The sequence below is a fragment of the Homalodisca vitripennis genome, unplaced genomic scaffold (assembly GCF_021130785.1).
Source record: "Homalodisca vitripennis isolate AUS2020 unplaced genomic scaffold, UT_GWSS_2.1 ScUCBcl_4721;HRSCAF=11072, whole genome shotgun sequence".
Classification (NCBI taxonomy): Eukaryota; Metazoa; Arthropoda; class Insecta; order Hemiptera; family Cicadellidae; genus Homalodisca; species Homalodisca vitripennis.
In genome coordinates, this window is record NW_025780836.1 from 1 (window position 1) to 68224 (window position 68224).

The following is a 68224-nucleotide window of genomic DNA, read 5'->3' on the forward strand; positions in this document are numbered from 1 at the left end:
TAAGACTTCTGTACATAACATAGAACCTCGCCCGCATCGAGCCCCGCGCTCTGATTGGTCGAGAGGGGTCACGTGATCCAAGATGGCGGCGCCCATGTATCACGTGATCAAAAAATAGTGGTGTGGGAGAAATTCCCTCATGTGCGGGAGAAATTCCCTGCTCACACTCTTATCCTAGTGTTTTGGGTGATTTTGGGTGTGAAAATCGGTGTTTTTCGGTAAAATCGGTGATTTGTTGGGTCCGGTGAGGAGAAACGAGGGACGGAGGGAATTCCAATATGGCTGCGCCCATGATGAATTGGCGGGAACAGGGGAACCTAACCTCACTTTCTTGGTTTCCCGCGTATTCAATATGGCTGCGCCCAGTTGGCGGGAACAGTAGAACATAACCTCAATTGTGAAATTGGCGGGAACAGGGGAACCTAACCTCACTTTCTTGGTTTCCCGCGTATTCAATATGGCTGCGCCCAGTTGGCGGGAACAGTAGAACATAACCTCAATTGTGAAATTGGCGGGAACAGGGGAACATAACCTCAAATGTAAAAAGGGCGGGAAAGTAAACTAAACAAGAGAAATAAAGACGAATCGTACCTTATTGTGTGATGATTTAGAGCTGAGCATAGGGGTTCCAGGAGTTTAAAATAAAACATTTTTGGGTAAAAACTAATTTATTATACTATTTCTAAACAACTATCCACATTGGCACTCTTCACTCCCGCCACACAGATAGCAATATGTGGTGGTGACGTCATCAGAGGAAGTCTGTAACATAAATAGACCTGAGTTAGCCAGTTCTGAACAAGAAAATTCCGCGCTTCCCCACTGGCTGGAATAAGCGCGTCCTTGATTGGATGTAAATAGTATCTAAGCGCTCTGATTGGTGGAACCTGAGAGGCCGGCACTCCTTCCTCTCTCTCCCGTCAGATCCGTGCGGGAGGTCAGGGAGATAGGACGTGTGTCGCTCTGAGTTTTACACAATTATTTAAACAATTACGATCTTTTGATATTACTCGAGTAAAATAATTCAATCTAATACGTTAAAATATTTTTTACTTTTACTAATACTTATTTCAATTACCGTTAATACTATTCTTGTAACTATTTTTCTTAATCTAAATAGAAATTATCGTCACTAGTAGCAGTTAAGTTTATTAGTCATTTAGTTGATTTTCTAACGTAATATCGTTTCTATAATACCATATATATCCTTAGTTTTAAACATGTCTTACGAAAATATTGAAGTAGATTTTGAACCTGTATATATGGATATGGAGTTGGATCCTGTAAAAACGCTAGGTAAAAACGAGACTTACATAAAAAAATATAGGGTATACGGTACTAAGACCACCTTTAAAATTCAATCCCGTCCCTGAAAACATTAATGAAATCGATTGGCTAAGGGCAGGATTTTCTAAAATTGTAAATGAAATGAAAGCAAATTGCACTGATTCGGACTACCTCGGATTTACACTTCATAGTCTAAATTTAAAAAGTAAAGATCCGGGCTACGTGGCATTTCGACCAGCTGATCAGGTCAAAGACGATATCCTTTTTGAAATTTTTTCGGGGATAATTCAAAGAAACGCGGCCTGTAAAGTCACCGATACTTCAAAGTCGAATGTACGCGTGTCAATCTCCCTTTTGGGTAGTGGTGGCCCCAAAAACCGGGCCCTTGTACAAAAATTTTTTCACGAAGAATGAAAAGCACAACAGGAATTGTATCGATAGAAAATTGGACAATCTGTGCTCCCCCGACTATAGTGGTAGCAAAAGTTTACGCCAAAAAAGACCTCAGTTCAAAGCAGTAAGGCGGGAAAAGGGGTAAGCGACAAACTTCTAGAGCCCAAAAACTGATGGCCAAAGCCCGAGTTCAAATCCCGAGAGAGGGGCGGGGGTCCACAACTTTAAAAATTTCAAATCACCTCAAAAATATAATATTACGTTTACAACTATAACAGAAAGGGTAGGGACGTTATTTTAACGGTAATAATGAAATGCTCTTATAAAATTAACCACTGTACCAAAAGGGGTCACTACAATGTAACAAGTCGACTGCCCCTTTTTCTTGCCATTTCTTTTGGAGGCGTGGCCATGTCCCTTACACCACAGGGGTTTTCACAGATGCTAAAAACATCGTCCTGCGTCAGCAGTTTCTCCGCCTGTAAAGAGGACTGGGAATTTTTTCCCCAAAATGTAACAAACTCTAAAAAATCAAATATGTTTCGGGGCTCCCCAGGTGAAGGGGTGAAAAATTGTTAATAAATGCAAAACAATGTCAAAGACTCGTATTTCGAAACAGCTAAAATCGAAACACTGTGGGGGGAAGTGTTTTGAAAAATTGTAATGATTTCAAGGCCCAAACCACCATGCTACATGCGAGTCGACACGGGAAAGCCCAAAACCGAAGACTTTCTGTTCATCTTTTTCGATCGGGAAACAAAACAGGAAAAGTACATTGACGATAAAAGGTTCATAAAGTAAATCTAGTGTCTCGAAACAATTCTGTTTAAAATTTGTATCGGGTGGGGAAATTGTGAACTTTGTAATACCCTACTCGAGTCTTCAACAAGATCCTTAGTTAAATTCATGATTATGTGATGGATTTTAGAAAAAAATTCAAAAATTTTTTGGTAAGGGCTCATAACGGCCAGGTTTTTGTTTTTCAGTTCACTTAAAGTACTACCGGAAAGAAAAAATTTCACTCCAAGCAAATTATGGGGGCACCAAAGTAATTCTCATGGAATTGGACAACGGAGATTTATCGACTCACTGAACTATTTCCCCAGGGCCCCTCAGCACTCAACAAACCCTTTATCTACCCCCAAGAAGAAAAGGGGTTACCCCCTCACTTGTTTAACACTCTGGAAAACCAAAACTATGTAGGCCCCATCCCACCCAAGGAATACACTGCCCAATCGAGTTTGAAAAAGTTATAAAATTTTTGAAAATTGGCATAATGACCGGGCAAAAAAAACGTAGTGTTTGATTTCCAAAAAGAACTTTTGGATTGAAATTTCAGATGTAACATTTTGGCGCAGGCGTGAAAAAAATTCAGAGCAATGTTTCTCGAAAATGAACGAAACCCCCGTTCAGGGAACCGTCACCATAGCCACGCCTGTAACTTGGTTTTTAAAGACGTAAGTTCAAAAACCCATACATTGGCCGGGCCCCCTAACAATGGATACAGATTTTTTGACATGAAATCCCCCATCGTTTTGCAGTGGCTGATTTGGGAGGAGGATCACGTGGCATCCGAATCCAGCATCAGGGGGGGAAAGAGAAGTCAAAATTGCCGGAAAATGAAATAGACGGTTTTGACGGTAAAAGCGTGTATGAATTTCAGGGTTGTTATTTCCAGGGGTGCCCAAATTTTACAAGTACAGAGGGAAGTCCCCTTTACCCCCGATCCCTCAGACTCTTGCATCTGAACGAAAGGCCCAAAATCCAAAATAGCTAAACTCCAAAATTCCGGATACAAATTATCGAGATGGGGGATGTGAATTTAAGAAAATGAAAAAAGATCCTAGTTTGGGAAAAAAACCAAAATTTCATTCCCAAATTCTAAACACGCTCCCACTTAACCAAGAGACGCCTTTTTTTGGGTGGTAAACGGAACGCAAAAACATCCACAAGTGTGCAGAGGGGGATCTAAACATATGTGGACGTACTCTCTCTATCCTTTTTGTTAATAAATTAAAATGTAAGTAAAATTCATCCTAAAATCTATGTGGGTGACAAGAATTGGGGGGGCGGGGCATCGGCTAAAGGGTCTTTTTAATGTAAAGTCCTGCCCCCGCTAAAGTTGTACCACCCGGTTTCCCAAACGCATGAACGAAAAATTAATGTTTGTTTTATGTAGGACGTGTGGGAGGACATGTACTCGGGTGACTGTGCCCACACCAGGGAAGAGAGAGCTTTGACAGGGACATGGCGATGCGGGAAATTTAGAAAAGCGTAAAAAAACTATACCATTTAGAAATGTACAAATTTATGAATACGGGGTAGTGCCTATGAGGATGGCGGACTCTTCACAATTTTGAAAATAAATTTCTAAAAATTAAACGGGACAGGGGCTCCCCTTTCCTGGTGTCTCACGATCGGGACAAAAAAACGTTTTAAAAAAATTTTTTGAACATGAAGGATCAACTTGACCAAAAAAAAATTAAAAAAACCCGGGGGTCTTCGCTCCCTGGGAAATTAATGCTAAATTCTTTTTGGGGGGAAAATTCGGACAGAGAGAGAACCAACAAAGACACGAAAAACATCCCCCGACACATTTTTTAAACTACTAACCGCCCCGGGACACAAGTAAATAGGGTTCAAAAAATTAACGAAGAGGTTCTCCTCGTAAATTGGAAAAACATAGAAGAGGTTAGCGATCCCTCAAACCGTCAACGCTTTTTTTTGGCCGCTTTTAACCACATCCACGCGAGTTAAAACTGTATGAACACTTGGAACAGCTACAACTCAATCCTTTACTATGACACGACAGGGGTACTGAAAAACAAAAAAACGGCAGTATAAATTCCTACCGTGAAACCTGGGGGGAGAGACCGATGAGTTGGTCGACACGGTCCCGGGGTCATACATTGTAGAATTCTTTTTCTGGTGTCCTAAAAACCTATGCCACTTAGTGTGGTCCACAAAAAAAAATTCGTTAGTTGAAGTCTGTAAAAAAAAAGGTCTCACCAAAATTTAAAAACTAGTAAACGTCTAAATTTTGAAAAATTAAAAGAAATGGGTTTTTAGTAAAGGGAAACCAACTCTAGAAATAACAAAAACCGTATTAACGGACAAAAGACAAAAAAAAAGTTACCGTAAAAGAGACAAACTTTTTAAAAATTTACGGGTCCTAAGCGTAAGGGGGAAGGGAGAGTATGAGACACTCCCGTTGGCTATAGTAAATTTTTAAAATTATGTAATTATAGTATACTTACAGTGGGGTTAAATACACCCCTTCCCCTCTTCTAAACCAGACACCACAAACAATCCCCTTCGAGGTCAATGTTTTCCCCCCCCTCACCCTTTTAAACTTCTCCCGCGATTGCTCGAGTAGATGCTGCTTTCCTCCCTCACTGACCGAGACGAACGCTCTCCCCCGAAACCCGAGGTCCCCCACTACCACACAGCGTCCAAGACAAAAAATCACTTTCCTGTCGCGTGCTTGCAAACCGGGCCCTCGCAGACCCAAAAGCCTGAGGGGTTTGTGGTATAGGCTCTGAGGTCCCGGACAAGTGTTGCGATCCTTCGGTGGCCTAAACTCCATAATTCCTTGGGATCATGTATGAATGTTTTGGGGCAACGGGGCGGGCTAAACCCATGATGTATTTTGCCGTGAATGTGCCAAAGGTTCGGGGCCCTTGGGGTTTGAATGTGACCTTCAGGTGGACTAAACCCCATAATTCCTTGGGATCGAGTGTGAAGGTGGGAGATAGCGAGGGACCGGTTCACCCAGAAAAAATTAAAAATGTATATAGTGTTGAAATTCGAAAATTGTAAATATTGCGTAAACACCTATATTTGTGCAAAGTGTGGGGCCCCTCAGTGGGGGGTGGGGTGGTGGGGGAGAGTAACCGTGAGGCAGTGGTGGGTGGGGGGGAGAGCACTTCATTCTCTTTTGGGTGGGGTTTTTTTTTTGGGGGGGTTGGGTTTGTTTTGTTTTTTTGTTGTGGGTTTTTTTTGTGTTGTTGGTGGTTTTTTGGGGGGGGGGGGGGGGGTTTGTTGTGTGTGGGTTTGTGTTTTGGGGGGGGTGTGGTTTTGGGGGTTTTTTGGGTTTTGGGGGTTTGGTGTGGGGGTTTTGTTGGGGGGTTGTTTTGGTTTTTTGGGGGTTGGGGGGGGTTGGGGGGGGTTTTTTTTGGGGGTTTTTTGGGGGGGTTTTGTTTGGGGGTGGTGGGTGTTGTTGGGTTGTTTTTTGGTTTGGGTTGGGGTTTTTTTTTTTTTTTTTTAAAAAAATGGGGGGGGGGGGGGTTTTTAAGGGGTTTTGGGGGGGTTGTTGGTGGGGGTGGAGTTTTGGTGGGGTTTGGGGTTTTTGTTTTTGTTTGTTTGGGTTTTGTTTTTTTGGTGGGTGGTGTGTTTGTTGTGTTTGTGTTTGGTAAGGGGGGGTTGTAAAAGTTGGTTAAAATTTTATTGTTTTGGTTATTGTGAGGGGGTTTTAAAAAGAAAAGTTGTTGGGGGGTTGTGGTAGATTTTTTTTATTATGGGAAAAATTTGTAAAAAAAATGGTTGGGTTTAAAAAGGTTTTGGTTAAAAAAAAAAAAAAAAAAAAATTTTTTTTTGGGGTAAGGATTAAAAAAAAGGATTTTTGGTATTGTTGGGAAAAGGGTTTTAAGAAATTTTAAAAAAAAAATAAGTAATTTAAAGTTTTGGTGGTTGGGGGGTTTTTTTGAAAAAAGGGGTTTAAAAGGGGGGGGGGTTTTGTTAAAAAAAGGTTGGGGGGGGGGGGGGGAAAAGTATTTTTTAAAGGGGGGGTTTGATAAAAAAGTGTGGGTGGAAGGAAAAAAGGGTCCGCCGAACCGTGGTGTACCACGGGGAATGCAAATAGAAGGTAAAAATCCACAAAAAATTTTCCAGATTCAGACCTTTTTCCCCCGATAAAATTCGTCAAATCGTACCGTTGAGAAACCCCTCATGGTAGTGTAAACTTTGCGCAGACCTGTAAAAGGGAAAACTCCAAAAACGGGTGTAACCCCCCCAAAATTTTCAGCTCGCTTTTTTCTCATTACGGGAAGAAAAAAAACCATCGGGAACCCTGCCCAAGATCTACAATCGTGCTCTAGCTTAAAAAGTCTACTTTGACATAGAAAACAACGTAGGTTAGGGCCCGCCCCAGAGGGTTTTTTAACCGCGAGGAAAAGGGGAAGAAAATTTTGCTGGGAAACAATTTTTGTAAAAGTCTTTTTACAAAAAAAAATTTTTCCTAAAATTGGCTTTACCGACCGTACCAATTACTGCAAAGTTCGAATAACACTGGGGAGGGGATTTACTAAATTTTTAAAATCCCAAACATTTTGAGGCTTGGAGGAGTTTTACAAGAATCCAAGTGAATTCTGGTTCTCAACTCTTAAAAGATTCACATACACAGGGGGAAAAACCCCCCCTAAGAGCATCAAACAAAAAAAGGGAAAAAAGCGGGGGGAAAAGTGAAAATTTATACGTAGCTGAGTTTCCCCAGGGGAGGGGGGGGATGGAAAAGGATTTTGTTCGGGAAACCCCTTTGATAGCCTTACAGAAACCGAGAACATTTTAAACCAAAGGGCTGGAAACCGGGTAAAAAAAAGCAGTCGTACGTTTTTCTAAGAAAGAAAAAAAAAAACGACCCCCTTTTCCCCTTAAAAGGGGGTTGAACTGCCAAAAGATTAGTATAAATACAAAAAACCCGGGAGTCAAAATTGTCATTTAAAAACAAGGCTTAAAAGGGAAAAGGGGCCTTCCCTCTCATAAATTTCGTTTGGGGAAAGCTAAAAAGCAAAAGAAAAAACATTCAGAGAAGAACCCGGCCCCCAGACGTTTTTTCAAAAAAAAACAGTACAAACCCCTTCCGGGCCCAATTTAAACAAAAAACCCAACCCGGATCTGTAAAAACTGAACCAAAAACCCCGAACAAAGCAAGAAAAAAAAGGAAAAAAGAAGAGAGGCACCGTACGGGTTAAACTCCGGACTTTTTTTTAAACCCCCCAAAAAACCCCCTGCGTTCCGGGGGGGACGATGATGTCTTGAAGCAGACCGCCCGCCCCCCAACGTCAGGATATACTAAAGCAAAAGAAGACAACTCTCAGCATCTGGGGGGATCCCAAAAAAATTTTTCTCCCATCCACAAACCCAAAAGGGAAACATGACAAGTTTATAAAGGGAAATTTTCCCCAAAAAAAACATAGTAAAAACGACCATACGTCGGACCACGCACGACAAAAAACCCCTAATGGTAGGAGATAAAATTATCATTTGGATTTGACGGTAGAAAACTCGTGGGTGAACGGTCCTACAACCTACGGGGGGGTTTTTTTAAAAAATTTTGTTTTTTAAAATCGTCTGCCTGATGACAAATTTTTCAACAAAGGGTATGAGATTTTAAAAGGGGATAAAAGACCTGTCGTCTGCTCACAAGAGAAGTTACAATTAAAAAAATAAACGTAAAAACCGTAATTTTTTCAACGAAATACAAAGTCATTATTTCCAATTTTTCCCCCAAACCCCCGGGGTAGGGGGAAAAAGGGGATGGGGAGCACCAACCCTATCACTATGAGCCCCAAAAAAAAACTGTGTGACAGCCCAAACCCCCTTTTCGTGTCCTCAGCAACCCGGGGTAAGGGGGAAAAAAGGAAAAAATAATAAACAAATCGAAAACTCAAAGAATCAAAGTTTTTTGGGGGTGATGGAACGGAGATTCAGATCATTGATGAATGACCGTAAAAAATTTTTTGGTCAGAGGCCACAATCTCGAAGATCAAACATTCAGAGGTTTACGAACCCTGAAAAAAAAAAGCTAAAGAAAGATGTAAAAGACTGTACTCCAAATTCCCAACCTTCAGAATCAAGCGTTTATTCAGCAAATCAAATAAACTTTTTACAAAATACAAAAAGAAGTTAAAGACGTCTAGCAGTTCAACTATTTCACGGGATAAATAAGATAAAACACTACCGTACCTCCACCCGCTTCCAGGCGCCCTTAATTTAAAAAAAAAACCATATATTGGGGGGGGAAATAAGATATTTAAAAAAGAGCAATGTACAGGGGGAGTCTTCACACTTCACAATGAGTTTTGACAATTTTGGGTCATAGGGCCGGAAGGAATAAAGAGGCCGCCTGGAAAAGGGGTTTTTCATCCCACAGTCGACGGCAACTAAAAAATAAAGGGGCAACGGTTATGTAACGGGGGCCGACCCCAAACAGTCAACGCTAAAAAACCTGCGACCTTGAAAAAAATGGGGTAGCGCAGTCCTCAAGACTGTTCTGTTTTTTCGCTTTATCCAAAAAAATTTGGGGGGGGGACGCTAAAGGAAAAAAATTTTAGAAAACATAGGGAGCTCTACTCGGGACCGATGCTTTTACTCTCGTCGTCTTGCTAGGAGGACCCATAAGGACAGGGAACCCCAAATATTACAGTTTGACAACCCCAGGTTCGCTGAAAGGATCCCGCGAGGATACAGAGGGGGGAAAACGCTAAAATATTTTAAAACGAACACTCAAAAAGAATTATGGAAATTTTTGGGGGGAATTTTGATAACAAAAAAACTCGACAGTTTGGCTACCCTCTTCTCGCGGCGACGGTGTAAACCTACAGACTTTGAACAAACTAAAATAAAAAACGGGGCGAAGAAAAGGACAACGACGACGCAAAAAAGGGAGACTAGTGAATGTAGCCGATGGTCAAAGGACCAAACATGCCGTTACACTCCTCAGTGAAAAAATCACCCCCTGCTACAAAATATTGGGGGGGGGAAAACAGTTATCTTTAATAATTACAGATTTTCTAATGTTGCCGAACCTAAAGAATTTTCCAAAAGCTTTTCACTTAAAAATTTTGTAAGGAAAAACACCGGAAAACGGGTAAGGATAAATGGTTATTTGGACGAAAAGTTTTAATCAAGTACCCCTTTTCCCTTTTATGACGGAGATGCTTTTAATAAGGATACCTTAAAGTGGGAAAACCCCCCTACTCGACGGTGACACGTGAAATTGTGGGAAAAAAAAGATTGGGAAATTTTTGGGGGGACCCCCGTCGACATGATGACGCTGTGTCTGTTTTAATTTTTCGGGGAAGTGGTGAGCGAATCTTTAGGGATGTTTCAAACTACTGGCCCGACGCTAGAAACCCAAAAAACCTTTAAACCCATAAAGACGAGGGGTTTTGGGTTTTTCATTGCGACCCAACTTTTTAAAAACCCATGAGCAAAGGGGAGATCGAAACCGGATGGTTTTTTTATAGTGACCTGACTTTTTTTCCACCATTTTTTTTTGGAAACCCCGGGGAGATGGGGGTTTTTTGGTATTTATTCCCATGTGTACTCCTCTTTAAGCTCCCCCAAAAAATTTTTTGTACTGAAGATACGGCTAAACCGATACTAAACCTCAAGCAAACCACAACTTTTCACAGGGGGGTCAATTTTTTTTCAGGAGACGTTCGCTTGAATGTGACCGGATTTTAAATGAAAGGGAAAGACTAACTTAATGAACCCCCAGTGCGGCAATTCGGAAAATTTTAAAACGTTTTTACTGCAAACCCAAAAAACGGGGGGGAAAAAACGATTTTAAACCGGGTTTTTTGTACGTAGAATTACAGATGACCAACTTTTTGGATGGGGTTCCCCCTATTCTCCCAAAAATTTCCCAAACCCGAAACCTTTTCCGGGGGAACCCAAAAAACCCCAAAAACATTTTAAGAAAAGCTCCAAAGGGAAAAATCTTTTGTATTATCAAGGGAAAAAAATTTTCATAATTTTTTGGAAAAATAGGGGGGGTTTTTGGGGGTCCCCCCCTTTTTTTCCCCCATTTTGGGGGGTTTAAACCCGAAAGTTCATATGGAGGGGGACGAAGATTGGGATTATACAATGGATCTACCCACCTGGAAAAGTTTCATTTTTTTTGGGTTTTATTACACGAAATTGGACACCTCTAGGCTTTCAACTTTTATCACTTTCGTCTCTAAATGAACCCTTTTTTTTTTGTACCAAAAAGGTATTTCAAATCTTTACCAAAAGATTTAACAGAGATGATCATTGGCAGTACAGAAAATTTTTCCCCACCACCCTTTTTTTCCCCCAAACACGTCCCCCCACTACACTACAACATCACAACAATCGAGCCAGACAAACCCACTCCGCCCCCCAAACCCCCCAACCCTCCTCCCCACAAACCCCCACAATTACATTTTAAAGAAAAAAAAATACATTTTTATTTAAAAAAGTTGCCTTTTTCCCAAAAAATTTCTTGAGTCGCAAACCCTTGAACCGGAATTTACCAAACCCTAAAAAAACACCGTTGGTTTTCCGTTTTTACCGAAAAAAAAAACATTTGGGGGGTCCAAAGACCCCCGGGGGGTGCGATTTACAAACATTGTAAAATTGATACCCACACCGTACTTTTAAGACAAAAAAAATTTAAAAAAATCACCCCGAAAAATAAATAACGGGTTAACGTAATAAGGGGGGGACCTTTATTTTTACCGATGGGAAAAAATTTTTTGTAGAACTTAACAAAAGCACTCTAAAAAGGGGGACTATGTTGGGGGGTTTTTTCCCTACGTTTTTGCCGGGGGTCCCTGATGGAATTAGAGGGGGTTTTTAGATATATAAATGGCCGTCGTATTTTTAAAAAAGACATCACGTTCGAGTACACGAGTTTACGGGGGGGGTTACAAGATCCGAGCGGAAAAATCTTTTTGACGTAACTGCAACACATTTTGGGGCCCCTGCCCCCCCAAACTCATAACGTATTACGGTATATAAGGGAATAAAAGGGGGAAAAGCACAAAGTAAAGCGAAACAAAATTGAAACGAACCGCCCAAGCGAGGAAGAGGGGGGGTTTTCGAGCGTTTTCCCAAAACCCCGGGAAAACGCGCGGGAAAATTTTTTTAAAAACCGTGCAATTGAGCCCTACCTGTCGAACCCCCATTTACCGGGTGGGTACCGATACGGGGGTCCGGGACAAATTGGGGTGAATTAAAAGGGGTAAAAAAGGGTATAAATCCCTTGGACGAATTTTTGAAAATTTTCACGATATACGTACTCAAAATACGGGGATTCCAAACACCGAAGGGAAGCCGAAAAAAAATTTTGGGCCAAAAACCGGGAAAAGGGAAAAAAAAGGGGGAAAGACCAATTTTTGGGGGGAAAGACCGAGCCTTAGCTTAACAGGACCTTTGAAACCAAAACACCCTGGTGGAGGGAAAGGGGGAAGAGCAAGCGGGGGAAAACCCCAAAAAAAAAGGGGCCCAGGGTATGTACCCAAACCGTATCCAAAGAGAGGCGGGGGGGTAAAAAAAAGGGGGAGGGTTGCAAAAAAAAAAAACGCAAAAAACCAAAAAAAAACCCTTTAAAAAACAAATGAAAAGTGTAACTACGCAAAAACTACTTAAATTAAAAATTCCCCCGTGAGCCCTATATGAGAGCCCCCTCTCCCCAAACGCCCGCGATCGAAAAAAATCGGCCAAATTTAAAAACGGAAAACTCGACCGGTGAAGGTACACATTGGGGTGTTGGGGGAAAGATAGGGCGGGAAAAATACTACTTTGACATTTTTTTTTGGGTAATTTAAACCCCCACCAATGGGAGCTTATATAAATCCCGGGGGACCAGACTTAAAACGACGGAAATTTTTAACGAGAGAAGCCCAGAGTGAGGGCTCAGTATCCGGGGGACTTGTTTTTAAAAGGGTTTCCTCAGCAAAAATTTTTTCACTTAGCGTCCTCTCCACAGGATCAGGGGGGTATTTCCTCCAATGGCCCGTGAGCGTTTGGTGATTACAAATTGGTCTATTTTGCCCCTTTCCACATACAAAACTTTTCCAAATATTGAAACGGGAATAAACAAATTTTTTTTATTAGGGAAACAATAAACAAATCAAATACAGGGGGGTCGTACGAAATTGAAAATATCGAAGAATACAAAAAATCCCATTTGGGGGCCCCGGGGGGGGACATTTTGCCCAAAAAGGAAAAAAAAATACCTAAAATCCAAATCACTTGAAAAAAAAATCAAACATTTGGGCAAGAACAAACAACGCTCCCCACTAGGGTTCAGAAAAAAACCCCTTGACCCCGGCAGGGGAAAACACATCCGATGCCCCCCTAAACATAATGAATGTAAATACTAAAAAATTTTTAATGCAATACCCCAGGGACCTTTCAAAACGGTGTAGAGGGACACGTCTGCCCGAGTTCTATCCTGAAGGGGCCCCCCGGGTAAAAATAGTTAAAAACCCCCCCAAAAAAAAATCTATTTACCGGTAAAAGTTCGAAAGTGAACAACATTTCCCCCAAAAACTAAAGGGGCCGGGGCGGCAGATTGTTTAAAATTTTCCCTAACGAGTTTTCCTCACAAACCTTTTCATAAAAAAAACAAAAGGGTCTATATTTAAGGTTGCCGACCCCCCACACGGTCATAATCACCAAAAGGGGGGCAGCGTTAACATAAAAAAACAAAAGTTTTTTAAAGTCTCCCGGGGTTTTAAAATTTGGGGCTTCTACGAAGACCCCCGGACAATGTACGATGAAGTCGTAAAAGGGGGGGGAAAATTTCCCCTCCCCCAAAAACCCTCGCCTCGTCTACTTTTTAAAAATAAGATGAAATCAGAATACCGATTAGTCAGAAAAACAAAAACCCCAGCCCCGTTTTGAAACTTTTATACTTTTTTAAAAGGGAAACCCGCGGGGTAAAAAAGCTGAGGGGAGTGTTTTAATGTAAATCTAGTGAACAACTCGTTTTCCATTTTTTTTGGAAAATTTGTTTCGATTGAAGGGGCAAGAAAAGAAAAAACCCCCCGTGTCGGCATAACTACGAAAGATCAAAGGACTGGTATCTTTTAAGAAAATAAAAAAAAAGAGTCGGGGTAACGGAGGGTGGCTTCGGGGCAATAATTCCGCAACGCTGTTAAAGAGTTAAATTTAAACCCCCCTTTCCCCCTTAGGACATTTATGGGATTTTTCGAAATTACAAAAAGGTAGGGGGTTTAAAATAAACAAAGTTGGGTTTTTTCTGAGAGCCGCCTCTTTTAACAATGCGTAATTTCACTGACGCGCTACTGTTACTTGATATAACTGCTTGTACTGGAGGGTTCCTTACTTACAATATTTAACAGCCACAGGTTAAAACTTTTGCGAGGTCGAGAAAGATACACTGATTACCTTCCGTTTCGACATGGGAAATTCAGAGTCCCCCCAAATTTGCCTTTTACAACCGTCATAGTTGGACAAAAAAAAGAGTACCCAAAAATTAAAAAAACCCCTTTTCGGATTTTGGGTTTTTCCGAGGGGAAAGGGAAAAACAATTTGAAAAAAGACCCCCTTCCACTTTGATCAAATGCGACTACTCAAAAATCAAACTGTTTCTAAAATTTCCAAAAATTCCCGTACGTAACATCCAAATGATCTACGCATTTCTACGACATGTTTTTTCCCAGTTTTCCCGACTAACTACCAGATAAAAGGGGGGGCCCCACAGTTGATTTAAAAACTTTTTAAAAATAAAAACCTCTCTATGTTATTTTACCCGCTCCAAGCGGAAAGATTCAATAAAAACTGGCCCCCCGGGCTGCGTCTGGATTTGAGACTAAAAAGCATTGTGCAAACCTGCGGCCCTTTCGCTTAGTACTATATGACCACACCGGGCAACACTCTGCTCACGGGTGGGGGTTAAGCGGATGGTGTGGGAGGGTGGGGGTTTTTTTTTAAAAAAAAAACCCCCCCCCCCCCCTTATAATAAAAAAAATTTTGTACATGTGTCTTTTTTCCGTGTAAAGGAGAAGCAAAAATTTTTTTTCTAAACGACCCCTGACTCGTCGGGCGACTCGATAAAAAACCCCTTAAAGAACGAACAAATCTACAAGGTCGAGGGCATGGGAAGACCTTTGCTCGTTTAAAAACCTACAGTAGAGGCCCATGACCTTATAGTTTACGGCCATTTCAAGAATCGCGGGGGGCACAAAACCCACCTAGGGGGGGTCCTGACACTTGCATGCACTATAGGGATTCAAAACATTGGGGGAAACGAAAAACGTTTTTGATCATTAGCGAAATAAGGGACCCGGGTTTCTTCGTTTTTAAAAACGGTTCACTGAACCCTTCCGTGTTTACCGCAACAGGGGGGCTTATTGTTAGGGTGGGGGTAATTGTTAGGGTGGGGGGTAATTGTTAGGGTGGGGTAATTTAAAATGACGACCCTACGCCACGTACTTTACCTACCCATGTTAAACACTCCGAAACGATGGCGGGGTTATACATTCGGGGTTTAAAAAGGGAAAAAAAAAAGGGGGGAAAAAATTTTGGGGGAAAAACCTCGAGTGTCTACTTTTACATCCGGGTACCTTTTTTTTGGGTTTTTAAAGGGTTTTTTAAAAAAAAATTGAGGTTCTTTTTGAGGTAAAGATGAGCCCAGGCCTACGACACGGAGAAGGATAACCCAAATTAAAAAACAGGCTCAAATATTTAAAAAGGGGGGGGAAATAAAAGCCGGAGGGTATTTTTTCCTTTTGTGAAGCACGGAAAGGGATAAAAATTTTTAAAAAACCCCTTCACGTGCTAATTTCACACCTAATACGCGTTGTTGATGTAAACGGGTTTTGACAGAATTAGGGTTAGATTTTGCAGAGAGGATGATTAAAGCGAAGGGGGAAAAAAAGGGGAAAAAAAACCGGAGTATACGCTTGTTTTTTTCAAGGACAAAAAATTTTAAAGGGTTTAGATCCATCGACTGTGCAAATTTTAACATCCCATCGCGAGCGGGATGGGGGATGTAAAAATTTTTTATTTCTTTTTTGTAATCCCTACTACGGGGGGGAGGGGGAAGTGAGGGGGAAGCACCACCTAAAAAAAAAAATCTCATTGGCCCAGAATAAGCGCTTTTTGATTGGTAAAAATTTTCCCCTTCAAAAAGGGTAAAATTTAAAAATTTTTAAACGTCAGACGTTAAAGGGATTTCGCAGACTATGGAGGGGGAACCCACGCGGTTTCCCAAAACTAAAGGGGTTTTCAATGCTTTTTAACCCGGGGGTTTTTTTTTTAGATCCTTTTTACTTTTTGATAGTTCTTTCAAAATCGTAATTGTGGGGTTTTTTAAGAATGGGGGGCTCTCTGGGGGGGCTTTTTAAAGGGGAAAAAAGGGGGTGCTTTTGGGGCACACGATGTTTCAATCAAATCACTCCTCATTTCAAATTTCCCTAACCCGGCTCGGGGGAATAAAAACCAAATTTTATTTTTAAAAGGGGCAGGGGGGAGGGTTAAAAGGGCACAAAATTTTTTTGGGGGGGGATGCAGGGGGTTTTTCTTTGAGGGGGCAAAAACTTTAAAACCTTTTAAAACCCCCAATGGACTCGTTTACAAACAGCCTTCCTCTGGTGTACATGCCTCGAGACAATTTTATTATCGAAGAGCTGTACGGTTTTTCAAACACGCACCATCAGGGTTGGTAAGGAGGACGTAAAATTTAAAAAAACAGTAGTCAGGGACTCCCTGTTCCACCCGCTCAAAAATTTTCTCTTAAGGGGCCCCTTTTACAAACGGGGGGGCCCCTGGAGTCAGTATTTTTTAATTCACGCATTTCAAGGGAAAAAAAAGACCCTTTATTCTTAAAGAGCTCGCGATCGTGGGAAACTTTTTTTCAATGTAAAATTTTTATTTAAACCACCTTTTCCTAGAGAACGGTTGACGCCAAAAATCGTACAAAAAAGCTCGCGGCTTGAAGATAACTACCAAAAATTTTTCTGGGGGGGGGTGATTATTTCCCCACGACTAATGTATTTTCCCCTCCCAGCAAACCCTTTCCGTGATTTTCACCGCGGGGTTTGGAAAAAGCAAGTTTTTTGAAAATTTCACGTGATGTCCGTAACGGGAAAGATATTTGTTGCGGGGGGGCCGCAATCCTTTTTTGAAAAAAACACAAGGTTGCTTGCTCGTTGCCCAACATACGTCAACCGGGGATCCCAATGTGAAATGCCCCAAAAGATTCAGCAAATGCCGTTTCGAGACCCCTTAAAAAAACAGCGCACAATACCCCAAAAGTTATTATATGGGGAGTGATTATAAAAGGGGGGGGAAAGGGGGTTGGGGATTTAGTTGAAAAACCCGACGGGGTTTTGGGGTTAAAAGGGGCCCCGCCGGGGTCACATTGAACTTCACCGAGTAAAGTGACTTTTGAAATGGGAGTTTGATACAAAAAATTCCCCGAGCGGGGTAAAGATTGGTAAGCCCTGGGGTGGCGAAAAACCCCGTAAGCCCCCGGGCTCTTTTCTGCTCTTTCGGCAGGCCTAAACTCCGTAAGACCGGGGGGCAGTTTGTGTGTTGTTTGTGACAATCCTCAAGGCAGGCCTAAACCCCCTGGGGGAGGGGGTTTTACCCCTTGCTCTAGATGCTGGGAAAAAAAAAAAATTTTTTAAAAAAGTAAAATTCTCCGGTAAGTTTTTTAGTCACTTTTTAAAAGGGTTCACCGAGTAAAGTGGCTATTGAAATTAAAAAGGGGGACAAAAATTTTTGAAAACGATACATTTAAAAGGGGGAACGCTAAGGGTTTACACGGGGTTGGGGCTGTACACAAATACTTTTCAAAATTAAAAGGGGTTTACCGAAAAAGTGTTTTTGAAAATGAAAAAGGGGGAAAAGGCCTACTGGGGAAATCACTATAATCAAAAACGCACTGGGCCCCCCCAGGGCCCCAGCCTTTTTGGCCCTTACCGTGGTGTGGAAACGTGGGTCACAAACCCAGTTAATGCGGTGCAAGTGCGAGTCTCGGTGGGGGGGGGGGTTTCCCCGATAAAAGCGGGGGGCAAAGGGGTGCAGCTGCACTTGCGTATACTTTAAAAAATTTTGGGGGAACTAGTTTTTACCGTTTTCCCATTTTGGTTGGTGGTGGCTGGAACGTCTCGGGGTTTTATTGTTTTGATTTTTTATTTTTTTTATCAGTTGCCCCCCCAACACTGTTTTTTAACTTAAAAAGTTTTTTTTGGGAAAAAACCACCCCACTAAAAACGGTTTGCGTAGGAGTCAACCCACCCTGTCCCCGGGGGGGTTACCCCGGTGATACTTTACTACGATAGCGGGCCCTAAGCCCCCTAATAGGGTTTTTGCTCACTTTTTTAAAAACCTAATTTTTTCCCCTTTAATGGGGGGCACTTTTTTAAACCCTTTATTTTTTTTTTTTTTTTCAAAAATGGTGTGATCGGGCACATTTTCCTTTCCCCTTCACGGAGGTGACCAGGGTCATACACATTTTTTTACCGTTGTTTTTGTACTAATTACGCTTTAAAATTTTTATTAAAAAATTCGAACTCTATTTCAGAACAGTACGGGGGTCGATCCAAGGATTTCGGGGGGGGGGAAGGGGGGACCACTCGACGGGGCCCCACTGCTTTCCCATAACCCCGGGGTTTTTTAAAGGGGATTCCCCTTATCCTATTTTCCATTCGTGCGGGTATTCGGGGCCCTTGCTAAGCCCGCAACCGGGGGCCGGGGCCCCCAAAGTTTTAAATTTTTTATTTTTGGTTGGGGTGATCTAAAACCCCGACTCTGGGGGGGCCCGGGTTTGATAAAAACCCCCCAAAATCACTCCCCCTCCTGACATCTCTGAGGAGAGTAAAATCCTGCTGGTGGGGGTATACCGAGGCGCGACTTTTCCCCCACAGGGATAAAGGGGGTGATGGGGGAAATTTAAAATTCCACCAGTGAGGCGTTTTCCCGGTTAGAAAATAGGCATTTTTTTTTTAAAATTCGGTTTCGCCTGTTTACAGAAAAAAAAAAGGGGGTATTTCTTTTTGACTTTTAGTACTTTTTTGGGGGCTTCCGACGCAACCCCTCGCCCCCGGGACAGCCCCCCTGGGGGTCTCTCTCAGTTCTATCGGGGTTTTAATCAGTTTTACTCCCCCCCAACATCTCGCCCACAGTAGTGGCCCCCCTTTCCCCTCTGGGGTTTTTTCCCCCCAAACCCCCCCTCACGGACCCCATATCCATGAAGTGGCTGCCGCCGCCACCCCTCCCTCACCATCTCAAATACGTTTCATTCCCACATTATCCATGCCACAAAAAATGTTTCATCTGTTTAATTCGTTACCTAAATTACAGGAAAATTTGATCCCCAATGGGGGGCAATAGGGGGGGGTTTTTGGGGGGCCGAGTATAAATCGCTCAGGTGCGGGCACATGAGGGGGGGCCCCCCACGACCCCCAACTGGATTGGGGGGGAGACCCAGGATGAGGAGTTTGTGCCGCCCCCTCCAGCCGCTTGGGAGGGAAAAACCCCCAACGGTTGGGGGAGGCGGAGCCCAGGAGGAAATTTTCCCTGCCGTCGCTCCAGCCGCGGAGGGGAAAAAAGAAACATCCTCGCGGATTTTTCCCCCAAAAAACAGGGTTAAAACCCCCTGGAAAGGGGGGCCCCCCCCCGTAAAACAAAACCCCTGTCCTCCAACGGACAACCCCGCCCTCAACCCCGCGAAGTTTTCCTGCCCTTTTTTTTTTGGGGAATCTCCCCAAAAACGCTTTTTGACTGTGTGGGCATACACTCTGCCGTCCATGCTCCCCAAAAGAGGGGGGATGAGCCCCCCCGTTCCGGGGCTTTATTGTGGGAAGATTCACAATAATCTCCCCAGGTAATTTTCTCCTACCTCAAACCCTTTAAATTTTTTAATTGGGGTTCACTTCAAAAAATTTTTATTCCCCAAAATTTCCCAAAGGGGGGGGGGGAAATTTTCCATTTAGGATTCTAAACCCTCTCTGGCCGATTCTTTTAAAAAGGGTAAAATTTTTTAAACCGGGTACTAAAACTAGTGCGGATTTTTCCCAAACCACATCCAGGCCCACATCGACTCACCGCATCACACAATAAGGTACGATTTGTCTTTAAATTTTTTCCCCTTTTTTAAGTTTTTTTTCCCGCCCTTTTTTTTTTTGGGGTTATTTCCCCTTTCCCGCCAATTTCACAAAAAAAGGTTTTGTTCTACTGTTCCCCCCCAACGTTCCCCCCCCTATTGAATCCCGGGGAAAACCAAAAGGGGGAAAAGGCCCCTGTTCCCCCCCAAATTTAAAAGGGGGCAGCCAAAATTTAATTCCCTCCCCCCTGGGTTTTCCCTCACCACCCAAAAAATAAACCGATTTTACCAAAAAAACACCGATATTAAACACCCAAAATCCCCCATTTTACAAAAAAAAACACGGGTTTTTTTGACACCCCAAATCCCCCCAAAAAAACTAGGTTTAAGGGTGAGCGGGAAAATTTTTTTCCCGCACAGGGGGGGTTTTCTCCCCCACCAAAATTTTTGATCACGGATCCCCGGGGGCCCGCCATCTTGGATAGGGGACCCCCTCCCGACCAATCAAGGGGCGGGGCTCGATGCGGGGGGGTCTACTCATAAAAATTTCTATTTCTTTAAACCATTACTGTTAAAAATTTTAAAGAATTTTTTAAACCCATTGAAATATCCCTTTTTTAACCTGTTTTTTGTTTTAGTAGGGTTTTTTAGAATAAAACAGAACACACAATTTTGAACATTCGGATCACTTTACCCCCCCAAAAACCCCCGGCAGCTTGCTATTCAAATATTTATTGCTGTCTAGACTATGTAAAAAAAAATTTTAAAATTTTTTGTAAAAACCTCTCCAATTTTGTAACCTTTTTCCAATTTTACTGATTTTAAAATTTGTAGAGAGAAAATTCTTAAAGGGTTTTTTTTAAAAAAACAGGAAAAGGGGTTAAACAAAAAAACCTTTAAAATAAAAAGTTTCCCCCGGTTTTTTGTATTTAAAATTTTTAAATTCTATAGTTCATTACATTCTCGGGGTGTCCCGGGGAAATATGCAAACGGACATAGGGAAAAAAAAAGTTCTACCCCCAAACAGACAAAAGAGATATTATGTCTTTAAATGGTAAAGGTAAAAAACCCCCCCCCATTAAAAATTTATGGACATGACCACCAAAAGGAACTCTTTCCCTCCAAAATTTTTTAAACACAGATAAAAAACTTCCGAGATACTTGCCCTGAACATTTACTTTTTTTTAAAAAATAAGCAGTTTCATAGCTTTTTAAAATTTTCAATTGAAAAACCCCACCACGTCACGAAATATGATTAAGTGAGGACCCCCTTTTAAGCCCTCATAACAAAAAACCTGAAATTTTAAATTTTAACAGCTAAGCTTTAAGGGTTTTAAAAAGGGGAAAAATATGGTTTAATTTGGAGCCACCACCCAAATTTTTTGCTGGCAAATATTTTAAACAAAACCCCAAAAGTCACTTTTCAGACATCAATTAAGCCACGTTGTCCCCCCGGGGAAAAATTCGTCCCCCATAAACTATAGATAATATCTCTCTGAAAATAAGAAGCATGGGTTTTTAAAATTTCCTGGAAGTCAAAAACAAATTTTACCAAACAGCCGCTCACACTAACTTATTATCAAAATTTTTGGGGGACATACCCATAATTTAAATAGGGAAAACTAAAACATAGATAAGAAACAAAACCCGAAAGATTTAAATGGGGTGCAACTGGGGAAAAAATTTTACTATGTTTTTTTTTCTCCTAATTCCAGAAAACTCCCTTAAAATATTACACATGTGTTTTTGCCCCCCAGCAATTAGAGATTTTATAAGATAAATCACCATCGAGCTAAAAATGGGGTTTTTTCCCCTAAAACCCATATTTTTTTTTTTTTATCCCCGATGGCTTTAACGTGGGGGGGGAAAAAATTTTTTAAAACACCCCTCTATGATCCAAAGACAAGGTAAAGATTTTCATAAAGATCAACCACCCCAAAAAGGGGTTTAATGGGGGGCAACCCGTCGAATAAAAAAATTATCTTTTCACTTTTCCCATGTCAAGAAAGATGAAATTTTTCACATACCCTTCCCCTTTTCCCTCAAAGAAAATTTGAGATTGGGGGATGAAAATCAAATATCCCCTAAATGGGGGTTTTTAAAAAAAGTTTTAACCCCCAAAAAAGTTATAATGTTTTTAAAAATTCCCACTCCCTAGAAAGGCAAGTTTATACAGAAGTTCCTAATTTTCCTTTTAAAAAAAAAAAAAATTTTTGAAATACCCCGGGGGAAAAATTTTTATTTGTTTAAAGGGGGAAAAATACACTTTTCACTCAAAAAACCCCGAAAAAAGGAACATACTTGTAAGGGGCCCCTTTATTTTAAATTTTTTTAAAATAATTTTAAAAAAAAAAATTTTTTTTTTTTTTTTTTATTTCCCCCGTTTTGAAAAAGGTGCTGATCCTATCATGATGTAAGTCGATTTCGTCTGCAGCCAACACTTCCAAGGGGAGCCTGTGTTCGCGGTGGGTTTGTGGACACCAGCGATACAAACTTTTTACATTTGGGAATTAAAAGTTCAGAAGCACATATTATTTGTGATTTTAAAAACATTTTGCACCAACAAACAAAATCATTAAAAACTAATTTTTAAAACGTATTTTTCATATTTTAAAAGGTAACTAAAAATTTTAACTTAACCCCCCTTTGGGTTGAATTTTTGCCGGGTTTGGGTTTTGCGGGGGAAAAGGATCTATGATGATTTTGTATTTTTTTTAAATTTTTTATTTTAAAAACAAAGAAAAATTTTGTTTTTTCTTCTTATGTACATTTATTTTATCTGAAAGGCAGCTCAAATTTTTGCTTTTTTTTTGGGTTACATTTTTAAAAAAAAAAAAAACAAAACCTGATAAACCCCTGAAAGGTTAAAGATGAGTTTTTAAAACAGAAAAACTGAAAATTTTTTGGGGTTTGTATTTACAATATTTATTTTGGGAAAGTGACAAAAATTTTGGGGTTTTTAAACAAAATTTTATGTTGGTTTTTTTTTTCCAACCCAAAAAAAAAATTTTTAAAAAAAAAAACCAAAAAAAAATAAACATTTTTTTAAAAAAACGGGGGTTTTTTTTAAAAAAAAAAAAATTTTTAGCAAAAAAAAATTTTTCACATATAATATAGACCCCGTATATAAATTGTTAAGGGCTAAAATTTATAGGCAGAAATTATTTCAGGTTAAAAAAAAAATTAAGCAAATTTTAAAAATTTTGGATCCCTTTAGTTCCAGGAGCTACCTTAACAGTGTCAGATCCCCGGCCGCTGCACCAGGGGGGTGGAGGGAACTAACTCAACATTGGAATTCTATTTGGTTGAGAACGAAAAAACAATATATTTATAATAAATGGGGTTTGGGACTCTTTTTTCTTTTTGGGATAGAATTTTCCATTTTCATATTTAAAAAGGGAAGGGGGAATTTTTGTGAACTTTAATAGCCCCTTCTGTATTTGAATCTTTTTAAAAAAACCATAAAATATTGAAAATTAGTTGTAAAAAAAAGGGTCCGACAGAATGTAGCCCCAAACCCGCACCGGTAATTAGCCAAATTTCGAATATCTTTTCTTTTGGAAGCAACAGCAAAGGTCCTTTTAGGACTGAGTGCAATGAGAGGTTTCTCACATTCTTGTCCTGAGGAAAAAATGCTCTACCAGTTTGACAGAAAAACCTAGATAAACATTTAATTCATAAAAGACCTGTGTAAATATGTAAACACAATTGTGGTATTAATAGTAGATAAAAAAGCAATATATTTCCATTAGAAAGCACATAATTTCTTCTGCCTTTATTTAGTATTTAGTACTAGAAGGAGTTAAATGAACTCGGAAGTGTTACCTAGATCTAATAAATGGTATTTTCTAGATCGGCCTTAGGATTGCCCTGTGGACTGTGATCATTTCAAATTTATATGTTTTATAATTTTTGAAGTCGTTACTTCTGTTGACTCATTTCTTATATCGGCTACAAACTTAAAAAAGCTCTTTCAAAATAAATTATAAAAATTGGTTTTTATAACGCTCGACCTTACTTGATATCATTCAGCTAGTGCCTGCTATGTTGTTTGATTTAATCATTTATGTTTCTATTACCTTGATCACTGTTAAATTAATAGAATATATTGCTAGATTTAACAAAGTTGTATAGTTGTGTTTTATACCAAAAACAGTTACAGTACAGCAGTAGGAAACAACAGGTATCTATTTTTAAACCGACAACACCTAAACCTTTGTAGTTTAACCGATACTTTCTATAAGAAATGTAAATTGTTTTGACATTCTGTTTTATTAATTAAAATACTAGGTATAATACCAATTCTTAAAAGGAACTAAACCATGTGTTTTTGACAACTTCTCTGTTTACACGTTAACTCTCAGTGTTTACAAAAGCTTAGCAGACAATGTTGCGCTGGATTCCAATTTTCATTTTAGTTCATGAAATTAAAAGCATTATTATTTCTTTTCAGATGTCAAGAAGAAAGTAACCTCAAGCATATCCTGTACATGATTTACTACCCAGGGATTCTACTGATGCTAGTGCTGAACTTATTTGCTGATCCTCCGCCCCAGAAGAAGTACGGATTATCCAAAATATCAGGTAGAGCATTATTTAATCTAACAATTGAATCATTTCATAGAGCGGTAATTGTTTTTATATAAGATATTAGCACTCAAGCTGCTTCAAATTATTATGTAGTGTAACAGCAATAAACCGATGTAACGGAGTATCGAATACTCGACAGAACGCAACGAAAGATATTTTTGCAAACGAATTGTTTCTTTACCTTTTAACACCCAACAATCAAAAAGAGTTCGTCTTTTTAATCAAGAGATAAATATGTACCAAGTTTCATCTCTCTAGGGCCTTACTGTCAAACAGTTAACGGATGGACAAAGACAACGATTTTAAGAGAGCCTGTCGATTTCTTAATTATGTCCTGTTAAAGATTTATACTTTAAAGAATAGCATAGTGTGTATTATCGGAATAGACTGTGTTGTACATTGACTTTACTTAATCGCAATTTGTGACATAGCCAAAAACAAAATTCTTTTAGTGTCTTGTTTCAATAATTTAAAAATACAAACCATTATGTGGTTTGAACCCAATCTTTGATATTGGGGTAACACATTTATTTGGTCGTAACATAATTTGTAATGTATATACTTTTAACTATACATTTTAATTAATTATGATTAAATTAACTTTACTTAAGATTATGCTTTGTATGTGACGATCGTTAAGTTAAGCGAATGCATGTTGATGGTTTATATTCTTATGGAGAATGGGCGGGGGGTGCTGACAAGGAATCAAATCCATGAGTGAAATAGTGAATGCAAAAATGCTTTATGGTTCTTTGTGCAAAGAAGAGTGTTTTTAAATTTTAAATATCATTGTTAAGTTGTGTTATACTTAGATTGGTTTTCGCCAATATGAAGAGTCATTCTTATTTTTGATTCAACATTGATTCTCTAAATAACCAAGATATTTTTAAGGCATACAATGTGTACAGTACGTGACACGAGCTAAAACGATGTTATCGCTGGTGTCTAAAGTATTTTGATTTTCTAGAAAGTATAGTACCTATTTTTGCTAAGATCGAGTTCTTTATACTTAAACTAAAAATTCATATTTCAATGATAATTTAATGACAAATTAATTTACTACTGTGAACCCCTTAGTAAACTATGGACCTATTGTTTTAAAATTGCAGAAGCTATGCCCAGAGATCCAAGCATCTTTTGTGTCTCAAGTGCTGTACGCCTGGTTTGATCCGATGATTTTCAAAGGATATCGAAAACCGCTGACAGTGGCTGACCTGTGGGAACTCAGGTATCGAGATACTTCTTCTCAGATAGTTCCTCGCTTTCAAGAGTATTGGAGAAGGAACCAGGAAATTGCTTCTGGGTAAGATTGTACTGTAACTGGATACTTGTTAAATATGGATAAGCTAATTGGCCAGCTCTTGTAGCGTAGTGTTGAGTCATTCAGACTCAAAGATCGGGAAGTGTAAGGCTATAGTTTATACCATTACTGGAAAAATCGTATAAACTTAATCGTATAAACCTAATCGGACCGGTCACCTACACGTGTATTTTATTATTACTGTCAGCGAGAAATACGTTTTCCATATTATGAAACATCATAACGAGTCATTAAAGGATAATTAACAAAAACAAAATATGAGAAAATTATTAAATATGACATATCATAGGCTTCATAATATAAACAAAAACACACCACTGGTTTTTTAAAATAAATCCTTTGCATAAAGTTATTTCTTCAAAAGATACATAATATATTACTTATGCTCTGCAATAGAATTAAGTTACAGTAACATTCAATCGAATTATTAAACATGACGACTACCAAATCAAAATTAGGTTTGAAATCACTCACTAGTCCATCGTTGAGAGTTTTTCTATGCAGATATGGAAGAGATTAATCCAACTATCCTGAACAGTTTCGATAATGATTTCGCACTACGTGGGTGCAGAATTAATGACGGCACGTTTCATCATAATTGTCTGAGTGATGAAGGGCAAGGGGAGGAAACAATACACAGCTAATAGAACAAAGTGACTGTGAAGCCAGAATTATTGCACTGAACATAAATAAGAATTTTCATCCTAATACTTTACAATAAATATTCTAGTTAATGCAAGTAGTATTATTGAACTAGTTAAGTCTGTCAGTACAATAGTTTTTAATATCGTTGTATTGATAGAAACATAATTTGAAGGAATAAGAAATATGCCAAATAGTTCTGATATTGAGAATTTAATTATTTGTAATTCTTTAAAAATCAACCAATAACGAGGGTGTCATTTTAAGCCGATAAATCTATTTAGATCGAGGTGGATAAATCTACCTAGATTTCTGATTATTCAGTTTATAAAGGAAACAAAAAAAATAGACTAGTTTAAAATTATTGCAACTAACATTTTGAAATTTTCTATTACAAAAATCCTTCCGTTTAGTACTCGTAGTAGGCTAGTAAACGGTAATACTGTAAATAATTATCACCTCACCAATAAAGAGTTGCAATAATACTTCTAATAGTAAAAAAAACATAAGTTAATTAAATACACTGCAGATTTGCATATTGTGTTTTCAGATCCTCCAACTTTGACACAAAAACCACGCAGAATGGAAAGACTAAGCCCAGTGTTAGAGTGGGACCACCCAAGAAGTTTTCCGTGGTTCCTCCATTATTTTAAAATGTTTTGGGTAACAATTGTTGCTTCAGTGCTCACCAAACTTTCAGCCGACGCATTGTCATTTATAAATCCACAGGTTTTGAAGTGAGTATTATTTAAGAGACTTAAGAATATCATTTTAAGATTTCTAATTGAAAGTTTCTCAAGGTTTAGAAGGCTAAACTATTATACACCAACTAAACAGAATAATATAAAAATACAGTCTTGTTCTATTTTCTGGTACAGTACGCGCGCTGAAGGTTCGGCTCCGAGTCAACCGAGCAGACTATGGCGGGGGACGGGTGGATTGCCCGATATAACAACTGTTCTGCAGACATCCGCCAATGTTTGGCCCGCTGCAGTCTGAATATTTATTGTCCCTGTTCTCAGGATTCTTTATACACCAGTGTTTCGGTGTTTCGTATTCATTCATCAGTCATAAAATTAGTGTATAAACAATACACCCCAAAACACTTTCTATTCAAATATAATACAATGAAATTCAACATAATTTCATTAAAGTTTAAACTTTTAGTTTATCACAGATCACCACTATAGCCTAAAGTGTTTTTTTTTCAGAAATAAACTATTGCAAAGTGATTCAATGTTAAACTTTCAAATGGTATTGCCGTGTTTGCATTTACGTGAATGGGCTATAAACTGTAGGGCAGCGGTGTCGGTGATACATTCCACTTCAGACTAAGTTACGGCTAACCTAAACTATGTATCTGAAAAACGTTAAATCTAAAATTAACTTCAGTTCATTCAGAAAAACTTTCCCGCTGGTGAAAGTTTCCTGACCAAATAATAAAAAAAATCCTCACATACAAACTTTTTTGTATCACAATTTTGGCACAGTTAATTTTAAAATATATTTTATTGAAGAAAAGTAATAAAACATTGAAACTTAATATATCCATTAGCATTGGCATAAACAGAAAAATAGATCTGCGAAGTTTCAGAATTTTATTTGTACAGGAAGTTGGTCTAACCATAAGTTGATTGTCGAGCGAGAATTAAACATTACCGTCCGTGACGGATCATTGTACAGTCAATGTTTTTTATTTGGTTAGTAGGGCAACGACAGGGCCGAACCTTCAGCGCGCGTACTGTACTGTAGTATTTACAGCTTGAGAATAATTTTACAGAGTAAGGCCAGACTATAATACAGGCCAGAGTCGTGATACTGTGACGTCAAAAAACTCATAAAACCGCTCCGCTTCATTCAGTGGAAGCGCGAGCACAGTCCTCATAATTTATAAATTTTTTGTTGTATTACTAGAATATCCGGTTACACAACAAGTATCCGGCATTCATAAAACAAAAACAAAATTAACTATTCAATAACACAGTTTGTATCAGAGAAAAGATGATTTGCCTGCTTCTAATTAAATCAGCAGCTGTGATAGTAATAGAGGGGTATACAGCCGACCGGACGGATAATGGGACGTATGTAGTATCTGTTAGTGGGGGTTTGGGGAGGGGAGGGCAGCACTACGGTCTGTATACAGGGTGCGCATTTGAATTGGTGTTCATTTGAAAACTTCAAACTCGTATTAAAAGACTTATAGTCTAAATATCAAAATTCTGTCATCGGGAGTGTATACAGTGTATACCTGAAGTACTAATTGGAGGAACAAAGAAATATTTAAAAAATGGGGGTTCTCACCCCCATGCCGTACCCAAAGCCAAAAGTTTGAAATGGCAACTAATACCTTGTGAAACCTCAAATTGAAGCTCATAAAATGCTGTATTTTGTTAAAAAAATGAAAAAGGCCAAGCCGTTTGGTATCAACAGCCCATAATATAATTTCTTACACAACAATTAATTATTAGTCTATAAAACTACTGTACTATTGATATTATGTTACTGATACTTTAGTATTATCATAAACTGATGTTTGTAAAGCCTATAGCGCAATAGAATAATCATATAATGCATGGAACGTAGTCAATATTACAACATTAATTATAAGGATAGTAGTTTTCAAATTTCAAAATATGTTTTCAAAGATTTCCTTTTGTGTTTGTTGTTACATCATTGATAAGCTGGAATACAGTACAGAACCATGGTTCATAATCCACATATGACAATTATTTAGTTACCATTGATAATCGGACTGTAATAATTAATGTCATTTGCTTATCACAATGGTTAATATTAGCTTTTAAGAAGGTTGCACCTTTCTCACGCACTACAACTGTTTATTCGCCTGAGTTACTGTAAACTTATGATAATTAGATTGCAGCTTTGTATTGATACTTGAGAGAGCTCCCCAACTCAACTGGTTGTGGAAGTTGAAATCGTTCAACCGTGTAAGAAGTTGATGATTGTCTCTGTTGGGTAGTCTGATGATCAGCTTTGTGGCTGGGAAGGAGCAGATGTGGAAGGGATTCGTGTACGCTGGCACGATGCTTGTGGTGGCAGAACTGCAGACGGTGTTCATACACAGGACGCTCATGAACATGTTTGCTGTGGGGGTCAACTGGAGGACGGCACTCATGTCGGCAATCTACAGAAAGGTAAATTCCACATGGTGGAGGGCAATGACAATGTTATACACCTTCCATTCCGTCAGGATTGAATAGAAATAATTCTTGCAAGTTTAAAAGATATATTTTGGATTTCACAGCTTACGATGCAATGTGTGTCTCTGACAATGCTTAGGCCTTCAAATGTAAGGAATTTAGATTTGTTTGTGTAAGAATTTCTTACTTTAAAACACGTTGTCTGATTATATTGTAGCTTGTTATACTGCAAAATTCACGTTTGAAGTAAGAAGCAAAACAATTCCTAGTAAAATAATTTATTGTTTTGGACGGTGGTAATTAAGAGAGTCTTTCCGAATTGCTATAGTATTACAAAATATGATATTATTACGGTAGGAAATTTTCAGAGTTGTAGACAAATATATTTCTTCAAGAGGGTTGTCTACTTTTAGAACTAAAATTGGAATTTAAAATGTACATACTAACTTGTACAAACAGTGATATTATGGAATGATGTTAATAACTTGATATTATCTCACACCATTACTTTATATTACAAACAAGTAAGTTTTAAAAGCTAATAATGTTTGATCCAACTTGAAAATTTCAGAGGTATGCTTTAATTTAAAAATATTTCCACACCTAAAAAACTAAGTTGGATAACAGTATCAAATCACATAGCTTGTCTGTAAGGCAAAACGACGTAACAATAATATCAGAAAGAATAAAATTTAAACATTTTTTATTATCACAAAAAATGTATTCAAGCCATAAACCTTGAAAAGAATATGGCTGCCAAGTCTTTACAAATACACGTAATGATTTTTCATTATATCCTTGAATACGATATGGGCTTTCGTTACAATGATTTTGCCTATCAGTGACCCTATAGATTTTTATTATGGATTTAATTTTTCAAAAAAGTAAGAATGAGGAATAAGGACCATAAACAAAAATACATTTTATCATTATTAATTTTCGTTGTAATAAAATTATTACAGTTTAATTTAACAATAGAAGTGTCATATTAATCCTACAAGATTAAATTAATTACATAATAGAATGGTTTATGTTCTCAGAAGTTTTCCCAGTACCAGGAACGAAACGATGACATTTGTGTCAGCACACTGACAACCAAATTACACAAATTGTAATGATGCTCGGTAACGAAAACAGGAGTCTACCCCTTATTAAAAAAAAAAAAAAAAAAAAAATACGAGTAAAAATCAATAACATCCTCTTGTGTCCAAGGCTCTACGAATATCCAGTGCTGCACGCAAGACCTCTACAGTGGGAGAGGTGGTAAACCTGATGGCAGTGGACGCCCAGCGGTGTGCAGACTTTGCTCCTTTTATGCATTTTTCTCTGGACAGCTCCCATAATCATAATCGTAGCCTTGTACTTCCTCTGGCAAATTCTAGGTAAATTTGTCTATATTGAAACCTGAATATAAAGCTTTTTTGTAATGAACATGTTGGCAGTATTATAAAGAACGAATAAGACGATTTCTTGGATAGCTTGTAATGATCCTGAACAATGAGAAACATTGATACTGATCTGGAAATCTTGATTCAACCATTAAGGATAAAATTCCATCCCGATTTTTATTATTTGCTTGCAAAATCGCCTTCTTCTACATTATCTTTCTCATACTACACTTTTCCATAGCTCTTACTCTTCATAACACATTCTCACATATGTAGATAGTCCCAAGTACCTTTCATCTTGAGATTCCCACTTTCCTCCGCAAATACCTATAGCAAAAGTCCTACAAAGTTTCCCATAATCCTTAACATAATCTTCCCCAAAATAAAAAAAAATGTATATGATGTGGTTGTCAGTTTGTGAGAGTCAAGGTATAAATTACAATAGAATTTTCATATTTGGACTGCAAATAATACAGATCTTTCCTCTGCAGTGATTTATAAAAGACAATTTTAAATGAATTTTATTGTTACTATTTATTATGGACGTAAAAAGGTAATTTTTGAAACAAAATTTAAAATTGTTAAATCGATGATGTTAACCAATTTATAAATGGTATTCCTAAATCCAAAGATTATACACCAAAATAACATAGTAAATTTGTGTTAATGACATTCTGTGTGGCTAATTTCAGGAGTTGCTACATTAGCTGGTCTGGTAGTCATGCTCATTATAGTTTCCTTTCAACGGTTTTGTCGCCAACAAAATGAAAAAGTTCCAAACACAGCAAATGAAATTAAAGGATGAGAGAGTAAAGATCATCAATGAAATTTTATCAGGAATCAAGGTACTGTAAGAACCAGTGTTTTACTTTCGTAATAAAATTTATCATTAACATATGAAGTTTTATTACTCTGCATAATTGAACATATGCCTATACTCTGTATTCAACCATCATATTGAATATTGTTTATTTCAATTCAATTTCAGATTAGTGTATCACAGAATAACGTTATTACTGTTTATTATAAATGTTTAAAAATCAACTCAGTCATTTAATTAATAGTGTGAGTAATACCTTTTTTATCCTAATGTTCATAAGCAACTGGTCATAAACAATTAAAACTAACATAAAAGATCAAAGTGAATCACTTGAAAATTGACTTGATAGTTAAATTTATTACTACAATTTTATAACGAAACTATTTACATTACATGATTTTTGTCACTGCTTAATAAACATTAGTAGTTAGAAAGTGTTAACTTGCATCGCTAAAGGATAGAATGTTTTTTTTACAGGTTTTTAAAACTGTATGCTTGGGAGCCCAGCTTCAAGGATTATGTTTTGAAGATCAGAGATAAAGAACTAAAAAAGTTAAGAGCCTCTGCTCTCTGGGGCGCTTCCATCTCATTCTTCTGGCTAAGTTCGTCCTTTCTTGTAAGTAAGATGCTAGAAAAAGACCAACTGAGTTTTTGAATTGTATAGCATCCTACTGATTTGACATGGTAAAACAAGGTCATTACTATGTAGTTACCTAAATATACAATGTCCAATTTGCGTTATTTTTAAATACCAAAAGCTTTATTCATTTATCGTACACCAAATCTAAAATTTTGTCATTATTTTGTGTTAAAACTATTACATTTATTTGCATTATAACTATATCCCTCCTTTGTACAAGAAATAAAAAGTTCTATTCAAGGTATACTACTTTTTAGTTTGAACATTTTTAACTTAGCTAAAATTCAAACTATTGACATAAAACATTAACTTTTTTACTCGTCTCCTTGGATTTTTAGATAAAACGATTAAGAAGCCAACTGGTCGTTGTTAAAGTTAAATAAGTCTATACCTTCGATTTAATATGTCTGAATTGTAGAAAGTTTACATAAAGTTTAGTGAACAGCAAAATAATAAAAATCCCTAAATCTTAAACAGTAAAACCTTACATGAATAATCTTATGAATAACATGAATATTACAATTTTTACATATTCAGGAAAATAAAACTTTTTGCTATGGGGAAAATAACAAAGTAACGTTAAAAAAATAATTGTAAAAGATTAGCATAACTTAACTATAATTTAGTTGAAATAAATCCTCTGTAAATTTTATAAAGATACCATCCTACTTACTTCAGGTACCGTACCTAAGATTAGTAACAGTCCTTAAAAAAATAAACTTACAGTTTATCCTGTTTTTTATATAGATTGAATACTTGTGTAATCCAACAAAAGTATTATGGGACACATTAATGAGGCAATCGTAGGTATTTCTGATGTGAGTAATGATAGTCGGGATGAAACCCAATGTTTACAGCACGATCTATCTCACTGCCGCACACTAGGCACTTCTAACGTTCACACACCACTGACTTTATCTGGATGCCGAAATATCCAGAGGTATTAAAACCACATTTATTGGAGTCAGTAAGACAAAGAAGTCAGAAATGATTACTGGAAGAAATGACGAATGGGACTCAAACTAAAACTATATTTAAACTAAAATATGTTCACAACTCCAGTTGTCAAAGCCATCACAGATATTACCAATGAAACATAAAATTAAATACGAATCATAAACCATCAAAAAGACACAAATATGATTTCGGAATGATGCAAAGAATTAATTTTGAGCTTCTTATTTCGTGGATCTCTTCAGACGTATGTGAAAGCCTCAAATTCCAGACGCTAAACTAAGAAAAAGGTGAACTGGAGCTTAACTCATCATTCACAAATTATAAAGCTGCACAGGTCATTAGACAATGTTGTGCTTACACCGGCATGCTAGAATACCTTTTAGGGAGTAAAAATAAAACTGATAATCTGTTATTGCTTTTTAGTTTCAGGTGGAGGGCGTGACTTGCGTCATATTAAGTGGTTTAATAAGTTAAAAATATTCTTTAACTTATGTTCTAGAGCTTTAAAACTGAAGAAGAGAACAGTACAAGCTCTTGAAACTTCGTCATGTTTTAGTTTATTTGTAACACTTAATAACAAAGACTATAATCCTGATAGTAATAGTATGCTAGATGAAGTACTTCTAAGAATCTCATGATTTTTTCAGGTGTCATTTGCAACATTCGGCACATTTGTGCTCATTGACGAACGCAATGTGCTGACAGCTGAGATCGCGTTCGTTGCCACAGCTCTCTTCAATGTGATGAGAATTCCGATTGCCATGCTTCCAATGACGGTACAACTTTTACTCCAGGTTTGTTGAAGTTTGGGGGCACTAACAGATTAGTTTAAATTGTTAAAATGTTCTTACTTTTACGTGACACGCTTCGAGAATGTGACCATAAAATAAGTGGTCAACAATTATACCTAAAAGTTATACAAGCAATAAGTAACTTATTGGTTTCTGAAAATACATCACAATGAAGACACAATTAGAAAAGTGTAATGAATGGATTTTATCAAATCGTTTATCAAATTTTAACAGCAAAGAAAGTTTTTTGTTTCTTTAAAGTGTGAACCACCAAATAATTATTCTCGTACATGTAAAAAACGCATACAAATTTATAGGAACGATTAAAGTGGTTCTATACTTCTGCACAAATGAAATTAATATAACTCATAGAAATTCTGCTGAAAGAATTTACTAAATCACTCCGTGCTATATACTTTAAGAATTAAAATTACTGTAACGAATTGTAATTTCTGCCAAAAGGGATGACACTGTAATTTTAAGCTATGAAACAACTTTATTTTAAGCTATAAGAATAAAGATTGCCAAAACTCAATTTATATTTCTGAGAAATAAATATTATCTGTTAGGAATATAGCAATGTAGGGACTCTAAGGAGATTTGGGCAGAGCTATGTTTCGTATGTGCAACGATCTTTTTTCTCAGAAATTGTTAAAGATATAGATCTAAATTTTGTGTCGCAAAAATGTTTATCGCAATTACATACCAACGTATGTTTTGTAATTTTTTATCCTACTTGGTGAAAATACAATCTGTAATAAAACTGTAAAATCTTTAATAGTTATTATATATTACAATATTACGGAAAATACTTAATATAAAATTTTATAACGGTCAATATAGGTTAGTATTTGAATGTAAAAAATGAGTTTTGTAGCTTTGGAAGACTCTAAGAAACATGTGTGTTAAACTAGAAAAATTATGAAATCAACAAACACATTCATAAATGAATAGTCACAGACACATCAGCTCATATCTTGTAAAGTGTCACTTGTCTTAAAAGTAGCCTATATCACGCGTTTTTATTGTTAGGTTGGAACTGCCGTATTTAATGCATTTAGTTTTTATGGTTAGTATTAAAATAATTCATGATAACGTTATTTTTTTGATTCAGCTTATTTTTTGGAATGCATGTGTAAGTAGGAAGATACAATTTGAAGTTTATTAAATTCCACAAAAACAGAAGAAGGAGAGAACTAATTGGACAAAGAAATTGTTTTAAACGCATTATAAATAATATAAAGTTTGATTAATTATAAAAGTATTATAAAATATTAGCATTTTCCACAAATATATCCTGCTTACGTTTAACGTTATATTTAAAAGAAGCATTTTTACCAAAAATTTTTCGAAAATGTGAACAAAATAGGTTGAAAAAAGATTTTACTTCTTTCTGGACCTACTCATTTTCATGAGACACATGTCTTCAACATGTTGATTTTCTGCTTCCCGTTGTCTGATATATGGAATCTACAGAACTTCAAATATTTTAACAGCTGTATTAATTCTCACAACTATAATGTTTTATAGGTTCCAGTAATCGATTGATTATTGGTCAATCGTTCATAGCTGAGAGGTGTTATTATCTGCTAGTATTCGTAAAATAAGTTAAACAATTATTTAGAATTTAGAGATATCAATAAAACAATCAATATTAAGACATTATCATTTAAAAAAATAAAAAATAATTTAAAATCAAAACATTAATATGTTATGTATAAATATTATTTATACGAATTTAAACATTTTACGAGAAAGTAATAATGTTTCCAAAATGATATTTTTTGGTGTCATTAACTGTGGATGCTTTATATTTTGTTTCAGTTTTTTAGTGGCTGTAAAAAAGAATAAACAAGTTCATGAACGCGGAAGAGTTGGACTTGGACTCCGTTTCACACGATAAGAGTAGAAGTAAGAATGTATACTTGTTTTATATATTTTTGAATATTATATAGTAAAACTATTACCTGCATATGCAATTGATCTTTTTGTGAAAGAATTCTGTTAAACTGAATTTTTTCTTAGATTTCTATGTTTTACTTCTTACTACTTATATATAAGCGCTCTGTGGTGTAATGGTAGCACATTCTTCCGGCACCATGCTTGATATAATCATATAAACTGTGGATAGTATATAATTGAAATATAGCTTTTTCAATGACTTAGCTAGCGGCAAAGCAAATGTTTTAATTCAGCGGTGGAAGCTGAATTCAAGTTAAGATCTTTGTAGAAGGGATTAATTATGATAATAAGAATATTTTGTCACTATTTGCCAGATTGAGTACCGTTTCGTATGTTTTTCTTATAGAGGAACCTCTTATTATCGAGGACGGAACATTCTCCTGGGATTCACAACATGCTGAGGGAGCAGTTCTACGCAACATAACACTAAAAATTGAGCCAGGAAAGTTGGTAGCAGTGGTTGGGGCAGTCGGCTCTGGGAAGAGCTCTCTCATTTCTGCCTTTCTGGGGGAGATGGATAAAATCTCAGGATATGTCAATACCACAGTAAGTACAAACAGAAGATTTTGGTAGCGGGGGGGAGGAAGAAGGGAAGCTAGCCATTTCTGGCAACTGAACTCTCTCTAACTTCAATTTCCCCGAGGGGCAAGGGCAAGATTACTTTGACATGTTAATACTACAATACCTATAGACAGGAAAGTTGGTAGCAGTGTAGGGGGCCTGTCACTTCTGGGAATAGTTCTCTCTTTCTTTTTTCTTAGAGGGGCGAATGGAGCCTCCGAACACATGAATACCAAGGATAGTACGACCAGGAAGGCTGACAGCAGTGGTATCAGCAAAGTTTATAATTTCAGATTTTCTAAATGAGATGAGCCAGATACCTAAAAAGCCAGCAATGCAATAAAAATACGTCTGCTGAACAAAAGAGTGATTTTAGTAAACAAAGCCACTTTGCATGTTCACACAGCGTTTCCTCCAGTGCCAATATTTTTTTTCAATATATAATTTGATTTAGTAAAGTATGTACACTAAATAGAGTATGAGGTGAAATATGTGAGTATTACATTTTTTCACGCACAAAATCCCTACTACTTAACTACTACTATTTTTTAATAAGTAGTAGTTATTTGTATTTTGATCACAATTTTATTGTGATCAAAATACTGATTTGATTGAAGCACAACTTTAAAATAATATCATCAAATTATAAATTGTAACTCCAGGGGGAAGATAGCGTACGTGCCTCAGCAGGCCTGGATACAGAACGCCACAGTCCGAGATAACATCCTGTTTGGTGTCAGCTATGACAGCAAGAGATACCACAGGACTGTGGAGAACTGCGCCTTGAAGTCAGACTTTGATATGCTGCCCGGAGGGGATTCCACGGAGATCGGTGAAAAGGTAATGATATCAAAGTAAAGCTTTAAATGAAATGTAAATATGCGTAATAGATTACATTAAAATTTGTATAAAGTAGTTTACATTACAACAATTAAATGAAAGATGCCTTTATTAAAGAGGTGGACCTAGGGCTATCAATCCCTCTCTACAATTCGACCCCATATCAGTACAGAAAAGTAACAAGAATACATATCTACACCTTGTTTGATTTATTAAATTTTACTATTATTATATGTTTTCAAGTGTATTTAAATATAAAATCTTGGTTTTAGGGGTACGTTTACATTTATACTGCTTATACTCAATTTATAGACCATAAAACTGGGATTAGTACACGTATCTGGACTTTTTTATGTACACCAAACACTGCATTTTTGAAAAATAAAATTTTGCTTTTAACTGAAAAACAAATAATAATATTTTTGGTACATATCCCAAAACAATTCAGCAATAAATATAAACCCAACACAGATCGATTCTTTTTATTCGGATCAATAACACTTTTAATAATACATCATTGACTTCTCAAATTGGCTCCTACGGAAGGAGAAGAACGTAAATAATAATACGAACACGCTGTACCCAATTTTAAAATTTATTTAACTAATTATGAGTTTATCAAGGATAAAATCTTTGTCCTTATTTTTAAATTTACTTATTAAAGCTAAAACTAGAGATTTCAAATATCTACTCTCTGTGGAAGACTGAAATATTTAGCAAAATTAGAGAAAAAGTTGAGAGTGCTCTCCTGCGAAATTTTTATGTTAAAATCATTTAGGAAATGGTGTTCTCAATTTGAATTTCTAATTTGGATTTGTTATCTTCCTTAAGTAATATGTAAATTGTTAAAATACTAGTAATTGTAATAATGTATTAAACGTGACAATCTTAAATAATAAAAAATCAAACATTAAATTTAAATGATGCATATTTTCTCAAGAATGTGTAGATCCTTCTTTAGCACTTGATAATTATTAAAATGTAATGAATAAAATGAAAGTTTGATATGAAATGAAGGGAAAAATTAAACTCCAAAATTTCTGCTCTTTTTTCAAAATCTTTCCTTCTAGATTTGTGTTAAGAGTTGTTATTATTTTTATACAATTTAAGTATCTTTTTACGAGTAATCAGTTTTGGAAATACACCTTTGTCGATATAAACTTAGCATTAGCTCTTTTTCTAAAATCCTGAATCCCGGGTAGATTTGCATGCATATTGCTATCACGCAAGGCTTAAGTATCACTAATGTAGACTGCCTGAATCTCTAGAACATCTTCACATAAGAAGACATATAATTGACCTCGTATTCCCTCAAAGCTTCTTGGCAATTTCCTCCAAGGCTCTCAATGGTTTTGCTCAAAATATCTCGCAACATATTCATCCATCGATATCGTAGTATGCTGCCAACAATTTTAAAATAGCGCAGTTAGAATAAGTGGGTAGATTTTATGATATCTGAAATAGTTTGTCACAATAGTTCTGAGTTTATTTTAGAAATACAAAATTCCACCTAAATTTTTATATAGAATTTTTTTTATATATATGAATTTTTATGTACGCGTACGTTGTAAATGTTTCGAAAATTTAAACGGCCGCCATATTAGAACAAAATGGCGTACCAACTGGCAAGTGAACTTAGCCGAGATGTCTGGTAAATAAATTGTAAATAGCACAATTTCAATTGAAATTCTATGTCAAATGCAATATGAAATAATAATAAATAAATGACTTTTCACTCAATATCAGACTTATAAGAAACAATTGATAACAGACTACATTGTAGACTATTTGTTTTGGATGATACTCTCAGTGCTGTGTATCAAAGTTTCAATGCTGTCTAGGGTATCAACCTGAGTGGTGGCCAGAAGCAGAGAGTGAGCCTGGCAAGGGCTGTATAAAATGATGCAGACACATACTTGTTTGGATGATCCTCTCAGTGCTGTGTATCAAAGTTTCAATGCTGTCTAGGGTATCAACCTGAGTGGTGGCCAGAAGCAGAGAGTGAGCCTGGCAAGGGCTGTATACAATGATGCGGACACATACTTGCTGGATGACCCTCTTAGTGCTGTCGATTCTCATGTGGGGAGACACATCTTTGATAACGTCATCGGTCCTAGAGGTCAGCTCCACAAGAAGGTAATCGCTGTGTATGATTGTTAATTCAGTATTTTTTATATACAGGCCTTTAAATAAGTACTAAACCTACATTTAAATTTAGAGAAAAATGTTTTCATTATAGGGTACTTTGATTTTATAAGGAGGCTCATATATCCCTATCCACTACTTATTATTACGGGATATAAGTAGGTAAATGCATACTTACTTAAGTGTTATAGATAAAAACAATTAAATCTTTATGAATTCTCACGTAATTTGAGCTTGATTTGGGTACTATCATCTCGAGGGATGTATTTCTTTTCCCGCCAGAAATGCGAGGTGGCGCCAAAGTTGTCATCGAAGCCCGCATTAAGAGATTTGGGTATTTATGATCGGTAATTTTCCGACGTCAGATCTTATTGGACGATCTGGCTTGTGATCTGAGGTCGGGAAAGTTCTTGGCCATAAGTGGCGAAACAGTTTTTGGCGAAAAAAGGAAAGCATTCCTCTAGATAGTTCTTAGATTTAAGCTCTGTTCACGTGAGCGCTCTTTAAGGTTTTGACAAGATTATCATAAAACTAATATAATATCATAAATCTTAATTATCATAAATCTAAACATAATTATATCGCGTAATAACAATTAGTAGTTAGGGAGAGAGCTGCCTCCTTATAACACCATAGTACCCATTATAGTTTAAAGTAAACTGTAGAGATTTAAACAAACTTATATTTTTAATTTTAACTTATTTAATATTTATTTAACTTATGTATTTAAACGTTCAAGTAGGCTGATGAATCAACAAAATGTAGATTGCAACTCGTTACGACAGCAGAATTTGGATGAACTTTGTTTTCCAGCCCAAACGTTATTAGAGAGCGGAACAATTCAGTGAAGCCTTTCAGTTATTGACAATTGAATTGTCATTGGGAGATATAATAAAAATGAGGGGATACTGTGTGATCTTTGTGTCTAGATGATCTTACTACTGGCTGTAATATTGTTTGATTTAGAATTAAAATCTGTTAAAAATTATCTAATTCAAAAATAATTAATTTAATTTTCTATAATTATTATCTTTATAGTTCTCACATCATTTTCTTTTCAATATTCATTTCGTATAACATCAATAGCAAATGGAATGACGTTCTAATATAAAAACATCCCCTAAAACAGTGTTTTTAAATAATAAATATTTAAAGTTTATAAACATTTTGAAAGAGATTTATTTATAGTTTATTTTGAACTACTATGACGACTCACAGTGGGTTTTGTAAGGGTAACTTTGTAAGGATCCTAATTTCTCATCCTTCTCATCCACAGTACGAACCTCAAAATTAATTTTAAAGCTTGTTCAGAAAAGAACTATGAATACTTGAAGAAAAGACATTATTTAAGCCATTGGTTTTTTTACCCTTTCCACAGATGCATTCTAATAACTTTACAAGTGATGTTCACAATTGTGTACACAATTATTTTTAGTGATTTGGAATAAGAATATTGAGAATAGAGCCCGTATCGGGCTCCTGCTCAATATTAATTTGCTCTTACCTAATCAACATGCAAAAGTAAATTTGTTCTAAGTTCTAGGTCCAAATATCCAATAAACGAAACAAGGATATTTAAAAGTTTAAAAATACATAAAGAAAGTTTGAAAATAAAAATCCTGTACTTACTAAACCGATTCTGATTGCCAGTGTCATTAGAACAATGGGGTTAAACAGTATTTTTATTTACTTTTCATTCGGCAGACCCGTGTGTTGGTGACTCATGGAGTGACATTCCTACACCAAGTAGACGTCATTGTGGGTGATGAAGGTGGGAGAGATCTCGGAGATGGGGACATTCAAGGAGTTGTTGGCTAAGAGAGGGGAGTTCTCCGACTTTCTGGTGCACCACATCGCAGAAAGTGAACACGGCGAACTGGACGCAGGTGATTGGCTAACACAGCTCTATCGGTTATGTCATATTCTTAGACCGCACGTTAATTTAGAATATTGTCATTTATTCTATTTACTCTTACAAGCAATTTCAGATCTTGCGTTATGACTGCGCTTCCACTGAAAGTGTGAATGTGTCCTACCTCTCGTACACGTGCCGTTCACTAGTAAGTTGGTAACTAACTGCTTACTGTGTCAGGGACTTCTTCTCACATTGATTTCCAATTTTGTATGTTTTCCTTTGAAGGTATAAAATATTATATTACCAGTAAGGATTTCGCAAGTAATATAATATTTTTAAAGGATATTGGGAGTCACATCTAGACACATTTTTTCTAATTTATGTACCAATTATTGGTGAAGTAGCAGTACTGTCAGTACTTATGATGGGGATCTGTTTGAAAGATATAGTTCCATATTTACTTATATATGTAGTCCTATAATATAACGATCTATACTGTGGATAGGTATCAAAAATCCTAATTTGAGTCTATCTATTTTACAAAGGCTTGCATCTATTTTACTAGACAAGAAAAAACTGGGCTTGAATTCTGTATCAGTGATAATGAACAAGACATAACCTTTCTCGTTGCCGTTAGTGACAGGTCTTCCCTGGTGGTAGTCACCATTGTTTGCTTTACAGTTTCTGACCCATAGAAAACGCGGATTTTAGGTTAATATAAATGTTTTACTAGAATGCCCTAAAGGCATTGAGATAATGTTGCAATTTCATATTTTGATTTTCTGTCATAATGGCTTTAAGTAGGTTAAATAATTTTTTTTATTAACATCGATTCTATGACAGAAAAAGATCCCTTCGCGTAGTGATGATGTAGTTGATTGTCAGCAGTGTACATAGTTGTTTTAACATTCACTTACACCTGGGTTTTCCGGTTTAAACCGCACTGAACAAAATTTCTTACAATGATTTTGTATAACTTGAATACGTATAATACAGCGGTGCTGATTTCTGTCTGGCAGTTTTCAAGAACTTTATTCTATAAGCAATATTTCGACGCGGTGTGAACAATAAAACTCTGTATGATAGTAATGCCACCGACCGCATGAGGCTACAAATCGTGTTTGATTTATGAAAGGCTTTTAATTGTGTTGATCAGAGAAAAAAAGTAAAATTCTATTTATCATCAGTAATATAGACAGTGGCAGTATTTTCATGCGCGGATCTTCCAAGATATCAATTGTATTTTGTGTTTCAAGGAGATTAGTTTTACTATAATTTTACCCCTTTATTTTAATCTTTGTTAATGGCACTGAATCAGCAATTTTACATTATAAGTACAATATTTGCAGCTATTGGTGCGAGGACTTACTCTTACTGTATTAAAAATAATGTTCTAACAAGCTGTTATACAGTGGAGTAAGTAGATGAATTTAGCGGAACTGTGGGGATAAAGGATTAGATTAGAAGACAAATAAGGGATCACAATGAACTTGTTAATTAACAATAAAATAAATTATGAGACTGATGTGCATTTTAGCCAATTCAAAATAACATGCCAGATTATAATCGCATGTTATTTTTAAAATCGAAAACATAATCACCATATGGACTGTAAATCAATACTTGACAATGTACGTTAAAAACAAGGTTACTGTTTGTTAACGTTCACTTTTGTAAAATCAGACCATTATCAGTACTAATTTCTTAAAACATTCTAATAATCATACACACAGTTGTGTCAAGAAGCTAAAAAAAACTCTAAACATCTGTTTGTTGTATAAAAAGGCTATGCATCGTTAGAATTTGTATGTTTATACGCTTCACACTGCTATGACAACAAATTCAAAATTCAAAATAGAATGTTTAAAAATGCCTAGTGCAAAATTAGGGCTAAGGAGCCCTCTATAACACTTCACCTGGGGATCAATGACTTCCGAACCACCACCAATGGCCGGGCATGCAGCTTGCTTGCAAGGATGTGATTGCTCAGCAGCGGTCACCCATCCAAGCAGCAGCCACGCTCGACGTTGCTTGATTCGGTTATTTCGCGATAACCGCGTATCCACTACACTGAGCCATTGACAAAATTCAGTGTGTGGAGTAAATAACATGATTGTCAAAGTTGCGCCACTATTGAAAACTTCAGGATATTATTTTAAGATTTCAAATACATTAATTCAATATTTGTTAACAGAAATGGAGGAGTTGATTGAAGAAGATAAGGTTTTAAAACAGAAGATTCAAAGACAAATCAGCAGGAGAAGCGTTACTGACTCTGTTAAATCCAACTCCTCGGCAGGAAGGTACGATAACAGATATAACTCTTAAATACCAAAAACTAATATAGAAGAAGTGCAATTAAGCTTCATGGTAGCTAGTAGCATCCCAGTAGTAAATAAGCTAAGCAAAATCACGTACAGTAAGCGAATAAACTTTGCATAAGTACTGGGCGGATCCTGGGATGCATATAAATTGATTGATATAAATGCAAGTAAATATTAATACATTTTTCAAAAATATAATTGCATTGGTTTTTAAGGTGAAAGACATCACTTGTCTCTTTAATAAATGTTAATTTGAAGGTGGGCGTTGAATCTGGTATATCTCAATACCATACTAGTATAGTGAGTAAATAATTGCATAATACAGATTCGATTTCGTTGTATTCATGTAATCTGCTTTTATTTTATAAACTATGTTTTCAATATACATTTTTTAATACAGTTTTTTATTTTTTGAATATAGCTTTTTAATTATAATTTCGATATGAATAAATACTACACTATTACAAAAATGAGCTCTCTGACGGCCATCTGTGAAGTGAGAGGCACAAATAACTTAGGTAGTAAATATTTGGACAGGAACAATCAAAGTGGCGCTGCCCTAGTGTCGGACCTCAGAACTAACTGAAATAATCCCCCCAGACCTCACTCAGCACATCTTGTCCGTATGAAAGACGTATGTAACAAACACAATCAAAGATGATATACAATACTAAAAATAGAGCGGTTTGTGGATATGAAATAGAACTTATTTTTAGTAATGTGCACACTAAGTTACAATTTACTATAATAAGTAATTATTTTGTCAAATACATTGATATGCGTCTATGTATCATATATGCATTTATTTTCAGTCGCAGAGATTCAGTCAAGTTTGATGTCCAGGCCAATCACGAACCAGATTGATAAGTTGATTCAAGCGGAAAAAGCGGAAACTGGCAGTGTTAGTATGATATGGATACAAAAGTAGAAGTATAGATTTTAGTTATTTTTATTAATTAGTATTACTTTTCTTAGTTGCTTTGTGGTTTGTCCGGTAACATAGTTATTATTTTATATCTTTATCGATTTCTGATAATCGTGACTTGGAATGTTTTCCTTGTGGTTACAGCCAAGAACCGCAGAAATAGTCAAGAACCAACAAACTATACAGTTGGCAGTGACTTGATAAAATGGTTACATTCCTCGTACATTAAAAAGTATGCTGTCGTAATATAAGTATTATTGTCGATCAGCTTTTTTAAAGTTTTTAATAACGTTTAAAACACAATAATGGATTTCGTGTGAATACCTACTTCTCTATCCCGAATATAGGACTTCAAAGCTTATCACAGTGGAGAGATTTTTGTAAATAGCATTTTATAGTATATTACGAGGTTATCATACATATTTCACTAAATTACATTGTAGTTTCACTAATTGCTATTTCAAATTACTAAGAATAATGCTTGTTCAAATAACGTGTAAGTTATAAATAAAGCTTAAAATTAAAATATGTTTCTTTTTTAATTACCTTTAGTTTAATATGAAGCATGGCTTATACTATAATTTCTATGTTTTTGACACGGGGCTTCAGTTTTTAAAATTTGAAAATGTTAGTGCTGTAAGAAAAACTTGAAAAAACGTTCAAACGATATTCCGTTCAAAAGCTTAACTCGTGCTTTTTAACGTAAAAAATATATTACCAAATTCTAATACAAAAATACCACAGTAAAAATAAAAAAAACTCAAAGAAATAATTTGGTCTTTTGGACAAGACTTAAGATATATCGGAAAGTTTGTAACAAATTTTCAGACCTTAAAGACCTTTGAAAATGATGTACAACATTACCTATAATGCTATTTGAAATTTTCAAAATTTGAAACTATTACCCTAGTTTTGGGCTAAAAAGGATGGTGTATATTAATGCATTCATGTTATAAAAAGGGTTAAATTCCGACTAAGATTGTTTAAACCTTTAAAATTTTATACAATAAAATATTTCCATTGAAAGTTTTTTACATGGGTTTCAAATGAGACTTTAATAATATATATTTTTTAAGCATGTTCATGGAATAACCACGTTTTCTTAATGAATTTCATAAAGATACTTTGTACAGCTTTGATTTTTTATTGTACTTTTATATAATATTTTGTCGTTCTGTTTTATTTATAGTACATAAGAAGTTTTAAAAATTGTATGAAACCTGATACAATCTAAAGATGTTAGCTGATAAAATATATCCACGCGAAGTTTAAAATACGTTTTTTTCTATGCATAGGTGAAGTGGAGCGTTGTACATTCACTATTTGAAGGCTGTAGGGCTATTCCTCGGCCTGACCTCCATATCCTTCCAGTTGCTCTCCCAGGTCGCCAACATCATGGCCAGCATCTGGCTCTCTGAGTGGACGTCGGACGACTCGGCGGCTGTCGATGGAGTCCAGGTTACCGACAAGCGTAATTCTTACCTTGGGATCTATGCTGCTGTTGGTTTCAGCCAAGGTGAGCAACTCGTCTAACTGGTATTTTAAGAATAGGAATGTAAGTGTTGTATCCCTAATTAATCCCAGCCAAAGCTCTTCGAATAGTGACAATGTATAGAAAGCAAGACTCTCAAGCTTTATTCAATACTTTGTAGCCTAATAAAGCCTCATACTAACAATTTGTATAAAAAAAATACACCGTTTGTTGTTTAATTTACGCAGATGTATACAGGTGTTCACAAACTTCTGTGGGAGATATTAATCATTTCAAGAAAAACATATCCTATAAATATAGGTCATGAAATGTGTCGTTTAGCCGCTAGCCGCTATTTTTATAAAGAAATAAATATATCTAGAGCTATTTAAACTATGGCATCTAAATTGGTACATAGGTTTGAGTAGATAAGAGGAAAAAAAAATAATTGTGTTATTTTCTTTAATATTAAAACCATTACATCTGTTGAAAATATGTAAGGTCAAATAACAGAAAATCCCTGTATAGTTATAAAAATGTAGACATATAATAACATTTCGCAGTTGTTATATAGTTATTTTGACTTGAATTATAATATAGAGGGTGTTCACAAAAGGGTGTCACAAACTTCTGTGCGTGATTATTATTCATCATTTAAGGAAAAAAAGTTCTATAAATATAGGTCGAAAAATGTTTCGTTTAACCGCTATTATCTATTATATATTGAATGAATATTAAATCCTGTAACTATTTATCTACGACTAAAACAGTGTTCCTACCTAACAACATAAGTATATTACAAATGCGAAGTGTTACTTTATATATAACGATTACAACAAAATACAAAGCCAATTGTTCATTCATTAGCCTATATGAACAAAATAAAATACTGCAACCAACGAGAAAGAACAAAATAAAATACTGCAACCAACGAGAAAAAAAATCACTTTTGTTTCTGAAGAAACAGTCAGTAGTTGAAGGCATACTCCTGCCGGTGATGAGGTACAGCGTCAGGCATTATTCACTGTGACTTGTAAACAACCTAGTACATGCATATGCGGCTCGCCTGGAACGGTGTGGTAAGGGGTAAAAGTAACGACATTGTATTATGGTTTCACTACATTACAGCCTTTCATCAAGCGACGCAATGATATCGGGTCTAAAAAATACAACACCATTCCTAGTGACAATCTATTGAACAAAACTTTGTACAGTCGGCCAGTTCCTGTCGGCACCTTAACTACGTTAGACATGTCCTTATGTAAATTGTTAACGCGTGTGGATTACTATGCAGTGGAAGATTACACAGTGTGAGCTTGCATATACTTATTGGATGTGTGTTTCATTTTCAGTTGCATCTACACGTCACAGTATACAGCATCTTCGTAATACATAGTTGTACAAGCTTTGAAGCATTGTTATATCGCAATAGTGTAATGTAGTACTTGTTAATATAGGATGTATAAAAAAACTTAAATTTCATTAAAAAAATATTTGTGTTACGTATCCTGTATGAGAGCAAAATGTACTGTGACATGTGCGTCTGACTTTGATACATGACATTGTAATAGTATATTGCATAGCTCCACATTTCCATGGAACAAAATTCAGTAAGCTCTGATATTTCAGTGATACTTTTAGTATTTGTGTCCTGTGCTGTGGTATTTGGCAGTGTAATGGCATCTCGTAATATACACCTCTGCATGTTAAATAACATTCCACGAGTTTCGATGGATGTTTCAGTGATCCTGGTAATATTGGGATCCTTGGCTCTGACATTTAACAGTGTATTGGCATCTAGTAATCTAAACCTCTCCATGTTAAATAACATTTTACGAACTCTAATGTTTCAGTGATCCTGGTAATATTGGGGTCCTTTGCTCTGGCATTTGGCAGTGTAATGGCATCTCGCAATCTACACCTCTCTATGTTAAATAACATTTTACGAACTCTAATGTTTCAGTGATCCTGGTAATATTGGGGTCCTTTGCTCTGGCATTTGGCAGTGTAATGGCATCTCGCAATCTACACCTCTCCATGTTAAGTAACATTCTGCGAGCTCCGATGAGTTTTCTTTGATACTACTCCGAATGGAAGACTTGTCAACCGTTTTGGCAAAGATGTCGACTTGGTTGATAGTGTACTGCCATTAACCATAACACAAACAATGACAGGATTTTGTACGGTAAGATACTATCAATATACGATTCTATTGTTAGTGATCTACTATCGTTTAACTGATTTTTCTGTATCCTAATGACTATATCGGGATTAGTTCAATAATCTTTCTTAAGTTTATATTTGTCTTGTTAACGTATACTATATTTCTATTTTTTTTAAACGTTTATACCTTATGTTTTTCTAAAGTAGAACGTTAACAAATACGAAAATTCACAAGAGTTTAAAAATATTTTTGTTCTAGGAGAATGAATTAATTTATATACATCTTCCATTACATTGCTTTATGACAGAAAATGGTTTATATGAAAATGCCATTCACTTAAACGTTTAATATACTATGAGCATAATTATTTTATTTCTGTATATCAATATATTGTTAATTGCAAATTGCTAATACTTCACTACAGTTTGGATATTGGAACTAAATGAGCAGTTAGTAGAAGAAAACATAATAACGATACAAATAAAAGTTTGAACTGATTTACAGGTTATAGGAACCATAGCAGTAATTGTTTGGTCTACTCCAATATTTTGCCGCAGTCATCCTACCTATTGGGCTGCTTTACTATTTTGTTCAGGTCAGTGAAGAATATTATGCATTTCCATGAAACATTTATTTGCTATTGAACTAATGGCAGAATTTATTTCTGATAGATTCACTATTAGAAATGTGAAGTACCAGATCAATCTGGAAACATATAAATAAGCAAACTATTAGCAATAGCATTAAAATGAAATTCTCCATTAGTAAAAGTATGGTGTCCCCCAGAGATCTATTTTAGGTCCATACATGTATCTCATTTATAAATCATAAATGCAAATTGTTAATACAATACAAGCACGGTATTATTTTTTTTTGATAATTCCGTAATGGGATAGTTGAAATCTAAATGAATGAATAAAACCGAAAGATAAAGGGGTTGAATTTCTAAAAGATTGTTTTTCTTTCTAGATTGGAATTTGGTATAAATTAGATGCCAATGACGATCACATCAACATGCACATGTGTAACCTCTGTAATTGTACTTTTTATGTTTAAAATTGCGAAGAAGAGTAATAAAATTATGAATTGCACACAATAATCATATCTGCAATAAAATATATTGATGAATACTGAATGACTTTTTGTAAAATATATTACTAAGAAATGACTCTCAGGACAAAAACAGGAACTTGCAGAAACATTCACTATATCCCATTTTTTACCAATAAATGTTTTGCTAGTCTATTTAGTATTTGTACTTCATTGCTTATTATACATAATCTACATGACCTTGAAGTCAGACTTCATTTTACTGTTATTTTGCACTGTTATTCGCAATTGCATTGTGTTAGTAATTACGTCAGTGTAGTTTTATTTTTGAAGCATTTTCAATGGTGTAACTATATCTGTAGTTTTTAACATTATTTTTACAGATATTGGATATGTTTTGTTTGAGGTAAAGTTCACTCGTAAAGATTCAAGATGGAGTTAGTAAAAGCATTTTCTTTAAAATAATAAGATGATGAAATTTAAGGCACAAGATTAAAAAAAATTTAACTGCAATAAAACTAACAATGATATGTTTGATTACAGAGTTTGTATCTAACAACATCCCGGCAGCTGAAGAGAGTGGAAGCGGTTTCCCGATCTCCGATATATTCCCACTTCAGTGAAACCGTGTCTGGTACGTATTTATATAGGGTGATAATTTTCTTTCTTTTCGTATATGCTTCAGCGCAGTTACTGTGCTATAATAAGTTATTACGTGTAATAAGAGGTTTTCTTAATATTGCAGGCGCCTCTTCAATAAGAGCATACGGAGTGGAGAACAGATTCATGCAAACCTTGGAGGAAAGAGTTGACGTGAACACTGTGTGTCTATATCCCAGCTTAATCGCGAACAGGTAATTTTATCACGTACAGCTTGTGGGGAAGGAAAGTGAAAAATAAAATTGTTAAGAAAATAGTGCCAGAAAAACGGGTTAACAAATATAAAATTGAATATAAATTTAGAATGTTTCTTCATCATTAACCAAGATCATTAAATTCCAGATAATTGCGTAAACCTTGAAACTAATATGTTGTAATCTTCATAATATTAGTCAATGGCATGTAGTCAGTTGCTGTTGTTCGTGGCTTATCTAAAAATCATACAAATCATTTCCTCATTAATAGTCCATTAGTAGTAGTATTATATTTTGTTGTAGCCCAAATTTGGATACCACCTCATCATAAGAAGAGTAAAATTTATGCTGCAGCGTTTGAAAATGTAGTATGAGTTTATGTATAGTGTCAAATCCAGCATGGTGTGCTGGTACAGGCAAATTCATACATCTGTGTTTCAGACTGATCATATACTCCCGGCTTTCAGACTGATCTAGAAAGAGTTTTTAATAATGGCTTTGAGCACGTGACTTTCCTTTATTTTATAAAAAATGAAGAAATAATAATTAACTATTTTACTGTAAAATTCAACATTTTGTGTCTGTGAAATGTTTAATAATTTCACAGACTGAAGACTCCTGGTGTGATTAAGGTTTATAAATGCTTTAATTACTGTTTTAGCATATTATTACCAAGCAAAAGAAGCAGGATACCATAAAGTTCATCCATGGCTTTGTTTCACTTTTGTTTTTAGTAGGTACTCAGATGTTTATAGTAATTGTATATGTTCTGAATTTTAGCAAAGTTTGTAGACAGAGTTGTATCAGAAATGAAATATTTTACTAGAAAGTGTAAATTTATGCGTGATACTTCACCAGGCAAGTACCTGAATATATTACACTGTAACATTCAGATAAAACTGAAACAAATATATTCATAGAGTATTTAAGCAAGTGTAATTTTATCATTGAAAACTTGAACATTCTATGTAAAATTATAAATTTACTCAGGTGTATTGTTTACTTCACAAATTTAATGTTTTTATGGACCTTTATTGTTTCAGGTGGCTTGGAATCCGCTTAGAAACGGTCGGTAATATTTTAATTTTCTTTGCTGCTCTCTTCGCTGTGTTAGGAAGAGATTCATTGGACTCTGGCATTGTGGGCCTCTCCGTTAGTTATGCTTTACAGGTTTGTGCGCAAAAACCATAATAAACATGTTAATATTGGGTTGATTGAGAGTACTTCCGCACCCTTTAAAATATATTTGTACCAAATCATTCAGTGATACATAACGTAAATAATAATTAGTGGTAAGTCCTAAATAATAATAATAATTTCTCTTTCGGAATAGAAAAAAATCATATCTTCTTACTGTACACGGTTTTAAAAGAACTTGGATTAAAATAAAAGAAATAACTTTTTAGAAAATAATCGATAACAACGGAGTGTCGAAGGACTCAATAGATCATAAGTAAGGAATGAATGCACAGATGAACAGACAGACGGATTGACTGCCTTTTTACGTTTTGTGACTAAAATCAACAAAGTTTTTCATTGCACCAAGAGGAACCTGTGCAAGTACAACCGTTGATTATGGAACCTTCTGAGAAGATAAACTTTCGTTTCCAATTCCTCGACGTATGTGCCATCCAGCGGCTAACGATAGAAACACACGCCACGAGTGACCGGTGAGTAGCGCCGAGCGGAGTGTCGTACAACTAGCGAGCGCAGCTTAGAACTGTTAAACGGTTGAGTGATGCCACACACCCATGCGCACACTTGATATAGTTTAGAAGGTTCCATAACTAAGGGTCAAAATTTCTAGGACCTTTTATCATGAATTACCGCATATACTGACAGACTCTCACGTACAATAACACGACCCACGTGCTAGTCTTTAATAGTATTAGTTTAGTTTAGTAATATTTTGAATTCGATAGAATAATAATTCATTTCAAATTGTCTGATCATCAGTTATAACAAATATGTTGCATGATATGATATGTTGATATCACTAAATTTATTTAGATAGTCTCTTTGATCCGCGTCCATCATTCCAAGTACTCATTCTCCACCAAGTAAATAAAACTCACGCTCAGACAGCTTTTAACTCACCAACGATTCATTTCCCCTGTAGTGACACGCTCATTTTTTAAGCACATCAGTGTGTTAGACTGTTAAATACGACTTACTATATAATACAGAAACAAGTTCATCTTGTTTTGAAAAAAGGCCATTGAGTAAAATAAGTCTCTCTCTCCCTCTTTCCCCCTCGCTCTTCTCTCCCTCCTCTCCTCTCCCCCTTTCCCCTCTATCCCCCTCCCTCCTCCTCTATCCCTCCTCTATTTGCCCCTCCTCCCTCTCTCTGCATAATTAGCTGTTCAAACATCCCTTTTGCTGTAGTAACTTAACATTTATTACCTCGTTTCAGATTACAGTGTTCTAATCATGAAATAAAAAAAAAATTACGTCGATTAAATATCTTTAAAATGTTTAGTATTAAATAATTATCCTGGGAAGTTCGTAATATGGTTGTTCTTGTATCAGATTACTGCTATGCTGAACGTGGCTGTAAGGTTTGCAGCTGAAGTTGAAACAAATATAGTTTCAGTTGAGAGGATAAAGGAGTACGCCGAAGTCCAACAGGTAGGTTTGTACATAATGCACTTCCATTGTTTCGTAACGCTATATTAATTATGATTAGGAAGAAATGAAAATGTATTAATGCCTGTAGGCAAAAACTTTCGAAGGAGAGTAATAAACTAGCAACCAAAATTCCGTCATGGATTAACCAAAGTACAGACTTGGACAACGCATAAGTGACTCCAGCAAGGTTTAGTGATGGCTAATTTATACCCACTTATGGGACCTATACAGCAAAACAGACGTCCCTACATTTTAGACAAATCAATATATGTTCAAGAACAGAATATCATAATCGCAAATGTCGAGGGGGTTGGTCGATAGGTCTAGTTTACTATGGAGGGGACTGTTGGGGTGTTGTAGTTTTGCAAGTATTAAACTGTATTAAAAATTATTGTATTATAATTGTATTGTATTCAAGTAACTTTGGATCATCGACTAGAATACATAACTGTTCATGACCTGTTAGTGTGGCTCTACGTACACTGTATTAAGCAGTCTGGCAAACCTTTTAGTACCTAACTCCAATCATAACCCACATATTGCAACTATAGAAGTTTCTACAACACGATAGTTGTAAACTAGATTACAGATTAGACTTGTTTCATAGGAAGCAGCCTGGAAGTACAGCCCAGACCGAATCCTGAGTGGCCCAACCAGGGTGTGGTACAGTTCCAGGACTATCAGGTCAGGTACAGAGAAGGTCTAGAGCTGGTGTTGAAGGGGATCTCCTTCACTGTCTCCGGCGGCGAAAAGGTAACAAACTTTTAAAATTTAGGATTGATTTCGCTATGCTTTAAAATGTGTGATTTATATTTTCAAGTCTTATATAAAAATTTTTGTAAATTTTAATATACTTCTGCGATTTTTTGTGCAATTACATTTACCTATTGCAATGTACCAGATTAACATGATGTATCTTAGGAAATGTGTTGTTGACTGTATAGCACAAAAGTGTTGGTGTAGTGGAAAATATGATCCAATTAATTTACCTATATTGGGGCTACCAGAGAACCTGAATGTTATATTACTATGACACCAAAAACATAGCTATTTTTGTTCGGAATGATGATTGTGGCTCAGAATGATGATTGGGGCACGGAATGATGATTTGGACTCGGAACGATGATTGTGGTTCGGAATGATGATTTGGGTTCGGAACGATGATTTTGGCTAGGAATGATGATTTGGGCTCGGAACGATGGTTGTGGCTCGGAATGATGATTAGGGCACGGAACAATGATTGTGGCTCGAAATGATGATTAGAGAACGAAACGTGATGGTGGCTAGGAATGATGATTTGGGCTCGGAATGATGATTGGGGTTCGGAACGATGATTGTGGCTAGGAATGTTATTAGGCACGTTCTCTATGGTTCAGATGGTGTTTTACTCCAAAAGCATGATAAGAAAGATTTCTTTCTCCAGATTGGGATAGTTGGCCGCACTGGAGCCGGCAAGTCGTCTCTGACCCTCTGTCTGTTCCGTATAATCGAGGCAGCAGGAGGACACATCCTCATAGATGGACTCGATATCTCCAAGATTGGGTTGGGCGATCTCCGATCCAGACTGACAATCATTCCTCAGGTTGGTTTTATAATTCGTTAACGTACACGTAGAAATATACAATTTAGCAGGTTTAATACTTGTGAGTTGTTTAACGGCATACGACATAACTACATAGATATCATAGTTTAACACAATGACTGCGCAGACGCAAATCACTAATATTCTGCGTGTCCTAAAGTCGACACGTGTCTCGTATTACAGTGAAGGTGTTAACTGGAGAGTTTAGTAGTTGTAGTGAGATCTATCAGCCAAATATCATCCTAACACTTTATATATATATATATATATATATTATATATATATATATATATATATATATATATATATATTATAATTTAATATTGTTATGAGATCATAAACAAAAGTTAAGAAGCAAAACTTTTACACTGAACATTTTTAATAACAAAACTGTTTGCATAGACCCAAAATTTTTTAATAGCCTCTAGAAGAAAATCAAAACTATCAAAACATTAAGTCATAGTCAACAACAAATTAAAATGTCATTAAGCTCAGAAGACTTAATCGTTGGGTCTTTTTTATATCTGGTTACTTTAAACACTTATTTAATCTCTTTGAGAGGCACTGAATGAGAGGAATCTGTCTGATTATTTGTTAGCACTTTGTTGTATTTTTAAGTAATTAGATGCATAATAGTTATTGTATTCAACTGTGTTTATATGACTGCGCCGAAAAAATGTATAACTTCTGAGTGTGGAAAAACAATTCTATACCAAACATAAAGAATAGTTTTTGTACTGAATTCCAGGATCCCATGCTGTTTTCTGGAACACTTCGCATGAACCTGGACCCGTTTGAGATGTACAGCGACTCAGACGTATGGCGAGCTCTGGAGTTGGCTCATCTCAGCGAATTTACTAAAACACTGAGTCTGGGCTTGCAGCACACCATCTCCGAGAGTGGGGAAAACTTGAGGTGAAATATATACTAGTTGTATTTTTATGTTTAGGAGTAACCAGAAGTTCTGTTAAAAATTGCAATGTTCACAAACTTGGAAATTTGCATAGAGATAGTGATAGAAAGAAAAATTAATAGGTGATGTGTAAATCAATAAATATTAAAATAACCTCAATTGGTTTGATTAATATTTTCAGTAATCCTACATACATGTATTGAATGTAAATCGTCCATCCTAGTAATGTATGGTATGGTGTAAAATTATATTACTTTTTAATATCTGTAGTTTTTGTTTTTAGGTATTAAATGCCGTAAAATTAAGCAGGATTGTTATTAAAAAAATGACATTCTACATGCTCTACTAGCATTAAAATCGTGGAAGGTGAAATAGTTCAGTATGTAAGATTATCTATTTTACTAAAGAGCAGTCAGTAGTTGTTAACAAACATTATGTAACTGCCTGTATTTTATTATAATCATACATTGAAAAGGCTTGTATTATTCGCTTTGACTATCAACGTGATGTTGCAGTGTTGGACAGCGACAGTTGATTTGTCTAGCTAGAGCCGTTCTGCGCAAGACGAAAGTTCTGATTCTGGACGAGGCAACTGCAGCAATAGACCTGGAGACTGATGACCTGATTCAGGCAACAATCCGCAAAGAATTCCGGGACTGCACTGTGCTGACTATCGCACATAGGCTCAACACCATCATGGATTCCGACAGGTGAGTAGGAGGTTAATACATTTGGATACGTATTATCTATTCCGTGCTGTCATGCGCTAGATTCTCTAAGTCCTAAATATAACTCACAGGTTTAATATTATCATCAGTTCCCGTATATGAGTTGGGGGTCCCTTTACTCTTTTTGGTGCAGACTATGGAAATGACTATGTCATTAGCGGAATTGTCGAACTGGACAGTGTTGGCTCTAGAACACATCATGATTAGACATGTAATATCTTGATAGGTGAGGTGAAAATTATCTTGAAAACTGTTGATCTGGTCCAATCCATCAGCAGAAATCTGGGGCTGTAAATTTGCTGGTAGTCAGAGGTTGAGTAATATCTTGTACTACAATAAGAGAGTTGGAGGTTACTATATATGGAGATGGAAAGCCATTAAATTAGTACACAAAGAAGAAGCTCACAGACTCAATACTACCAAGGACTGGATGATTGGAGGCCTCTCTATTCCGAAAGATTGGTCAAGTCCATTACCCGCAATGACTAGACTATGCGTACATACAGATTTCAACTATAAAATATTAAAAGACGAGTTCTTTATCTCACAGACTGGATTTATTGAGCCAACCTTCGCCAAGAAAGATATTTAAGAATGTGAACTAAAGTCTAAAGAGCAGATGATTAAATACCACCAAGAAGGAAACAGGATTTTTTCCGCACATTTCCATCGTTTAGTAATGCAATACAATCATTAAACACTACCTGTCGAGATCTGCAATCTGATTTATTCTTCAGGCGAATAACTAACCTAATGCATAGCTACAATCTAGTTTAAAGTAAACACAAACATACCAGAGCGTTGTGACACGTATAAGTACCACACATCCAACCACAACCACAACAGCTATTTTGTGTGTTTATTCCTTGCTCACTAACTCTAAAACATGCACTTAATAAAAGCTAAAAACTAATTATTAAGACTGAACTACAGAATACAGGTCACAATAGGTCTGCAATCACCGGCCAACTAAATATAACTCTGAATAAATTTCCGGAAAAACTCTGTTTCCTTTCTTCATCCATCGTCAAAAACAAACATCAAACAAAGGAACATAACGAAATCCTGAGAGGTAAGTTGGAAATTACTAAACCTGGAAGATGATGTTTGAGATACTGATCTTAGCCATCACCTCTGGCAACCTTTCGATACTTTACTATCCGATACGTTTGGGGTTGACCCCTTGTCCAAGTTTATAGTCGTAAGGGCAGTTACGTAGTTTGTTTTATTCTTGATCGCTTAGTTCTGAATAAGGTCTCTCAGATAGAGTTTTTGGCTTGGAATTTTGGTTCTCACAACTCGTTTGTTTAAAAGAACAAATATAAGAGCTTGTATATGAAATTTAATGAGTTTAACAGGATTACCATAAGATCTTCAGAAGCTGTGTGGAGCCGGGTAATTCGCCCATGCTACATATGGGGTTAGGGAGTCTTTCCAGAATTATCGTCCTCCTAAAAATTGTGTTCCCATTTTTTTCTCGGTTTGTAGTTTACTGAGTAAAAAGAACATAGAAATATATTATTAATATTGAAGTAATACAAAAAATTATTCTGTAAATCTTGCAGACTTTTATTTCTTTACTTATTAATTTGTAGACTGATAATCTCTCACTTTGTTACAGAGTTTTGGTGCTGGATAAAGGTCTAATTAAAGAGTTCGATTCACCAAAAAACCTTCTGAATTCACCGTCAACGATATTCTACGGAATGGCAAAGGACGCTGGCCTTGTGTAACATAAGGAGACTGAAGTTTTATAGAGTATTAAAATAAAATATGATATAGCACGATGTGAAGTGTTTTTATTATATTAGAAATAGGAGACTATAGGCTACCTCTGAATGTAGGCGAGAAAGGCATGACGTTTGTACTTTCGGTTGTTTTTCAAATAACACACACTGTAATCGATTAAATTTTGTAAACTCGTATTCCATTTGGATTCAATGCTGTCAAATATGTTTTAACCTCCTCAGACCCGGTGTACACTATAATGTACGGTACATAAAATTTTGACTCAGTTAAGACCTGAATTATATTCAAATAATTAAAAAAATATTAATGCATTAAAATGTCATTATTTTATGCACTAATAGTTTGGTTTTTGAATAGAATCAAACAACTCCTCTCTTATCAGCTGTGTTATCAAATGTACATGGTAGTGTACAATGGGTCCTGAAAACTGCACATGATACGGTTTTGTTATAAAGGGAAAAAAGAATGACAAGAGTTATTTTTTCAATAGTAAACCATTTATCATTTCTACAAATTCTCAAGTTTGCATTTATTGTGAAAACTAGCAAAACAGTTTCTGGCCTTTGTTAGACATAAATGTACTTGACATTTGTGGCAGTACCAATGGGAACGAAATTTTCCACAATTCTTTTGTCTTCACCTTGTTGGTTCACTATTGTCATCATGTTGAGGGAGATGGTCAACAGTATCATATATTACTTCATTGGTAGGTCGAACTTCGTTGCGTCCTCTTCGTACTCTCGTGTCACCCTCCTCTTCATCAAGTGTTGGTCTACCTCTTTTTCTTGTCTTAACAGTCTTGCCAACAGTTACAAGTGCTCTAGAGACGTCTGAACGAAATTCAAGTAGATCCATTATTTCTTTTTGGGGATATTCAGTGTTATGCAGTCCATTTTATACTCCAACCAAGCATTTGTCATAGCCATGTCAACTCCATGAAAAATCATTCTCAAAGGCCATTTACGTGACCTTACGTTTATCCTGTAAAAGCTGATAAGTCTATTAAATAGATCAACGCCACCCATAGACAAATTATATTCTTTAATTATTTCAGGTCTAGGTACATCTATTTGGCGTTTCTCCTTCTTATTCCATCTTTTTACAGTGTCTGTCTCCCCAATAGATAAGAAATTCGAGGCCAATCAAAACACAACGCTTATCTTGCCATTTGCACAAAACTACATCTCCGTCTTCACTTTACAACTTCCTCAGCATATCCCCTCCATGAGCTGCCATTTCCTTATTATTTGATAATGGGGGGTTAAAAACCTGTTTACTCTAGCTGTACCGCCTGCAAAAATCTGACGACTCTTCAAGATTTGCAACATGTTGTAAGATGTGAAATAATTATCAGAAATCAGTTTATGACCTTCTTTTTGTATGCCTTCACATAGTTTTAGTACTACGGCTGCACCGATACAAAGTTTTTTCATATTGTAGTCAATTTCAGTGGTTTTTGCTCTGGTACAGTAAATAATCATAGGCCAGTCCATTTTGGTCCACAAATAACAAAGTTTTTTAAGTCCCCAAGGGTTAGGCTTCCCTCTGATATACTGCTTAACTTTCTTTCATATTCCCTGTAAAAGGAATGATGTGTTCATCAGTAGAGAGATTTTGGAAAATGCCCTAGCTTCATACATATGTTCCGAACAGCCATCAAAAATAGGCCTTACTTTTGTAAAATACGTCTTTTACAATCTGCAGGTATGTCCAAGTTATGTACAAAAGTGAAGATTGCTTCTCAAAGTAAAAAAACCATCTCTCGTCATATTATCAAGGAATAAATTTATACCAAGAGCTGCGTTCCATTACATTTTCACTCGTGGAAATCTAAAGATTTACCTTTGAAAATATGAAGTCCAAAAAGGGTTTCTATCCTCTTCAGTTGTGCATGGTTTCATTCGGCTAATCGGTTTGTTGAGCATATTTGTAAACTCTGCTGCCGGATTCAAACAATGAGCTTGGAATGTATTTTTGAAAGTAAGCTAGTAGACTGGAAATAGTAAAAAACATCAGTTTTTAGGGAGGTACCCATTCAGGGGGATCCCTACTTGTATATATAAACTTTTTCCAAGAGAATCTCATTCATGGTGAGTTATAATGTCTAAAAATAGAAGAGTGCCTACCTGAAGGTAGATCTAGCCCAATTTAAACCCCTTGCAACAGCATCAATTACATCATTAACTGTATCCATATTGTTTAGTTCATTCTCAAAATTGTCATCCATAACAATCTCTTCTTCAACTTCTTGTATTCTTGGACTAAGTACACCAGTTGGGCTGGACTCATTGTCGCCTTCGCCTTCGTTCGACTTCTATTGCTGACTAATTTCCGTCGCCAATCAAATTTAAGATGTCAAAATCTCTCAGAGGTTTCGGCCATGTCAGAATCTGTGAAAAAAACATAATCATTTGTAGCAGAGAAACAACAAATAAAAGTAATGAAAATCTTAGATTACTTGTATGTATGGATTTGAAACTCATATAGGTTAGGTCTCATTGTACAGTATACTGTACATCAAAAGTTTACTCCAACTTTGGAATATCTTACAAATATTTTTATGTTATAGACACTACAATAATACAAATACCATACTTTTTAGAGTATAACTGCATTACTAAATTGTTTATTTACTTACTTTTACTTAGTTAATCTGCTTAGCTGTACACGCTGTCTAAACCTCTCGTGCCAATGGGCTGGAACTGCTGGTATATAACAATGCATTCCAAGTAGTTTAAACAACTATAATCAACAGGTAGCAGCACTCTCTTTCAAGACCTCTCAGAAAAGTGTACAGTGGGAATGATTTTGCTTTCAATGAAGTAGAGAATATTTTGTATAGTATTTTAAATAATGTACAGTATAGTGTAAAAAAACGTGTTAATTGAGTCAAAAATAAAACTACAAATTCAGACTAACGAGGTTAAAGCATGTTGTACATTTATAATGTGAACAGTGTGTAAATATTAGTTAAGTTAGGTTAGTTACACGCAGTTAAACCCGCAGTATTGGTCAAAGACGGGGATAAAGGTGTTAAGGTGCGGTGTCAGGGCACTCCCATTTTTGAGTAATTTTTTTATTGCTAGTATAATTTTTGATAGTTTTATATTGTATTATCTTCCAGGTAAACCAGTAATAAGTTATTAGTTTAATTTTCATAAAAAATTATTCAATTTCAATTACTTTTATATAGTTTTTACGAAAGTTTTTGAACATATTCTGAAGTTAAAGTAATATACATGTAATAAATGCCGAAAAAGCTTCACATAACAACAGTATTTTTATAATATCACTAAAATATTTTACATTATTTAATAATAAAATACCTAAAAACGCTCCGATTTTCAGGACTTAACACAGTCCAAATTAGACTTTAAAATTAAATTCTGAGATTCTAAGCAGACTTGTGCGCAGCTTGACGACACGGCTCACAATACAGTCTCGTGTGAGTATTACTCATAAAAACCTTCTATATTTGGAGCACAATATCTTCACCGTAATGTCTCATCCTGGAACACACTGTGCATCACGACTTTCGGCCGGGAATAGCAGCAGTAGGCGCAAGTATGAACAAGATGCAAGCTTTCGGCAAGATTAGGTTCGATACTAGACAGTTTACGATGAACTTAATTCAACTATTTAGTGAAGGATTTTTATACCTACTTTAATAAAAATGTAAAGCGTCATTCCATCAAAAGTTAGAGCACAAATGCTAATCTGTTAGCGGCACCCAAAACACTTATGTTATGGCGAACAAGTGCGGAGTGAACTGAATGGCTCTACTGAATATAGGATACTGCAACACCGTAGGTACAAACTTAGGAGAGGGGGGGGATATACCCACATCTAAAGCAATAGGGTAATTTGGAAACCCTACGTTAACAACAGTTTTACAACCCCAGGATTACAACAGTTGTTTCTATGATAACATATTCCAGGTTAAGTGGTAGAGAGGGCTTCTTAGCCCTAACTTCGCCTGGTAAAATAAGACATTCTTTACTTTTTTTTTACTTTATATTCACCTTTAGTTTTTTGCGTGGGTACATTTAGAAAACTTTTATTGGCTTATAAGGTATGTTCCATGAGGATAAATAAACAGAAAACATTTCTTCTCATAATTCTAGCATTTAAAATAGTTATTTTTGCTAATAGTGTAACCAATTCCACTGAAAGAATTTTTGATAATAATAAGTTAACTATTTTCAATCTAGTGTGTATATGAAATATCACTCAGATAAATACTCTGTAAAAAAATAAAATCTTAGATAAATCTTTTTGATTTTAAATTAGGCGACTATTTACAAAGATTGTATGAAAAATAATGGGTGAGGGGGAGATGGTGGGGGGGGGAGAGAGAGGGAGGGGAGGAGAGAGAGGATTTGACAATTTATTTATTTTCTCTGCTCTGGTTTAGACCAATGGTCCACTCTTCCACCAAATTTATTTATAAATACAATATTCAGTTGTGGCTTAAATAATATGTAACACAAACTATTTTTAATTTTACTTAATAGCTATCAACTATTGCATTCATATCGGGAAGCACGTGGTTTGTATTGAAAACGGAAGAATAAGCCGAATGGTAAGAAAATAACCAAAGATGCGTAATCGGAGCACCTCACGTTATACTATATTAGAAATTTATAACGAAAAGTAAGGTAAAATATATAACCAATGCAAAGTTTTCTATAGTAGTTTGCCATTTTTGTTTGTGGTACATGTATTAAGAATAGACGCCACTGACATTTTTGTATCAGTCATGGTATCACTGGTTCCTAAACGAAAAACACTTTGATCAAGCAAGATTATCCATCGTTTGGAGAAATTTTATTGATTTAGCAACCTATCGGGTTATAAAATTTTGGGTTTTAAATTGTATAGTATACATTTTTTATATGTATACTGGATTTTTATGGTAACATCAGTGGAACGTTTTTCACAAGTCAAAGCGATACGATCGCTGTTGGAGAAATCCTAAATGAACTGATATAATTAACATTTCTCTTCTGGCAACATTGACTGTAGTTAATAATGTTTCAGCCAGGTTTGAATAGCCAACATTGGTGCAATCTTTGTACACGTCCTCCCATAGCTGAATATCCAGAAAGTATGTCAGAACGTATGATACGTGCCTACTGGGCAAGTAAGCTTCCACTGGAGCAAGTAACAGTCTGCAAATTTATGTCATTGGGTGAAGGCTCCTACCCCCTCAATTGGGTTTATTGAAAATCTACCTAGATTGGCTTTAACAAGACTCTGTATATTCATAGATAGGAATAAGTCTCTATGCTAAAGGAATGGGACTATGCCTGAATTGTGAACATATTTCCTAAATAGTAAAAGTTTCAGTAACCTATTATAGGTAAAAAATATATACGTTTCTTCTGCCGGGTTGAAGAGAATGCACTGATTCCTTTTACACTGAGATTAAAAACAGTATTTGTTAATTACTACGCTAAGACTAAGCTAGCTAGAAGTATACTATTTTAATAATCAGATGATAGGCTGTGATGGCATATGCCAAGGTGGTCAACAACTGGAAGAACATTGTCATATAATACTTTTTCCACATTTTAAACTACCCAGTAAACAAATTTAGTTTACACAGTTTTCCTAGATTATTGACACGTAGTGTCATATATGTAAACCAAGATATAAAGACTGTGATTCTATAGCTAATATAAAGCCTCTTTGCACAGTTTTATAGGTCTTCTTCTTCGTTTGTTTGTAGTTGTTAAACGACAATTGCATGGAGAGATTTTTTTGTGAGAAAAACACATTTGTAACCACACGGTTTTACACATACAGGGTGAATTTAAGTTAGTGCCGAAAAATTTTTTGGGTGATACTACTCAGTATTATAGACCAAAATATGAAATCCCTATCCCATCTATCTTTTAACTACAACCAATTTCGCTATTTTGTTAAAAAATCATGTTTTGTTTCAATAAAACACAATTCTCTCCATTATTTTTTAATGTGTTTTTAATTCTGAATCCATTTTTGAAAATCTACACAAAAATTTTGACATGGGATTAATGGAGAAAAACTGTCTTGAAAAATAAGTTTTGATACAAACGAATTGCTAATAAATCAAATTCTTAAGTTTTCGGCAAAAACATTAAAAATATATTAGACCCGAGGAATTAAATGAAGTTAATTCTGAAGAGAGGCCAATACCACAAAAAAACTTGCCCATTTTGTGGGCTTTAAAATGACATAATGCATTGTCATATCTTATCAATTTTTTACTCCTGACTATCTTATCTCTACAATCACAAGTATGAAGGAATACCCCATTTTCAGGTTTTATTTTGTCTTTCAGCTGACTTTACCCCATTTTTCAGGTTTTATTTTGTCTTTCAGCTGACTTTACCTCTATCCACTTAAAAATAGTTATTTGAGTCGTAGCTATCATGGATTTTCACATCGAGAGAGTATGCAGAGATGCATTTTGTATATGGTTTTTTGTGGCGGAATGCTCTGGCTGCTCAGAGAGAATACCACGCTCGGTACCCAGATCGTAGAGTTCCTAGTGATAAAGTTTTTACGAGGCTACATCAGCGTTTGTTGGAGAGAGGAACAGTTCACAGGCAGCGTAATGAGGTAGGTCCTGTTCTTCGAGATGTTGGCTTAGATGAACTAGTTCTAGATTTAGTTCAAGAAAATCCTGAGGTCAGCAGCCGACAACTTGCCCAGAGAAGTTGGTGTTTTTCTCAGAGTAAAGTGTTAGGAATCTTACACGAAAAATAACTTCCACCCCCTATCACTTTACAAAGGTTCAAGCATTAGAAACCAAATGACTTTGGTCCAAGAGTAGAGTTCTGTCGCTGGCTGCTCAATAGTGATATTGAACAATATCATTTTTTGAGAAACATTTTGTACACCGATGAGTCTACCTTCACTAGGGCTGGTGTTTTTTAACCCGCATAACATGCACCATTAGGCCGAACAAAATCCCAGGGCTTCAAGAGAAAGTTCCTTTCAAAGACGTTTTCATCTCAACGTATGGGCAGGAGTCATCGGAAACCAACTTGTGGGTCTCCACATTTTTCAAAGAACCTTAAATAGTGGAGTTTACTTGTACTTTTTACAGCATACCTTGCCCACACTTCTGGATGGACTTGATATGGACCACAATCAGAGGGACAACATAGTTTTCCAACAGGACGGTGCTCCTCCTCATTTCAGCAATGAAGTGCGTCAGTGGTTAACGGACAATTACCCAACATGGATAGGTCGCACTGGAACTGTAGCTTGGCCGGCCAGATCTCCTGACCTATCTCCTATGGACTTCTTTGTTTGGGGGACTATGAAACAGGAAGTTTACTCGACCACTGTAAACTCTGAGGAAGACTTAAGAAACCGGATTGAGTTAGCTGCCCAAATCTTTGAACGTGACGGTTAGGGCCATGAGGAAGCGTGCGAGAGCCTGCATTAGAAACGGAGGCAGGCAATTTGAAAACAATTTGTAGATTACTTACTTTTATGATTATTCTTTTTTGTAACTGTTCTTTATGTGTTTATCCTATTTTTGATTTATTATTGAATTAAACACAATTTTGACTGGTTTATTTGGCACCGTGATATTTTAAGTAGACCTTGTTTTCCAATACTGATTCTTTAATAACCAGTAGAAGATGAAAATAAAAGTAACGTTGCATTATGTCATTTTAAAGCCCACAAAATGGGAAAGTTAAAAAATGGATTCAGAATTAAAAAAACATTAAAAATAATGGAGGAAATTGAGTTTAATTGAAAAAAAAACATGATTTTTTAACAAAATAGCGAAATTGGTCGTTAGTTAAAAGATAGATGGGATAGGGATTTTTTATTTTAATATTTTGGTCTATAATACAAAGTAGTATCACCCCAAAATTTTTTCGACACTAACTTAAATTCACCCTGTATATAGAAACTTTAGTATCCAGTGGTCTTAACCAGAAGTAATAAATAATCAAGTAACGAGGCACAAGAAAACAGAAACTAAAATAACACAGGAATAAAAAATCAAAGACGCAATTAAAAAAATATTCGTAAATTATATATATTTTTAAGGATAACAATATAAAACAATAAATAACAAAACTGTAGGCTAATATTCCAAAGTATATGAGTACAATGAACCATACCGGTACCAATTTAATCTTGTACAATACAATAACTTATAAATAAAGCACGTCGTTAGACTACGCTAAAATACATTTTTATAAACACAAATCAACTACACTGTCGACATTGAACACGATACATGTTACATTTAACTTAATTATTACATTTAAAATTGATCATTAATCTGCAAAGTATTTTTGTCAATTAATTCTTAAAATATGCGCCGAATATTTGTATTGGCTTTCTATTAATATGTAATAATACACTTAATTTTTAGAAATTTACTAATTTCATAACCGTTACATATTCTACTATACGAACAATATGGAGGTGATATTTTAAAAAAGGAATAATCAGTTCAAAACTTATAACGATATGTAATTAGTTTCCTTTATCATTTTTATTTATTAAAATTTATGAAAAATCAAATAGGTCACTAGATTGATTAAACTAATAAAATCGATCAATTATTAAAAAGCTCATTGAGATCTCATTTAAATCATTCACCCATACACAGTATTTCATATTCTGAACACAATCAGTATTCAATAAAATCTTTCATATATCTTTAGTTTTCAATATTAACACTAGAAACACTCAGGATTATTTTAGCTTCAATTGTGAATTATGATTATGTTGTGAACATTATTGATATCAAGTAAGACCAGCGTCCCTAGCCATTCCGTAGAATATTGTTGAAGGAGATTTCAGTAGATTTTGTGGGGAATCGAATTCCTTGATATGACCCTTATCCAAAACCAGAACTCTGAAACAAATAAAACAATTAAAAGTTAGATATTAACGTAAAAAAGGGAAGCGATAATTATATATTACTATTTCACTATAATGGCGATGGCGTTAATAGAAACGAAATACCATAAACATAAATTTTAATTAACAATGCATAGAATTGAATTTATTCTTTGTAACTTATAGGAATAAACGTAACTATCATCAAACTATCAATTTTCATCTATACTTATCTCACTCTCACCTATCAGAGTCCATGATGGTGTTTGAGCCTATGTGCGATAGTCAGCACAGTGCAGTCCCGGAATTCTTTGCGGATTGTTTGCCTGAATCAGGTCATCAGTCTCCAGGTCTATTGCTGCAGTTGCCTCGTCCAGAATCAGAACTTTCGTCTTGCGCAGAACGGCTCTAGCTAAGACAAATCAACTGTCGCTGCTCCAACACTGTAGAAACATGGAAATTCGTTATTACTATATCGAATATTAATAAACTATATATATTTGGTCGGAAAACAAATATAGTAAGTAAACGTTTGAATTAACTAAAGACGTAATAATAATTAATAGTATCAAGTTTTACAATGACAGGTTAAAATAAAACTCGTAGTACATTCAGATTACACGCGGTCTCTCCCTCATGTACAGTTAACCAATTATGCACTACAATCAGATCTGGAATTGTGCTAATAGTGGTAGGATAACTTCACTACAAATAAGTTATCCCAGCGATATTTTATGAGCTCCCGAAACCGAGTAAAACAAATTCTACACCAGATATGAGTTTTGAATTAAGTTTTGGTTTTTGAATGCATTCTACTATTTACTTTGACCCCAACTTGAAACTACATATTTTTAACTGATGCCGCCCCTGTTACTCCATATATATATTCCTTTTCTCTCGTTCCAAATAAATTGTGGATTTTAAAAAGTATACTTTGTTTAAAAAAAACTAAACCACTTCCAAGATCTACATAATGGGTAAACAGCAGTTGAAGCATCCCTAATATCTCACCGTCCAGCTCTCTGAGTTTTAAAAAATGGTTCTCTTTGGATAAAAAAATGGTTTTAAAATTAATTGAATCTAAATTAATTAATTGAAATTAATTTTAATCTAAATATCCTTAAGAGCAGCACGTCTTTTAGGATCGCACGAGTATATATTTTTTATTTCGGACTTTAATTTTTGTATCAGTTTAATTTAGCTAATCTGAAGCGTAGTAACTGGTGAGGGGTATTGAACTGATGTCTATACGAATGGATTCTCCTTTAGGTATACATATATTTCTCAAGAGTAACTACATCTGTTCTGAGAATAATCCACATTGAAAGTTGTAATAATGTCTGTGGATAAATTGTCGTAAAAGTTTTGTTATTGCGAAGTAGTTATTTACTTTATAACCACTACAACTATAAAACTGCAAACAGATCATACCATTACATTTTTTTATATAATTAGGAACAGTTTAACTTATTTTCTATTTTTTCACTACGTTCACGTTAGTATGTAAAGAATATGTTTCTGTTATCATTTAAGCTTAAGTTGTTATTTTGTTCTACCATCTTGATAATCATATTAACTTATATTTTTGTCAATTTGTATAATAAAAAAAATATAATATGGAAAATTCTGATGAATGAGATTATATAAGGTCTTGGAATATTACAAAATAAATAGTACATACAATATTTATCAACGAGTAAAACTCAAAGAATAATAATTTATTAGGGCAGCGAAAGAGTATTGTCACAAATGCCGGTTAAAAAAAAAAAAATAATACACGTTCTTTGGAGCGAG

At 35.7% G+C, this 68224-nt stretch overlaps 1 pseudogene; it reads left to right on the forward strand.

Annotated features, from left to right (window-relative positions):
- Positions 1 to 21915: 21915 nt before the first annotated feature.
- LOC124373043 lies at positions 21916 to 57606 on the forward strand (annotated as a pseudogene).
- The last annotated feature ends 10618 nt before the right edge of the window (positions 57607 to 68224 follow it).